The 68851-nt window shown below is 60.6% G+C and overlaps 3 protein-coding genes across 3 annotated transcripts; 2 read left to right on the plus strand and 1 right to left on the minus strand.

The window, feature by feature from the left end:
* The first annotated feature begins 2526 nt into the window (after positions 1 to 2526).
* Positions 2527 to 3271, plus strand: FAM163B (family with sequence similarity 163 member B). The gene is made up of 2 exons (XM_075558932.1): positions 2527 to 2619; positions 2867 to 3271. Exons 1-2 carry the CDS (start codon positions 2527 to 2529, stop codon positions 3269 to 3271), a joined length of 498 nt encoding a protein of 165 aa, XP_075415047.1.
* A 2415-nt stretch (positions 3272 to 5686) lies between these two features.
* Positions 5687 to 31278, minus strand: ADAMTSL2 (ADAMTS like 2). Its single transcript, XM_075558901.1, has 18 exons — positions 31186 to 31278; positions 30775 to 30902; positions 30109 to 30184; positions 29751 to 29853; positions 28957 to 29102; positions 28668 to 28791; positions 26889 to 26969; positions 25011 to 25186; positions 18153 to 18507; positions 16647 to 17019; positions 13663 to 13760; positions 10976 to 11102; positions 10431 to 10644; positions 10168 to 10323; positions 9655 to 9825; positions 8873 to 9049; positions 6213 to 6357; positions 5687 to 5805 (listed from the first exon to the last, which is right to left on the minus strand). Exons 1-18 carry the CDS (start codon positions 31276 to 31278, stop codon positions 5687 to 5689), a joined length of 2862 nt encoding a protein of 953 aa, XP_075415016.1.
* Positions 31279 to 45433: 14155 nt separating this feature from the next.
* On the plus strand, positions 45434 to 57868 carry MYMK (myomaker, myoblast fusion factor). Its single transcript, XM_075558902.1, has 5 exons — positions 45434 to 45568; positions 52609 to 52723; positions 54211 to 54359; positions 57131 to 57247; positions 57686 to 57868. Exons 1-5 carry the CDS (start codon positions 45434 to 45436, stop codon positions 57833 to 57835), a joined length of 666 nt encoding a protein of 221 aa, XP_075415017.1. The 3' UTR covers positions 57836 to 57868.
* The last annotated feature ends 10983 nt before the right edge of the window (positions 57869 to 68851 follow it).

Raw genomic sequence — 68851 nt, forward strand, 5'->3', positions numbered from 1 at the left:
GATTTGTGATATGCATGAGGTCCCAGTGGTAGACAACTCGTGGTCACCACAGACCTAAAGGTCGGCGGTTCAAACCCACCTGCAGTACTGCCGAGGAAAGGCCTGGATGACACAGGCAAGGAACCAATAACAGTTCTCCCTGCTGAGTTGTCAGGGGCTGGGGGCAGCTGTGTGTGTGTGTGTACGTGTGAGAGAGAGCAGAATCAGGAAGATTCCCTGGAGGAGGAGGCCAGAATGACAGACACATACATCAAGAGCAGCGGATGGCAGAAGCCTCTCTCTAGGGCCAACTGATGTCAGGCCAGGACATGTGTGTCTGTCTGCGGGGCTTGGCACCCACCCCTGGGCCTTGCTGCCTCGAGGCGGCGGCGAACATGGGCCTGTCTGCAGAGCGGTCCAGCTGGACTGGGCGCCAGTGTCAGAGTCAGGGCTGCTGACAGCCCTGGGCGCCTAGCCTGGGACAGCACCCTTCTTGGCCCACCGCCAGGCTGCCTGCCCTGGGGAACCAGGCCCAGAAGAGCAGCGGGCTGCCAGAGCCTGGCTGGTGGGGCCACCTTTGGCTCACACGAAACCTCAGATGGACTTTAGTGCTTTCACCGTTTTTCAAGGGGGATGGCAGTGTAGGAAAATGCGGGCACGAGGGCCAATCTCCCCGATCACTGGGCACAGCTCACTGTCCTGCAGGGGAGGGGCTTCCCTCCAGGTCGTCCTGAGTCAGAGCCCCAGACCACAGCCTGCTGCCCTGTGGGCCTGGGCGGAGTGCCCACGGTGCTAGGGATAGGGTAGGGTCCAGCCTTCTGGGGCAGAAACTGACCTTGCACCTGGACTCATCCCCCCTGGAGCTTGGCCAGCCCTCCTCAGGGGTGACGTCACGCAGCCTTACTGACTCCTTCCCATCCACCACAATGGCTGCAGTTCAGTGCCCACTTGTGTCCAGCAGGGACTGGCCGGGGCTCCAGATGCCAAGTCCATTTCCCTGGGTAGCTTGAAGCTGTCCATAGCAGAGGTGGTGATACTGTGTCTTCAGCGAAGGCCACTCTTAGGGAGGTGACCAGAGGGGGGTGGCGAGATGGCACCAGGGACGTCTGCTTCCTGGCCGGTCTCCATCTGGGTTTGTCCAACATTTCCCATCATGAAGACTTTCCGGGTGAGGCCAGACTTGTAAGAATCTGTCCTGAAAAGGCACTGAAAGCAGGCCCCCTAATGCACCGCCTGCTGTGTCATCCACCCCTTGAGGAGAAAGGCTCCCGTGAGCTGCTGGGGCCCCCAGCTCTGCGGGTTCCAACCGCTGAGTGCTTAGCTGCTGTGCCACCAGGGCTCCCCTCTGTGATCTGAAGGGCTGAGTACTGAGCAACAGTAATGCTTATTGAAACACTACAGAGAACGTTTGAAAAGTGTAAGCTCTTTGCCGTCAGGAGGAGAAGGTGTAGATGGGCAGCGAGAACAGCCAGCGGAAGTGGGGTGGACGACTCATCCAATCCCCCCCACACCCCACCCACCTGCCTGATAAGTTGGGCCTGGCCCCTGATGCCAAAAAGTCACGACCTTGAGACCCCGTGGGATGGTTTCCCTCCAGAGACCCCAAGCGGGAATCCACTGGCAACCTTTGGGAGGACAGGTGGGACCTGGAGGGCCAGTGGGGTTGCGGTCCCAGGTCTCTGCCGTCAGTCTGACACCTGGTTTCAAGTGAACAAGGAAGCATTTTCTAGAACAAAGGACCAAGTCCGGTCGGGACCCAGACCTGGTTCCTACCCAAATCAGAGGTGCGGGGACTGCGGGGTGTCCAGCTTCCCGCCCATTGTGCCTCTCGGGCTAGAGAGGGCACTTCAGCAGGTGTATGCAGTACGTCACCCTGGAAGGCCTATAGGTGAACCCCTGAAAATAGAGCCACCAGCAAATCACTGTTTGTGTAACTGAAAATAAGATGTTGAAAAAGTACAAGGAGGGTCGTAAGTGCCGTTCCTGGTGACTCGGGTAAGTCCCAAGATGGACTACCTGCACCCCCACATGCTCCCGCTGCCTGCGTGCCCGTGCATGCAGACCAGAGGAGTCCGGGGGTGACGCAGCTGGAAGCATGCTGCAGAAGGGCATCTGACAACAGGGCAGAGTAAGGATGTCCTGAGGGAGCAGCAGGGCTTATGCCTTGGGCTGTTAACCTCGTGGACAGCAGTTAGCACCAGCGGCTTCACGGAGAAAGACAGGCTTTCTACTCCCAGAAAGTCTTGGAAACCTAAGTCAGCATCGACGCCCTGGCTGTGTTTGGGGTTTTCTGGTTTGGGGCGGAGCACAGCATTCCGCTAGCAACCGTGCGATGTGGGTGGCTTGCTCGCGCAGTGGCGCCCAGGCGACGCCGTCCGTCCACGGAGGAGTGAAAAGGAAGGGCCGGCAGGGATGGGTGGTCCTCCTGCCTCCGGGAGGCGCCTCCCCAGTGTTGCGCAGCGGGGGGGGGGGGGGTTGGGAAGCAGCAGGCCGCAGGCTGAGACCGAGGTGGTGTGTGTTGCAGGCTGTTGATGGAGAAGGGGGCGGATGACAGCCGGCACCGTGGTCATCACCGGGGGCATCTTGGCCACAGTGATCTTGCTCTGCATCATTGCAGTGCTGTGTTACTGCCGGCTCCAGGTACGGGGCGGGGTCTGCGGGAGGGGCGGGACATCCTAGAGAGCAGGGGGAGGAGCGTCCTGAGATCAGTGGGCGTGGTCTTCCTGGTAGGCGGGGCATGTCCCGGAGAGCAAGGGCCGGTGTCCACAGGGGGCAGAGCATCCGCGAGAGCGGGAGGCTGGTCTTGGGAGGAGGGAAGCCGCTTGGGCAGCGTCCAGTGTGGGTTCTGGGGCGGGGCGTCGCTGTCACCGTCCGCCTCTGTCCACAGTACTACTGCTGCAAGAAGGACGAGGAGGAGGACGACGACGAGGAGGAGCCCGACTACGCGGTGCACTCGAGCCTGCCGCCACTGCACTCCAACCGCAACCTCGTGCTGACCAACGGGCCGGCGCTCTACCCCGCCGCCGCCACCTCCTTCAGCCACAAGTCCCCGCAGGCCCGCGCCCTCTGCCGCAGCTGCTCCTACTACGAGCCGCCCACCTTCTTCCTGCAAGAGCCTGAGGACGAGGGCGTGCGCAACGGGGGCGAGCGCGTGGCCTACCGGAGCATCAGCCAGGAGGACGTGGAGCTATCGCCCGGCGCCTTCGGGGGCCTGCAGGCACTCAACCCCAACCGCCTCTCGGCCATGCGCGAGGCCTTCTCCCGCAGCCGCAGCATCAGCACCGACGTCTGACCACATGGCAGCTGCCCAGCCCGCCTGCGCGCGGGGGAGGCGGGGCCCGGGCTCTTGGCCCGGGGGAGGTGCTCTGAGCGCCAGGTGGGCATGGCGGAGGGACAGGGGGCTTGCTCCAGGGCGAGGCAGGGAACCCCTGGCCTTTGAAAATGTGCAGGGCAGGGGGGTCTCCATAGCGGCCCTGGCCACTGGGCCACCTCCCTCATTGGGCCTTCCCACCTGTGCTGGGCTGGGGTGGCCCATGTGACTCTGGTGGCGCCTGTGGCCCAGACCTCTCACTGATCCCAGTTCAGCGCCCCAGACCCGCACCCCAGCACCCCGCACCCCGGCCCTCTCTCACTCACACACCCCATTCACTCACTCACACACCTTGCTGGCGCCCATACTCACAGTCACTCACACATAGCACAGACAGGCAGGAACATACACATACACACACTGACACATTCACACTCGTCCTCATACACACATGCATATTCATGTTCTACATGCACATACATTCACACACATCCTCACATACATGCAGACACATATCTACTCATTCTTTCACACACTTGCGCGCACACACACACTCCCGTGCTCACACTCTCCCAGCCTCAGCCCGGTGTCTGTCCTGCTGAGGCATGAACTGTCTCCTTCCTGAAGGGCAGATTCCTCCTTGAAACTGTGGGTGAAAGTGGGGGGCACCCCAACTGCCCCGACCCTGGCGTGTCTGCACAGATACACAAGCCCCAGTCCTCAGTTGCGGGGAAGGGGTGTGTGGCTGACCCCTGAACTCCCCCGAAGGCTGGTACATGACCCGTTCCTGGGCCCCTTTGGGACCCCAACCACCCTGAGACTGATGCGCTGTCATGGAGACCCCCACCCAGCAGGCCTGCCTGCTCCCAGCCAGGCTCCACTAGGGCTAGGCCTCCTGGGGATGCTGACCCCTCCCCAGCTCCCCACTTGCGCTCAAGGCTGATGGTCAATACTCCCAGAGCTATGCCCTCAGCCCAAGGCCCCTCACCCAAGATACAGCCTGAGCCCACTGGGCAGCAAGATTCTCCCCTCCAGAGCGCTGCCCTGTCCCAACCTCCACCTCTCCAAGAAACCCCCTACCAAGTCCCTCTCTCCCCCTCCCCTGCTGTAGAGTCCCAGGGAGAGTGAGCCAAGCTCTCCCTAAAGACCAGCTTTGGGGACACATGGCCTCCCCTAGCCGCACTGCGACGCCCCGATGGGCACGGGCTACCCGGCCTGCACTGGGCAGGGTCCATGGAAAGGTCTAGCTTCACCATCTCTGTGGTTTCTTTTCTGCCTCTTCCCTCCAGGGTTTGCGCGGGCTAATTCATGGAATTCTTTCCGGGAATCCTGGAACCTCAAGCCCACCCACACTCTCCCGTCCAGTCCCAGTCCCGCTGAGTTTGTTTCTGTTGCATTAGCCTGGGGGTGGGGGTGGGGGCGGGTTTGGGGGGGCGGGCAGGCAGGAGGTGGTACTTCCTGTGACTGTCTGTCCCTCTGTTTCCTCTTTCCTCTCCTGGTGCCCGTCCTCTCTGTGGTTTCAGAGACAGAGCAAAGGACCACCCTGTGACCCCAGCTCACTCAGCTCCACCTGGGTCTGTGGGGATGCACACGTGCGCGTGAGCAAATAAATCGATGGTCTCTAACCAGGGGCCCCATGGTGTCTTCCGTGGGCTGGGCACAAGCTGCCCAGACATCTCCCCAGGTGGTCAGGAGGCCCACAGCCAGTCTGGTGCCAGTGTGAGCAGGTCTTTCTGCAAGGACACAGGAGCCCTGGGGTGCCAGAGCTGTCCCACACAGAGGGTGGGACCCAAGGCACCAGGGAAGCCTGTTCCCCTTGAATCCATAGTCTGGGCAGGGGCTCTCAGTTTGGGGAAGCCACCATGCCATCCAAACTCATCTCCCCGCCTGGCAGGCCTGGGTCTGCATCCCCCTTGGCCACTTGGCCTGCCTACCAGAAGCACCAAGTTGGAGCCAGCACCATAAATACTACACTTTATTAACTTACACAGGTGAGTAGTGGCAGGGGTGACGGGCATGTCACTACCCCCAGCCTGGAGGGAGAGGGGCTGCTCTGAGGGACATAAAGTCCTGGGGCCCCTGCGCTTCCTGAAAGACCATGGACAGAAGCCCCTCGCCCTCTGGCTGTCCTGGGCCAGAGAGAGAGGGCTGCTCCAGACAAAGGCTGGGTGTGACGTAGCAGTCACCGCCTCTGGTGGCTTTGGACTCTGGGCTCTCAGACTGGGGCACCTGGGGACAGCACTGGCTGGGGAGGACTGGGGCCTCACAAACTCAGTCCTCACGACCCTGTATACAATGTCCTCCTCCGGCCTGGTGGCCTTAGGCACCGGTTCTCCCTCTGGGCCGAGGGCAAGGCCGGGTGCACTGGTGGCGGTGAGCTTCTGGGAGGGCCCAGGCCTAGGAGTGAGCGGGCCTGCAGGAGCGGCAGCAAGCCTTGCTGTAGTACCAGTGGCTGCACAGGTTCACTTTGATGGCCAGCACGCAGTTGGTGCCCGGCTGGTCCTGGCAGCTGTCGTCTGGGGAGAGGGCAGTGGAGGGTATGGGCATCAGGAGCGCCGCCGCCCCCCACCACCTGTGGACAGATGGGTGCTACAGCCCCTTCCACCTCCACTGCACGCCCACCCGACCCCGCCTCGCCTTCAGTCTGCACTCTACTTTTCTGGACAGAATAGGGGCTCCTCCACAGTGGGCCTGCGCCTGCCCCAGTGTCCACATGTCCCTCCCTCCCTGCTTGTGTGCCCAGGACCCCTCCATGCTGGCTGAGTCACCATGGACTCCAGTACGTGCCCGCAGTCCTGTGCAGCCCCTTCCCTGGCCCCAGGGCCAGCTACCCCTTACTGCTCCCCCCGCCTGCGCCCCGCAGGCTCCCCAGAACCCTCGCAGGTCCCCCTGCCAGCACGATCCCTGGGGAAGCCCCACTCACCAGGGGGCTCCGTGGGGCACTGCTGGAGGTCGCAGGTCTGCTTGCCCACCGGCTTCACTAGCGGATCGCAGCCACGCACGATGTCGGTGCCTTGGTAACACTTGACATCACGCATCCTGACGCCCACCCCACAAGTCTTGGTGCACTGCGGGAGGTGGGGAGACACCCGGCAGGACCCGGGGAAGAGGGCGGGGCTCTAAGATGGGCAGAGCTTACGTGAGGGGTTGGGCTCAGCCAAGGGTGAAGTGTGGGACCTGGAGGAGGGACTCTGCTGGGGGATGGGGCTTGGCCAAGGGACTGTTCAGCTGAGGGGTGGGGTTCAGCCCTAGAGATGGGGCTAATGCTTCGTCTTCGCTCATGGGCAGGGTTCAGCTGAGAGAGCAGGGATCCCCAGGGGCCTGGTTTCAGTCAAGGGGCGGGGCCTAGATGAGGGTGTGGCTCAAATGAGGGGGTGGGGTTCAGCGGAAGGGGAGGGCTCAGATTGAGAGGTGGGATTCATCCCAGGGGATCTCCTAGTCCAAGGGCTCTCACCCTGCCACCCCACGACCTTCCAGGAGGCCCTGCATGTCAGCTGGCAGGGGCCTGCAAAAGCCCCTGGGAAAGCAGGAAAGCTGACCCTCAGTGGTGCTATGGTGACCAGGTGGGAGGGCACAGCCTGAGCCTGGTCCTCACACGGCCCGCCTCTGTGGCTTCACTGTCCCTGGGTCCCCAATTTACTGAGATCTGTGGGGCAGAGGATGCAGGGCCCCAAGAGGCACAGGAGCCAGGAGAGCACCACCCCCCCTCCCTACAGCAAAACGTTATGTTTGCTGCGAGCCAATTAAACATCTTCTGCAGCAAGCCTGCCCAGCCCTGTCCAGATGTTCCCCTTGGAAAACCCTGCACACCCCAGACGTCTGCTGACCCCAATACACAGCATCCTCCTGCCAGGATCTGCAGGTGGTGGCTGCCTCCTGCCCCCCATGTGGTGACCCACAGCACCCACAGGGACCCTACACAGCTGGGCTCTGGGATGGGGGTGGGGGTGGGGGCAGAGGCACCACTGGGGCCCACCCTTGATTGTGTTCCAGGCACAGGGAGAAACTATTAAGATTTGGCTGGAAGGGGCCCTGTCCTCCACTCCCAACATCTCTGAGCTGTGGGGCGGCCAGGCTGGAGGCTGGGAGAAGAAGCCAGAGCAGTCAGCCTTAGCTGGTGTCCCGGGAGCCTCTGGATGTGCCCCTGCCCAGGCCCCTGGCCCCTGCCCAGGCCCCTGGACACACCCCTCGCCCAGGCCTCCCCCTGTGGGGCCCTCCTCTTAGCTCTCCCCTTCAGAGGGAGACACCCCTCACAGTACCTGACCTGGGGGTCCTGGCCCGACCCCCCTGATGACATTGCAGGAGGGGACTTTTTTTCTGGGTCAGGAGGCCCCCAGCCTGGTCACCCGGAGGCCCTGAATTCAGATAGGCCCCTTAGGGGAGGCCCTAGCCCCTCTTCTCTCCTTTGGGGGTCCCCAGGGAATGAACACATGTTGGTGGAGATGGGCAAAGGGCAGGAGGGAGAGCTGTTTTTCAGGGGAACTGCTGAAGTCTCTCCACAGAGGATCTGAATCTGAAAGGGTTGGGGGCAGAGCCCCTCCGCCCACTCTTGGTGGGCAACCCCAGATGTACCCACACTGGTCTCTTGTGTTTAGGCAGAATACTCCCCACCTGGTGCCCACCTCCGAGGCCCTGTCCAACAGCACTAAGGGTGGCCCTCTTGGACCCGACCAGAACTGCCCGGTCCCTGGGCCTCTGGGGGTCATTGAGGAGGAAGCTGAGGCCAGAGGTGGCAATAACTGAGGTCACACTGTCTGGCCACCCAGAGCAAGCACCGGGGACCCCCACAGGCTCATCAAGACCACTCAGCACTCCCCTATCCCCCACCCCTCTGAGGGCACAGGGTGCTGCTGCTGAGGGTGATGGAGGTCCCGGTGTACTTGCTGTGGATTCCTGGAACCCCAAGTGGAAAGCAGGCTGACCACAGCCCGCCCTGCAGCTGAGGGTGCCTGGCACCCCTGAGTTCCTGGGACACGCCCCCCTGCTTCCCAGAGACCTTTGCAGGAAGGGGCCAGGGTAGTCTGGAACATGGGGGGGGGGGGCAGAAGTGTTGTGGGGAGAATGGCTTGTGAGCTGAGGCTACTCCCTCCTCTGTGGGCCCTACCTTAGGGACCCTGCCCTGGAGCCACAGAGATGGGCTGGCACAGGGCCCCCTTTAAGGAGTTATAAACCCCTTCCCCACTGGGATCTGACTCAGGAACAGACATGTCACCAAGAGTCAGCTTCTTCAGCTGCAGGTTGGTGGGTGGGGGAATACAGGGTGCCGGGACAGGCCCCCTCCTGCTGGAAGGGGACGGAAGGCCCTCAGCTCTGGAACCCTGTGTAAGGGGATTCCAGGCCCCAGCTCCATCAGCTGCCATCCTGAGGCCCCTTCAGCAGGAGTTTCTGCCTGTTATCCAGCCCAGCGTCCCTGCCTGCACCATCGATTCCGGGGGGGTCTGGCGGCACCGGTGTGGGGCACCCACTCTGCACACCTTCGCGCCTGGAAGGCTACAGGCCTGGAGAGGTGCAGAAGTGGCAGCGGTTCTGTGCTGGCCTCCAGCTGGGCCCCCCATGGCAGGGACCGGCGGGTGAGGCACTCACCTCGGACCAGGGGCTGGTGTACCACTTGAAGCAGGGCCGCTCAAAGCAGGTGCTCTCCTCGGCGGGCTTCCTGGCCAGGCCGCACTCGGGCCCGCTGCGAGGCTGGGGCTGCCCGTTGGCCAGCTCCATGCACAGGACCAGCCGCCTCTTCACACCCCGCCCACAGGTGGTGTTGCACTGAAGCAAGGGGCAGGCCAGGGTTCAGCACCGGAGGCCACAAGGCCAGCTCCCCGGGGCCCATGAGACGTGTCCCCTCCCACTGTCACCAGTGGGGTAGTAAGTCTTTATGGAGCACACTGCCTCGTCTGTCTCCCTCGGAAGGGCTGGTGGTTTCCAACCGCTAACCTTGCAGGTAGCAGCACTGCCGGGGCTCCTTGGTCTAGAGCCATTTAGCCTCCAACCACGTGTGGCCCCGGCGGATGTGACCAAGGGGAGCAACTATTTCCATGCCAGAGGGATCTGCTGGCTGCTGGCTTGAGGTGACCCGGCGGGGGACAAAGTACAGGGGTGCCAGGGCAGTGACAAGGAGGGAGGGGTGGCAGGAAAGGCCAACTGGCTGTGAGGGTGGACAGTGGGTCCATAGCACACGACCCACAAGCCCGTCCCTGGTGACCCAGGTGTGGGGCCAGGAGGCCCGGGGAGGGCATAGGAGTGCTGGGGATGCCCCATGGCTCACTTTTCCGGTGGCAAGCGCCTTCGTCATTTGCCATGAATCCCTCCATCCTCCGCTCCACTGTCATAGGGGCCCATGTGCCCCCAGCCACCTTTTCTTGGGCACTCACCCGCTCCCAGTCCTGGGTCAGCCAGTGGGCAGGGCAGTTCTTGTCCCCACAGGGGTGGATGGCCAGGGGCTTGGTGTCCACTTGACACTGGGACTCCGGTACCACCCGCCCGTCGCTGGTCTTGCAGTACACGTGGCGGATCATTCGCCCCTGCCCGCAGCTCCCACTGCACTGCAGGGGTGAAAGGGGCCAGGTCGGTGGCTGGGCCATACCACCGGGCCCCCAGCGCCATTCCCCCCCGGGAGAGGAGAGGCTCCCAGCAGCACCAGGAAAGTGGTTGTCCTGGCAACTGCGTTTTAAATAACATTTTCTGTTCTAATTACAGAAATAACACGTTCCATGAAACACACAGGCGAGGGCTCCCTGCTCCCCGCTCTGGGCTCCATGTGAGAGTCTGTGCATCTTTTCCAGACAGGGACGGGAACAGACCAGGACGTACAGTGGGGATAGCAGGGAGCCCAGACACAGCCCTTCCCCCACATCAGGGGAACCGAGTCCCTGCCCTGTCCTCACCGGCCCCCAGTCGGAGACAGTCCACTGTCGATCACAGGGGGGGCCTGTGCAGTTTTTCTCCCCGACCGGCCGGGTGCTGGGGTCACACAGCCGCTGGTCCTCCGAGCACCGGATGTCCCTGGTGACCACACCCTGTTCCCCGCACTTCGCCGGGCACTGCAGGAGGGAGAGGAGGGCAGGGGAGGGAGGGAGGTCACCACCGGCCCCGAGGGGGGCAGCCGACCGCTGGTACGCACGCTCAGCACCAGCCGGGCGCCACTCACCTCAGACCACTCGGACATCTCCCATTGCGGCCCACAGGCCGGGTTCCGGCACGTCTTGCGCTCCTCGGGGCGCACGGCCTCAGCTGCCTCGCACAGGTCGCTATAGACGGAGCTGTCGAAGCCGGGCGACAGCATCTTCCAGCAGCGCACGATGCGGAACTGGAAGCCCTCGTCGCAGGTGCGTGAGCACTCGCTCCAGCTGCTGGTCTCCCACCTACCAGGCACGGCCAGGACCCTCCGCTGCCACCCCAGCCGAGGACAGGGCCCCCCACTGCCCTTGAGCCCAGTTCTTCCCTAGCCCTCCCCCCAACCTTCCCCAGCCCATGTCCCCCAAGCCCTAACACTCTGGGCACTGTGCCCTCCCCCCCCCAGCTCTTCCCTAGCCTTCCCAAATGCCCACCCTCTGGACACCACAGTCCTCCCTCCCATCATCCTCTGGTCCTCCCACTGGCCGCCCCCTCTTCCCGTGCACTCTGAGCACCCGGCCCGCCTCCCACGCCCTCCCCCTGACCCTTCCCCTACCACCTGCCCACTGACTGCTCTACCTGGGCTGGCATTCCCTCCCAGTGCAGAACTCGTGCACAGGCTCAGGGCGCGTCAGGGCATCGCAGTAGCTGTCGTCCACCTCGATGCCATCGTAGCGGACACACATAGCATACGTCGACATGACCCCTGGGCTCGAAGGGAAGGGCCATCTGAGTGGTTAGCAGCAGGAACCAGGAGTCCAGCTGACAGGCTGGGGAGCCATTCAGAGTCTGACGGGGAGCCGGGGCGGGGTGCTGCTGGGCTCCCATCCCAGGGTCTGACCAGGTGTCTTGGCACCCAGGCTGGGCCCCCAGGTCAACTGGAAGGAATTCAAAGTGACCCGTGCAAAGACAAGCATACCCAGGGCTCTGTGTGAGGACCCTGACCTCCCAAACCCTGCTCAAACTTCCTATGTACTGAGTAAGCGAGAGAGAGAGAGAAAGTACCAAAAAGAGGCAGAGTACACCCAGCATCTTGGGGTGATGGAGGCAAAGAGCAGCCCTACTTGGGGAGCCATCCCCCAAAAGGAAGTTGATTCCCTAGCAGCCCCCTCTTTTCCTCTCCAGCTCATGGGAGCCCCAGCCAGGCCTGCCTGTCCAGCAGCCGCCCCCAAGCAGCCAGCGTGGGTCATCTTTACCCTTAAAGGTCAGAGCCAAGCTGCAGTCCCGGATGGTCTGGTCAGAATATTCCCTGATTCAGGGGTGCCAGCATGGGGCCTGGAGACACCCCCCCCCACCTCTAGAGGGGTGATGGTACAGGTTGTGATCAAGGTGGCTAGGGTTCATGTCCCAGTTCCCTCAACCCGGCTGGAAGGCCAGCAACCCCTAGCTAGGCGTCCGGGTCTCAGGGGCTCACTCCTAAAACAGGGCTTCATCTCCCAGAGATGTCTGAGTAAAGGGTCAGCTCTCTGTACCTCCCTTCCTCTGCACCCTTCTGGTGGATTCTGTCTCGCAGTGGCCTTGTAGGACAGAGGAGAGCTGCCCTCGATGGAGAAGCAGACAGACACCGTGTCCTCTCTCGGAGTGGCTGGTGGGCCTGGGGGTGGGGGCACTGCCGACCCTTCTGTGGACCGCTGTGAGCGTCACCACCGGGTCACCACAGCATTCTAGTCACAGAGCTCTTTCTAGGACCACAGGTGGGCAGGGAGGGCCCAGCCACACGGCAGTGGACAGAGACAGCTGGCCAGTGTGCAGCTGGGACTCGGGGTCCTACGGGTGCCACACAGCCCCACCCAAAGCTAAAGGCCAAGGAACCTGAACCCGTCACAGACTGGCCGCCCAAGGGTCTCCTGAACGAACACTGCCCACTGTTGCTGGAAGCTTCACCCTCCATAGGGGTGGGGCACTGACAGGTGCCAGGGACCTCCAGCAGCTGCCCTGAAGCGGGGCCCCGGGAGCAGTTCCTACAGGGTCAGGGACCTGGGAGCAGTTGCCAGTCAGATCCCTGTGAACCACGGCCACCGGGTCGGGTTCCGTGGGCAGTTGGCACAGTGAGGCCCCACAGCCCTGTGAGGTTGGTAAACCCTGCCCCCATCGGGGACACCCTGGTGGAGGGGCTGGCACCCTTGAGGGCAGAGAGGCGGGCAGGGTGTCATACTTCTTGGCCGCTGTGAAGCCATCCTCGAGGCACAGGCCTGGGCCAGCTCTTCTGCCCCTTCTTGGCCCCTCTTTACAGTGAGGAGCTCCTTCCCCACCCCCTGCTTCAGCAGCAGAGTCTGAAGCACCAGTTTCCCCAAAGAACCGGCCTTGTCTTTTCCGCCCATCCCCTCGTCCTTCCTGGGGGGATTGCCACCCTTCCCCGAAGCCTGTTTGATCCCTGCCACCGCCCCTCAGCCTGGTGGGAGGCACGGGGCACCCGGGTGTTCTGGGAACATCCTGGGTGGGCCAGGGTGCTTAGAGCTGGGCTTAGATGCTTACAGCTCCACCCGTTACCCTGCCCAGCCCAGAGCCCGCTGACCAGCTCCCCCTATGCCAGCCACTTGCAAGACAGGTGCACGCCCATTCCACAGGTGGGAAGCTGAGGCTCGGAGAAGCTGCAATGACCCCCCAGATGTTGCCCCCCAGGCTTGTCCTCCCAGCCAGCATGACCTGCACTCCGTATATGCTACGGGGATTCTGGTAACAAGATGGGCCACACACATACAAACCCGGCATGTGAGCAGAGCCCAGGATTTGAGTCCTGCAGTCTGTCCAGCTCCCAGGATGCTGCCCATGGCCTGGTATCTGGTGACACCCCACTTGTCTGGTTCTCTTTACTGTCCATCTGGGGGTGTCAGCACTGGCTGGGAAGACCTGCCTCTGGTGCAGGCCCTGGTGTTGCCTAAGGCAACCCAACAGGAAGTCCCTGGTCTTGACTGGATCAGCCCTCAGAGCTAGCCTCTGGTCCACTCCCTGCTAGTGTCCGGTACCCTGGGGCAGGGCGTGGCGGGAGCCATGGCCCCATGTGCCAACTGACCCAGGATCTGGCCTCAGGGCACAAACGTCTGTCTGTCCAGGCACCACCGAGGAGGTCTCGTCCTCTCCCCCTCCTCTGCCTTCACGGGACACAGCAACAAAGCCACCACCTGCCATTTCTGTCTTCGAACCCAACAAACAGAACATCTGCTGCAACACAGCCCGGGAGGCCATCACGCCTGTCTGTCCATCCCACGGCCTCCCAGGTATGGGGCTGGGCCCCGCCTGCCACAGCTCCTGGGAACAGTCAGTACCTGTGGTGCAGGTCGCGCTGCAGGGCTCGTGGGAGGACAGCTTCCAGCGGTACATGTCCGCCGGGCTCACGCCTTGCTTCCGGGCCTTGGGCCTGGTCCTGACAGTGAAGCAAAGGGGGGAGGGGGGGTGCTACTCGGTGTCTGCTCCTGGAGGGGGCACAACAAAGACAGCCAACTCCAGGGAGCCCCTTCCCACCTCAGGACGGTGTGGAGCTGCTCCTTGGGGTCTCCGAGGCCAGAGCTCTTCAGTTGTAGACAGCCTCAACATTCCGCAGACAGGCGGCTGGCGGGTTTGAACCACCAACCTTGCGGATGGAAGCCTGGCACCCCCACACTAAATGACTTCTTGTGCTGACCCTCCCAGGGCTAGAACTTGGGCAGGTGCTTGCCTGGACCTGACCTCATGTCTGAGGCCAGCAGAGGGAGAAGAGGAGGCAGGCCAGTGGGGGCTCGCTGACCAGCGTGCCAAAAGGCTTTCAGGTCCTCCCTGCTGGCTCCCACGGGGTTTCTCTCCATGTATGGACTTCCACAGGGGTATGACGCCTGCCCTTAGCTGTGGGGGCGGGGGTGTCAACACATATCTCCCCCAGACGCTCACTCTGAAGGCACATCTTTCTGAGAGCTCTAGGTGGCACCAAATGATGCCCCCTCTTCAGAGCCTCCCCAGCCCCTCCGCAGACCTCGGGCCGGAAGGGAAAGGGTTCCCTTCTCCTCGACCAGGAGAAGAGACCACCGAGAGTGAGGAATGGCACTGCGGAGACCCCAGCTCACCAGCAACAAGGCCTCTGAGGGCAGCGGGGAGCAGGGGACACTTCAGGGTGCCCACTGGGGCCCACCCTACCTTTCAACAGTTCTCCAGTCTCCCCAAGAACAAAGATGGCAAAGAGGCCCGCCCCCATCTTTATCCAATCACACTCGTGCCTGCAGCCAGCAGGCTGCGTGACTCACAGAGAGAGAGAGACAGAGAGAGAGAGAAAACCAGCCCGCTGGAATAAAGCCCCGGGTTTCAAGCACAAAAGGTGTTTTCTGGGAGCCTGCCCACTCAGCACCCTTCATGCCAGCACTGGGGTGGGGATGAGGGTGGGGGCGGGGCTCCAGCACATGTTTACAGGGCACCACGTAGCGCAGGGCACCTTCTGTTCTTGGAAGTCGCACTTTGGCCCCAAACACTGACAAACTACTGGGCCACCATCCTCCCTCACTGCCCCTCCCCCACCCCCTGGTCCTGCTGGAGATCAGACCTGCTGACCCGGGTGGGTGACCTCCAACCCTGGCTCCCCACCCCACCCCAGGGCCCTCTGAGGGGATGGTGTTTGTTTCTGAGCCAACCAAAGAGGCACTTTGTCCCACCCTCAGCCTCTGGTCCTAGAAGTGGGGGGCGGGGAGGGCGAAGTGGCCGCCCCTCCCTGGATGGTTGGAGCTTGTCTGCAAAGATGGCCTTCCCACACAGCCACTCTCCCTTCACCTTCCCCTCCAGCTGCCCCCCTGCCCTGTTCTTGGACAACGTGCTGGACCCCCTATTCTGGCCGGCCCTTTCCTCTGCCCCTCAGCCCAGGTGTCCCAGACCATGATGATCACAGCCCGGTCCAGCGTCCATGGCGCTGGCTGCTGGGTGGGAGAGTGGTAGGGCTCCACTTGGAAACCTGGGGAGCAGACTGGTCCCTATGCCCTCAGACAGGGCCTCTTCCCCAGGGACAAGGTGACATCCTGCGGGGATGGGAACTGGGCAGACTTGGAAATGCTGGCTTCTAAAAGCTCTCGGGGTCCCTGAGGGACCGGCGGGCTTTAGAGATGGCTGCAGGAGGACGAGGTGGGGCTGGGGCGGCAGAGCTGGGTGGAGCCCCAAGGGCTGACCCCCTTCCTGCATGGCGGCTGGCATCTCCCACGCCTGTGGCCTGGCGATGATGCACTGGGCTGCCAGCAGCAAGACCAGGAGTTGCAAACCACCAGCCACTCACAGGAGCAAGATGAGACCACCTGTGCCCGTAAGGAAGCATGGCAGCCTCGGAGACCCCACGGGGCAGTTCTGCTCTGTCCTCTGGGGTCACAGTGAGTCAGAACCGACTCTGACAGCCCCTGCCCAGACGGTCAAGCATGGGGCTCCAGGGCACCCCTCTGGCCACATTTGCAGATTTCCTCAGAAGCCCCCCCACCACCCAGGCCTCCCACAGGGGTTGGGGCTCAGGCAACAGGCTGAGGAAGGGAAGCCGGGTGGGGATGGGGGGTGTGCGCAGCCTGACCTGGGCCAGCACCCCACCTGCGGTGTTGCTGTTTTTGCTACCTGCAGGCAGGTGAAAATGTCCCTCCAACCCCACGAAGAAAAACTTCCTGCCCTCGAGGCAGTGCCGACTCACAGTGACCCTGCAGGACGGGGCAGAACTGCCCCTGTGCGTTTCCGAGCCTGCCACTCTTTACAGGAGTAGAAAGCCTCATCTTTCTCCTGTGGAGTGGCCAGCGGTTTTGAACAGCTGACCTTGCTGTTAGCAGACCAACTGTAACCAGTCCGCCACCGGGGCTGGATAGACACCAAATCTTCATCAGCCCATCCCTGAGGCCCCTAAGGACACCGGTCTCTGTGCCCTGGCCCAGGCCCCAGCCAAAGGTTATGCGTGTATGCTGCCTCAACCTCCAATCCCTGCCCAACCCCAGTGAGGCTGGCCTGGCAGTACCCATGAGACCAGCCTTGATGCCCATGTATCCCTGAGGGAAGGCACGGGCCCCTGGCCATGAGGGCACCCTGGTAGATGGGAATTGTCCCCAGAATGTGTCCTTCAGTGAAGGCAGTAGCCTGTCTGGGGGTATCCCCTCCCAGCTGGCCTCAACCCAGGAGGCGCCTGGCCTCAGTCCGTCCACAGCCAAGTGGATGACCTTCTGCTTAGATCAAGGGCTTCAATCCAGGGTCCAGTGGCCCTGCCCGATTGACCTCTAGGCACCCAATCCTTCCAGCCATCCCTTACTGGAGCCACCTGGGCCTGGGCACCTACCTGGCCTTGTGGGTCCTGTTCCCAGCCACGCTGGGGAGGCTGGCACTGGTGTTGGGGGGTGGGACTTCCGAGGAGGTGTTGGCCAGCCTGTCACTGCTCAGCTCCAGGTAGGAGCTGTTGAGCAGGTGGGCCCCCGCACCCTCATTCTCCTCCAGGTTCACGTGTAGGCTCTCGGTTGGGCCGCGCCTCGGGCCGCTCTGCACCGAGATGCTGTTGGCACTTTCGTTGAGGGGCAGCTCCTTGGAGTCGGAGCCCGCCCCCAGGAGCCGGTCGGAGATGGCGTTGGCTGACGGGAGTTCCTGGGAGGTGAACCGGGCGCCACCCTCTTGGCTGTCCTGGTCCCCCGAGAGGACGGTCCCCGTGGTGTTTTGGTCTACAGGGGGGGGGTGGAGGTGGGGGGACAGGGGCTCAGCATCCAAGGCTCCCCAGGCGCTGAGGTCAGGGGCAGTCCAGAAGAGGGGCTAACGGGAAGCCAGGACGCTGGAGCGGGAGGCTTCAGAGTGGGCTCTCATCACCCGGGCAGCCAAGGCAGCTTGGGCCCCCAGAAGCCAGAAGAGACGGGAAGGATGTTCTCCACGCCCCTGCCATTTGTGAGGGGGTTTCTGCTCACGCCTGGACCTCAGATTTCTGGGCCTCACAGCTCGGAGAGAGCAAACTGCTGCTGGGGGAGCCCACCCCCTGCCCTGTTGGTCAGAGCAGCCAAGGGACCGGAGCCTGGCCCCCTCCTGTGTCTGCTAAGAGACCCCTCCAGCAAGCTGACCCAAGCACACCTGACTAGCAGCCCTGCCTCACGCTCCCATGGCCCTGCCCTGTGGAAGGCTCATACTGTAGGCTGACCATCACAGAGGCAGCAGTTCAAACCCCCCCAGCTACTACAAGGGGGAAAGGTGAGGTTGTCTGTCCCAGGAGAGAGTCACATTCTGGGAAGCCCCCAGGGGCAGCCCTCCTCTGTCCTGGAGGGCCGCGGTGAGCCGGAAACCACTTGCTACCCTAGAGAGCAGAGCCAGCGCCCAGCATCTCTTTCGGGCGGTGGTGGTGGTGGTGCTGGACCCCAGTTTAACCCACCTGGGTCCCCAGTCTCCCCCCGGAGCCCACCTAGAGCTCCACCTCAGCCTTTTGTCTGTTTCTTCCTGTCCCACCATTCAGGCAGAGACACCCTCTCTGAGATCCCTCCGGGACCACCGTGGCTCTCCGTCTCTCCCCACCACCACCACGTGGTAGCCCTGTCTCCCCTGCTGACTACCACGGGGCCTCTGACTGTCCTAGGCTTTATCCAGCTCCTGCAGGGGCAGCTGCCAGGCTTGGGCACGTGACCTCTGCCACCTGAGCCTCAGTCTACCCCTCTGTACCTGCCTCCCACGACAGACTGAGGGCCACAGGAGTTCTGCCAGTGACCACATCCCTCATCAACGCTTGTCCCGATCCTGGGGGCTGAGGACCCCTCCGCCTGACACCCTCTCCCCCAGGAAAGCCCCGCCAAGGAGCCAGGGGACCACACCTGGTTACCTCGGAAGCCCTTGGCCCTGGGAGGTCCCTCGCAGACCCCGCCTCCACCGGCCTCCTCGCACACCTCGTTGGTCTCGGGGCTCCTGCCCAGGCCCAGCTCCGGCCCCGGGGCCCCGAACAACCGGTGGTCCAGGCCCAGTCGCTCTGCAGACGCGGGGGGGCCGTACAGGGAGCCATTGTGGCTCACGAAGCCCAGCAGAGCAGCGCCACCCAGCTCCCGGCTCTCGCCACTCCCGCCCGCGGCCGGCTGGGGAAAGCTGAAGTAGCCGGCAGGCAGGTGGTGGGTGCGGGGAGGCGGCTGCAGCAGCGTGTACTCAAAGGTGATGGAGGGGCTCCTGCCGTTCTGGTTCCACACCTGGGAGAGGAGCACAGGAGATGGGGACCCGTCTGAAGGCGGGGCTGGCCAGGCAGCCAGGAGCCCGTGCCCCACGCCCCGTGGACAGACAGCGTGGTCATGCCCCACAGGCCTGGCTAGGCCATGGTTTTACTGGAGCAGGGAGTCAGGACATTCTCTGGTGGAGCAGCTCACAGCTTTAGACAAAAAACCACCCTTTTCATTAAAACAAACAATCAAACAACAATAAATAGATCGTGTAGACAGATCGATAAAACTCACCACCGTCGGGTTGATTCTGACTCAGAGCGACCCTCTGGGACAGAGCAGAGCTGGCCCTGTGGGTTCCGAGACTGGAACTCTTTGCAGGAGTAGAAAGCCTCTTCTGTCTCCCAAGGAGTGGCCGGTGGGTTCAAACTGCTGACCTTGCAGTTAGCAGCCCAATGCCTAACCCACTGTGCCACCATGGCCCTTTCTCCTTAAGGGCTGCGCTTGTGCCCTGTGTGTTTGTAGCAAGCCCACGTCAAAGCCACTGCCATCGCGTCCATGCTGACGTGTGGCAACCCCGTGTACGGTTTCTAAGACCGACCTCGCTGTGGGGGCAGAGAGCCTCGTAGTTCTCCTGCAGAGCAGCTGGTGGCTTTGAACCGCTGACCTCAAAGTCGGCAGCCTGGCCCCACGGTGCCACCAGGGCTGCTTTTGAAAAGCAATAGAACTGACTCGAAGACAATCTACTTGTTCCTAAAGCAATTCCTTCCCGCCAGGGTGGACTGCATCCGTCCCTGCTCTCCCCCCGCCCGCCCGCTGGTTGGTATAACTCAACAAAGACCTAGTTCCTGGCCTCCGTGAGCACCCCTCAGATGTCGTCTGAGGTGGCCAAGCTGCTCTCTGGGGTGATCTGGAGGAAGAAGACACCCTACCGGACGAGACTCCTCGATCTCTGAGGATTGGAGTGAGGTGACAGAATTTCAGGGACTACGGTCAGCAGTTCAAAACCACCAGCTGCTCCGAAGGAGAAAGGTGGAACTTTCTACTCCCATTAATAATTACAATCTTGGAAATTCACAGGGGCAGCGCTACCCTGTCCTATAGGGTCGCTGTGATTCAGCCTCCGCTGGCTCTATTCCTGCCCCCGCCCCTACTCACTAGCTGCCCCCTGGAGAGATGACAGACATTGAGAGGGCTGTGGGAACCAGGCTGCAAGCTGCTGTGGAAAACTAGGGGTCCGGATCACACCCGTGCCCACTCTGTGAGGGAGGAAGCTTGGGGGTGCATATCCATGCAGGCTTGGCCGGCAGGCTCACCCCACGGTCATCTCCGTGGTCCCCAAATGTGTGGTTGTTGCTGGCAGAACCCCCATGTTGGCTCCTTGGCCTGTAGGGTCAGGGTGATTGTGTTGTGGGAGAGATGGCATTGAAGTTCTCACAGACACAGGGCAGGTGGTCCCATCTCCTCCTGGCATCTCTGTGTGCATCGGAGGACGGTGCTCCGACCTCTGAAGCAGATCACCAGTGTCACTGCCAAGACTCCTCAGGATGGGCTTGAACTGCCAACCTTCCGGTTAGTTTAAGTGAGTGCTTTGTCGCTCACACCCCCCATCCCCTATTTCGGCCCCGGAGCATGGCAGACCACTAGACACTCGGCCCCGTCGTGGTTCCAGCGCAGCTCCGTGGCTGACCCGACCTGCTCCATCTGCTAACGCAGACCAGCGTGGCCTCGGGTTGACGGCGCACAGTCACGGGCCTGACTAATGTGTCCTTTTCCATCCCCATGAGAAAGGAAGACTGGAACTAGACTTCCATCAACATGGGCCGGACCCCAGCATACGTGCAGACTGTTGATCCGTGCTAGCTCTCCGCCCCCGTCCCAAGTGTGGAGAGCGCTGTGTGGTCCCACAGAGCACTGCACCGGTCCTCCTTATGGGTGGCATCTCGTCCATCAGACCAGGTGACGTGCGTGTTTTGCAGAGGACTATGAGTCAGCCCTGAGGAGGATTTGGTAGGTCCACGCCTGTGGGACCCTCAGGCCACAACATCCAGGCAGGTGATTGCACTTCATACGTGCCCCCCATCCCGTGAAGGAAAATGCCAGGGAGCATCTGAGAAGCCAGATGGTAAAGCTGTGATTCCTCCGCAGTGAGCCGTGTGTCACCCGCTCGGACTGCCCCGCGGGTGGTCTCGGCTGCATTCTGGACAGGATCACACCAGCAGCCCTCTGGGTGGTTCTTGTAAGTCGTTCAAGGCAAACCATGGGCGCCACGCAGGGACCGATTCACAGCCAGCTGCAAGAGGGGCCTTGTAGCCAGGCCACCTGGTGATGCAGGAAGCCATGCCACACGTGACCTGGCTGACCCTACAGTGAGTACGACCGCTCTCCGTGGCGGGGAAAGATGCTGTGTGGAGTTTGGGTCAGCCTCAACAGGAAAACCACAGGATTCTACAGCAAGGGCAGGCCGCCTGCAGCAGTGAAGTCCACTTGCTCCTGGGCCAGGCTATCAAAGGGCTTGCATAGCCAGACCTGACCTCACAAGGTGGGTTCTGTGATGTCCACTGAGCCCAGCAGCGGTCCATCAAAGGGAAGTGTCCCACCCAGGCCTAGACACCATCAGGACAGTGTCCAGGAAAGCCGCAGGATCTGATCGCGTGGCCCAAACTCCCCGGTCACCCAAGCCTCTTGCACCTGCAGCTTTCTCTGAGTTCACAGCTGCGGCTGTGAGGAGGTACCCTGGTGAGGAACGGGGAGAGGAGGGAAGGAGCTGGTCTCGACCCACAGACGGGTTAGTTTGGTAAGAACGCACAAGATGAAACGGGCTGCACCTTCTCTCCCGCCCATTCGGGGTGGCCCTGAAAAGTTGAAACAAAGTCCATCTGATCCCGGCAATGCATATGGCCCCTCACCCTGGGCATCCTCACAGGGAGTGGTGCATGGCCAGGGTTGGTACTGACCTGTGGGCAGTGACAAATGGCTTGCTTGGTTGTAAACCACGATAAGGTTTTCCAACTATGCAAAGGTCTGGGCATGGGGCCTACGAAGAACCAAACGGGGTGGCTATCCTGTATCATGACAGTTCACAGCTAAAAGCCCCAATGCTGGGCAAACCCTACCCAGCCAAGTAACAGAAACATGATTTTGCCCCTTGAAAGAGACCAGCCACTGCGTCAGTCCCCCTGGTGACGGCCTGATGTGGAGGGTAGGGAGCGGGAGCTACACATGCACCGAATAGCACGGGCTCCCGCTCCCCCACCCCACTCTCCTGACGGCAACCACGGAGGCTACGTGGAGCCCTGGGACAGCGCCTTCCCTCGGGGGACCTGCTAGCCACTCGATGGCACGTTGACTTCATTGGCCCCTCTCCACCTTATTCAATCTCGTTGACTGTGGGCTTGCCTTTCCTGCCCACAGGGCTCAGCCAGCCTCACGAAACAAGTCCTCACAAAGTATGTGGCTCACAGAGACAGGAGGCCACGGGGCATGGCCCTGGCCAAAGAACCCGTTTTCCAGCCAAGGAGATGCCACGGAAGGCACGCCACGTGGAGCCACCGCTCCTATCGGATTGCACCCCCAGAAACTGCCGACCTGGGGGATGAGTGGACGGTGAAGCCAAGGTGCCATCTGGGGAGCAGTGTGATCATGTGGGTACGATGCCTGGGAACATCCTAGCTGCAACGTTGTATCTCATTAGGTGTCACTGAGTCCGTTCCAGTGGCTGGAAACCCTGCGCACAAGAACACAGAGCACTGCCTGCTCCTGCTGCCCGGTTTGAGCCCCTTGTTGCAGCCACTGTGCCCATCCACTGTGCCCATCCATCTTGTTGAGAACCCAGTTGTACCACTCAGAATGTCCTTCTCCAGAATCCGGCCCCTCCTGGTCACGTGTCGGAAGCACATGAGATGAAGTGTTGCCATCCTGACTTCTAAGGCGTGTTCTGGTTGTGCTTCTGCCCCGACGGGCCCGCACTTCCTTCTGGCAGTCCATGGCACGGTCAGCGTTTGGCACCAACACCGTCATCGGAAGGTGGCCTTCCTTGTTCACTCTCCAGCTCTCCCACGCGGATGAGGTGAAAGGCCATGGCTTGGGTCAAGTGGGCCTTGGTCCTCGCAGTGACATCTTTGCTTTCTGCCATTTTCAAGGGGGCCTTCGTGGCAAACGTGCACGACGCCACCCACTGGTGTGCTTCCCGGCCCTTGTGTCCATGGGCACTCCTTGTGGAAGCAAAGCGAAGCCCCCAGCAACCTCGGTCTTTTCGCCTGGTTGGACCAGTTGTGAGAACTTTCGCTTTCTCTATGCTGCTGGGGTGTGCGCCGTACGGAAAGCTAGTACGCTTTCTTTTGGGGCGTGCGCCTTCCTCGGTGCGTGTTCCAGGTCCTCTTCATTTTAAGCAGGTGAGGCTGTATCATCCGTGGGTCACCGGTTTGAGTCTTCCTCCAATCCTGACACCCGTTCTTCTCCATATAATCCAGCGCCTTGAACAATTTGCTCAGCATACAGAGTAAGGACGAAAAGATAGAACCCTAACTTTCCTGACTTACAGCCACACTGTACCCCCTTGCTCCGCGTGAATCACCGTGTGTCAGTCTGCGTCGTAGGTTCTGCATGAGTGCAATATGCTGATCTCCACCAGTCATCCACACAACTGAACACCTCCGGATAGCTGGAGATGCAGTGAGGACCATGAGCTGCTGGGAGCCTGGGAGCCGAGACTTGGAAAGAGCAGGGACTACCATTCCCAGTAACCCACTTGGGAATTGTTTGCTCCTCGTCCTCGTGGTGCTAGGATCTGCGGAGTCTGGAGGTCCTGACTCCCAAGGGAGGGAGGATGCTTCCATAAGGACACACAGCGAGCTCCATTACCTGAAATCCTTCTCTGTCCTGCGCCCACTGACACGTTTGGCAAGAGAGCCAAAGCAAAGAAAGGAGTCACGCCCTGCCAGAGGTCACTGACCTTAATCAACATGAACTTGACCCCAGAGACAAGGGGGCTGGGTTTGGTACCCAGATGAGCCACTGAGACACCTATGAAGATCCCTTGCCTGGTTCGACGGCCTCACGGGAGCATGGCTTGTAAAGCATGGGGAACAGGAGTCCAAGCCTCTCCGGAAGCAGAGACTGGTTCGCCCCCCACACACACACACACACACATAAGACCAGCAGAAGTACCAGCGAAGGGCAAGAGAAACCCACCAGCTCCGTAAAGGAGCGATTCCCCGATGAGACAAGCACACCATACGGAGAAAGTGGGCCCAAGGGGTAGACTGTACTGAGTGCTGCGGTGAGCTCCCAGGTCTCACCCATTAGGACGAGGCCCTGTTTCTCAAGCTGTCAGGGCTCTTTCCATTACTGGTCCCTCTCCATGGGTCTGCTTCACCCAACAGGAGCAGCCCCTCCCAAGATTATGCCCCCTCCTGAAGGGGCAACTGCATCCAAAGGCAGGTGGTTGTCCCAGCCTCAAACAGAGAAGCTTCTCTGTGAACTCAGCTGAAGTTCCTGTCATACTTGCACCAAACCCAGCGCCTCCCTCACTCCCAGGACCCACTCCCGCAAGGGTCCCCTTCACACGACCTCCACATCAGACTGTTTCCTGCGGAACCTGACCTATGACCTAGCTCCTTCTGCCAGTGGCCATCTTCCTCCATGGGCAAACCCAATGGCTGGCCTGATGGGCCTTGGCCCATCAGAGTCTGGTCCCCTCGGGATGTCTTCAGCAAAGACCCAGCTGAGAGGGGGAGCAGGGGCGGGGATGCACACCCTCCAGACAGCAGTGGCATGAAGGGGGGTTCTGGCATCAGGCAGCCCTGGGGCCAAAGCCCAGTGGGGACCCCTGCAGACTGTGGCTTTGCTCGGGTCACTGCCCTCCCCGTGTCCGACCTCCAATGTCACTAGACTGAAGACACAGTAACTGCCATGATGGGGCTTGGGCTTCAACGTCGCTAAGCTTGGCCAACACTGACCCGGCTGCGCTTTCTCCCTGGTGTCCGGGGAAAAGGTCACACCACCCATCTTGGTAGCTGCTGCTCACAGAGCCTCTAGCTGTTCTCAGCGTAGGCCGCCAAGCCCTCGGGCAGCAGTTGTGTGAGGTCACACCTCGCTCGGTACAGCTGGACCACCTGAGCACCTGGGCAAGCAGTGTCTGGGGAAGGCCAGGTTTACCTGGCCCCCAGCAGCGAGGACTGCCCGTGGCTGGGGAGATAACCATATGGGAGCATAGCCCCACACTGTGGGGTGGGGGTGGGTCCTCTGTCCCTCTCCTTCCTCACAGAGGCCCTGGTGGGCAAGGACCAGGTCGGCATAGGCAGGCTCAGTAGCTACAATCAGTAACAGAGCTGAGTGAGGGAGAGAGTGATGTGCTCGCATGGGGCATTGGGGAAGGAGGTGGCAGAGTGAAAGCAGTGCTGGGTGGTGAACACATGAAATGCAGCATGAGTGAATGAGGGAGGGCTGGAGAGAGTGAGTGAGAATGAACCGTGAGTCCCAAGCCCCAGGTTGTCTGTGCCCACCCCACCCCCCCTTGCCCACAGCCCACGCACCATGACATTCAGCCCCTGGTTGGTGGGCCCCTGGGCCACAATGTACTCGATGCCAGTCTCATAGATGTCCATGGGCCGCCGGTACTTGACCACGGTGCCTGCGATATTGAAGTTCTTTGGGCTGTCCACCTTGTAGTTGCCATTGAAGAAGTAGTAGCCAGCTTCGTCCGCGAGAGCTGAGAGGGCAAAGGTACCGGTCACGTGGTGAGGCCAGGTGAGGGAGGCCGGCGGTGGGTCCCTGCAGCCCATCCTGGAAGGAGCTATGGCCGTGAATGGATGCGCCAGTTTCAGCACCAGCGGCCAAGCCTGCCTGGGAAATGCAGTGACCAGGGGTCCACCAAATACGGGATAGGCGTGAGCTAGGTATTGAGCTGAGCATCTGCCAAGAACAGGACAGATGTCCACCAGGTGGCACACATGCCCACCAGGTATGAGACTGGCTGTCCACTGTGTGACCCTGGGCCTATCACAGCTGGGCCTGCCCCCAGGCATGATGAGGTCCCCAGCATCCACACAGTCGCAGAGGACCGCCCCCTCCATGGGAGGACTGCCCCAGCTGGCTGACCCCTGCTCTCACTGGAGACCATTCCCTTCCTGCTGACCACCCCCCATGCACCAGGAGGAGGTTGGGGACACATCCCCAAGGGGATTCAGGGACCACAGAATCCAGCATCTCAGCAGGATGGCCACTCGCAGGCCGGGTCAGCCAGGGTGTGCATGCAGCTCCCTGCCCAGTGCTCATGGAGAGCCAGTAGAGGCCCTGGGACCCCTGGAGTGGTGGGGGAGAGGGCTCTGGCAGTGGGGCAGTCTGTACTCCAAAGGAAATCCTCAAAGGCAGTCCCAGGAACCAGCCCCCAAGAGAAGCCGCTTCCCAAGGTTCCTGAAGGGACATGAGCCATCGGACACCAACTCTGGACACACTGATATCAGACGGAATTGCAAACAAGACACCAAGGTTTGTGCAGCAGCCACCGCAGCGGTGCCAGCCTCCCAGTACCCATCCAGGGGAAGGCAGGCCACCTCCAAATCCCACTTCCTGCTGGCAATGACCTTCCCTCCTGGAGGTTCCACGGCTGTTTCCAGAGGGTGCGCCCTGTGGCCTCCCACTTACCCAGCAACACCACAGCGGGGCTGCCAGGGCCTGTGTGCAGCAGGGTGCCAGCCTTGCCCAAGATCTCCCTGGGTGTCAGGTCTGCTGGGGACAGGGTGGGCTGGGCTGCCCACATCGGATGGGCCCCCAGAGGACTGGAGGCAGAGTCAAGCACCTAGACCTTCAACAAAGTCTGCCTCAGCCTGAGAATAAACCTCAGAGTCCTAAGGGGCCTGCTCTGCGCAGGCTAAATTCACAGGGTCCTTCCAGAAACCTGCACCGAGACAGAGCTCATGTGCAGATAACCCTGCACCCTCTGTGTCTCTCTCTCTCTCTCTCTCTCTCTCTCTCTCTCTCTCTCTCTCTCTCTCTCTCTCTCTCTCTCTCTCTCTCACACACACACACACACACACACACACACACACACACACACAGCACATGCTGCAGCAGAAACTGTCCCAGACCTGAGTTTGAACCTCCTCTCCTCTGTTTAGTCACTCGCCACCTCAGGCCAGAGCCCAGCCCCTCTCAGCACTGACCTGTCTCACTCTCCCCAGCAGGGCAGAGACCCACCTCCAAGCCCACAGCTATGACTGTGTTGTGGGCACTAGTGCCGCAGAGCTCACCCCCTGTAGTCCCAAAACTACCCTGGGCAAATAGTTCAGGCCCCTTCCTCACCTGGGGGTGAAATAGGCTGCCCCTCACCAAGCCCCAGCTCACCCCTCTCCCACCTGTGCACCTGTGCAAAGCCAGATGCCCTGCAGAGCAACACCAGCCAACTCACGCACCAAGGACATCAGCCGACCTCTTCCGCTCCACCACCTGGATGTGTCTGGCACCGGCAGGGATGTGGGTCACCAGGGAGTATCCTGCAGGATGGGCAGTGAGTGGTGGGTCACCAGGGAGTAGCCCACAGGCGGGACGTGAGGAGCTGGCCGCTCCCTCTGCTGCAGCAGGTTGGCGGTTCAAACCCATCGTCTGGTCTGCGGGAGGAAGATGAGGCTACCAGTCCCTGTATGCCGGGGGGCCGTTCTGCTCTGCCCTCCAGAGTCACCATGAGTCAGGAGGTTTGTATGCTCTGCTTTCTACAGAGCTCCACCTGCCACCCAAGACCTCAGTGGCGGAGGGTGCAGGCCCAGGAGCCTGAGACGAGCAACTTCACCGTCTGACTGCTCGTACCTGTACGGCGACCGTGGGAATACCTGCATGAGTTGTCTCATGCGAACGAGGCCCGATGCCCAGCACGCAGCCAGGGTGGGTGGAGCAGAGTGGGCGGTCCAGTGCCGCCCCGCTCCCCAAATTGAGAATTCCAGGACTGTCTGGTCAAAATCCCACTGCGGTGGAGACGATTCCAGCACGTGGCAACCTTGTCGGACAGAGGAGGCCTGTCCCAGGGGGTTCCCCAGGCAGCGACCTTTATGGAAACAGCCGGACACATCTAGGAAATCCTGCACAGGCACTGCCAATGCACCCCACCCCACTCTGAGCCTCGGTTTCAGCTGCTGGGTCTCCCGAGTCTACAGAACTCACGGCCTTTGAGGTCATCCCGAGCCCGTCAACCACAACAGCCCAGACCCCCTTGGCAGCAGTCCAAAGCACCCGTGGCGAGCCTGCGGTCATAACAGGCCTGCGGCTTTCCCAAGGAGCCGAGGTGCTGCGGAGGCTGAGCCCTTCGCAGTGAACCAGTAGGTGGGCGGGAGAGACTGGGGCGCAGCCATGGAAGCACGTGCCCCGCCCCGCCCCCTCGGCAGCCGGCAGTGACTCAGCAGCCGCAGGTTGGGGTTTGGTATTCATACAGCAGACGCCCAGTCCTTCCTCACAGAGCCATGGGGCGGGTCTGAACTGCCGACCCGCCCCGGCAATTCCAGGGCTTGGGGAAAACCAGCAACCACAGAAGCAAAAGCCACGGCTGCAGAGTCTGTCCCGACTCAGGGCGACCCTGGGGCCAGGGGAGAACCACCACCTTTCCAGAAGCAAACAGCCTCGGCTTGCTCCCGCAAAGCAGATGCTGTGTTTGAACCGCCAACCTTGAGCTTGGCACCGAGCTAAGCATGGCTCCTTAGAAGCTGTGCTGGCCCAGTTCCCTCCCAGCCAGAATGCATTCAGTGCTTCACTGGGCCGGACCATGGCTTCCTCCCAAAGGTACCATACACAGCAGCTGCCTCCTCTCCCCACTCCACCCTTCAGCCCCTCCAACCTCCAAACTCACTACCGTCCAGTCGATGCCCCCCAGCCACCCTACAGGATCCCTGTGGGTCCCTGAGACCATGACTTTTACGGGAGTAGAAAGCTTTGTCTTTCTCCAGAGGCATGACCCAAGGGGACTCCAGACACGGGGACCAGCCTCAAGCTGACAGGACCCCATATACTCCAGTCATCATAGACCTAGCGTCCAGTAAGCCTGGATGCAAACCATACATCTGCAGTGTAGACGGGGCCTCAGTTCCCCCTTCTTGGGCATGGCTCAGCATCTGCCACTGACTGGGTGTCCGGTGGCCCTTGACCAAGGGGCCTCGCCCAGCACCCTGCCACCTGCTGGAGGGCCGAACCAGAGGGCAGGGCCTTACCCAGGTGGGCATTGCCCTTGCGGTAGTTGCCGGTGACGTGGGTGCAGCTGCTCCCGTTGCCCTGGCAGACGCCGCACTTGTCCAGCGTGTGTGTGGAGAACAGCACCCCGTCACAGCCAATGGGCTGCAGAGGGAGGGAGGGAGAGGGCGCTGGGCCGCGGGCGGGCGGCGGGCACTGGGCGGAGGCGGGGGACGGGGTCGGGGGACAGCCGGGCCTCAGGTGGGCTGCGGGGTGGGTGGGGGCGCTCATGAGGGGAGCAGTGGGACACTTGCTACACCGTTTAACAACCTCACATTTTCCAGACACGCAAACCCCTCTCAGGTCGGCGAGCTTGCAGGAGGTGCCGTCCCGGGCGGGCACCAGGAGCTGCCGCTGGCCGTCCGCTGTGGTGCAGTGCAGGTCGCAGGGCTTGCTCGAAATGTGGACATAGTCATCTGGGGGTGCCAGAGGGACTCAGTGCAGAGGAGAGGAGGGCCACCCGGGCTGGCCCACCCCCCAAGGCATCATCCAGGTGGGGGGGGGGAATCAGAGGCTGGGGGAGGTGACAGGGGCTGGCCCCAGGTCCAGCCAGGAGCCTCTGCCAGCCTGCGGGCGGGGCAGCTCCCCAGGTCCTCAGGGACATCCCTCTGTAGGTAAACTGAGTCAACACCTCACCTGGGAGGCTGGCCTCACCCAAGCGCCCAGTATGGGCTATTTGAGTGGGGACGACCACCTGCTCACCCCATTTCCCTAAACGGGTGGTCTCCTGCCTGCCCCACCTCCTCAAGAGGGAAGAAAGAAGGGAGGGGAAGAGAGAAGGCAGGGAGAGGGGACTGGCCACAGGACACAGCCCAGCCCCCACCAGCCGAGGCCAGCCCTGTGGAGCCTCTCTGGGTATGCCCAGCCCTGTCCATGCAGAGGGGCCAGGAACGAGGAGGCCATCCTGGCAGGGGTAGGAGGACAGGCCCATGTCCCAGACTCAGGAGACCCAGGCCCCTTCCTGGCTCTGAAGCAGACCCACCACTCCCCCTCTGTGCCTCTGTGGTCCCAGCTGTCTGCCCTCCATCTCCCGAGAAAGGGCCCCAGGCGAGAGGCTATGGTACCGGGGTACAGGGGCTTCCACTGGTAGGTCCTTCCGTTGTACATGTGGGAATTGAAGGACACGCACTGTTCCTCCCGGAAACTCCTCCCGTCGGGTGGGCACTCCTGGGAGTGAGAGACAGCGTGGAGGTGGGGGATGCCCACTGTGCAGGTCACGCGGGAAGGGGCTGGTCTGGGGTGCCACAGCGGGGAGACATTGCCCTTGACCATCCCTGACACGCAGACACACAAGACTCTTCCCTGGCTCCCACATCTTTCAGCAGAGCCTGCTCCCGTGGTCTGCGTTCCACACAGGCCCAGGACCGATGGTCCAGGAGCCCCTAGGCACCAAGAGAACCCCCGAGCCCAGCCTGGCCTCACCTGCGCCCGGCACAGCTGGAAACGCCTGGACGTGCCGCTGCAGGTCCTGTTGCCAGCATCCACCACAGATTTCCTCCTGGCGGGAGGGAAGATGGGCTCTAAGCTCAGGGCTCCAGCCAGGGACCCCGGACAAGCCTGAGATCACTGGATTCTGGATGCTTTTCTGATTCCCGCACCAAGGGGTCTCCGAATTCCCTGCCCCACCCCCCAGGAACCGGCAGGGGTCCAGTTTTCCCCTTAGAGTGAGAAAGAGGCTAGGTGTGCAGTAGACTTAGAATGTCACACACTCACACTCGCAAGCACACACACACCCACTCTTCCTGGGCTTGTGCTCCGAAGGACTCTCAGGACCTCAACTCGGGGGGACACTGAGGCGCCCCGCAACGGTAAATGGCCTGTCTGAGGCCACACAGCGAGATAGTGGAGGAGGCCAGAGACTAGCCGGGTTGTCAATGCCTGCCCTTCCACTCAGCCCTCAGATGAGCAGGCCGCAGGCTGGTCCCTCTGAGTGAGTGGCCCCCTGGCCCTGAGCCACCTGAAGCTGAGTCCCCACAGGAGCCAGCGGGAAGGTGGCATTACTCCGTGGAGGGTGGAACCTGCCCTAGCGCGAGCCCCAACCCCCTCCGGGGAGCCCCAGTTGCCATGAATCCCCAGCGGGCCACACACCTCTGCTGAAGGCAGTGCCGCTCCTGGGACATCACACCGTCTCCGCAGCTGCGGGAGCACGCTGTCCACTTGGTCCACTCCCCCCACCAGTAGGCTGTAGTGTCCGCTCCCCCATCCAGGCTGTTATCCTGGGAGAGGCCCCATGCAGCATTAGGAGCGGGTCTGGAGCAGGCAGGGGGACAGCCCGGGAGACATGGCCCCTGCCCAGGCAGGCTGGCGACCTGGTGTCAGACTCCAGGCCCCTGGGGTGGGAACTCCCAGCGGTGTGGGTCACGGGCCCTCTGGATCTGCCCTGAGAGCTTGGGCAGGCTTGGGGGCCAACCTAATATCTCTGTCCCCAGGAGGCCACACAGCCCCCAACAGAGCCAGTCCACAGGGAGTGGACCACAGCTGGTGTGGACTCTGACTCACCGTGGCCCCGACGTATGCTATTCCCCCGGCCACAAGTGCCACAGCCATCAGAGACCAGGCCCAGTGTGCTCGCTGTCGCCGCCTACCGTCCATCCTAGAAAACAGGGCTGCTGTCATGGCCAGGTCAGGCCCCAGGTTGTCTCCTGTAACCAGGGTCTCTCCAGGCCCCAGGTGATCTGGGATCAATTGGTAATGGCAATCACGAGTTCAGCAGGTGATTGGGGATGTCTGCTGTGGCTGGGGACAGGGAAAGGTGGTGTGTGCTCCTGGACCACAGGCCATGCCAGGATCCAGGAGTGGTGAGGGGCAGGGACACAGGCATGGCCAGAGGGGGGTTGTGTGAAGAGAAAAGGAGCCCCTGGGGTGAACCCCTGGTTTAGTCCCATCTCTCACCTCAGTAGATGGAATCACCCCAGACCTGTGTGTACCTCACATGCTCTGAGTGTGGACCGACAGACCCTGCTGGCCCTGTGGGCTCTGGAGGCCCCTTTCGTGGCCTCAATTTCCCCACCAGCCCCACCTTCAGAGACCAGCAGCACGGAGGTGAGAAAGAGCCAGGTGTCTGCATCAGGGCCCACCCAGGTGTCTGCATCAGGGCCTACCCTCCCATCTCCTGCAGGAAGATGAGTTGCAGAGAGGGGCCTATGCAGGGGGCATGCTCCTCCCCCACACGTCCGCACCTCTGCTGAGAACACTTAGCAGTCCCTGTGAGGGGTTGAAACAAGGCACACCTTGCCCCCACCTGGGGCTTCATCCCTGTTCTGTGTCTCCAGCAAGGATCCTGCCCCCAGTAGCAGCCTCTGTGCCTTGGTCCAGAGCTTGTTAATATCCTACATGCCCCGGGCCACCAAGCTAGGAAGGTACCTGAGCCCCCAAGCCCAGAGCCCGGAGAAGGGTGTCAACCTGCTAAATGCCAGCAGGCATCGAAGAGAGTGCCCTGACTCCCACTAGACACCCGCTGATTCCAGGGCAGGAAGGTGAAGAAGACCCCCCCCTGCCTAGTCCCAACCAACTTTAAACTGTCCCCTCACCCAAACCTCAAAACCCCTCACCTGGCAGTACCCTCCCCACAAGTTTCCATCCACATGTACCCCCAAGGGCCCAGGCACTCCCAGACCCCCCAGCTAACCAGTGTCCCACCCCCTACAGCTGAGACAGGTGCCAGGTGCAGAGACAGTGCCACGCATGTTCCTCATTAAGCTTCCAGACACTGCTGGCTTCCGGCCCGGCCGCCGCACTCAGGAGCCATCCTCCTGGGCCAGTGCACCGCCTGCCGGCCCTAGACTCTGGGCCCACAGGGCTGCAAGCCGCCTGAGGCGGGACAACCCCTCTCCCAGCCTCCTGCTGTTACCCAAGGACTCCCCCAGGGGTGCTGGGTGTCTCTCAGCCAACCCCTCTGGGCAGTGGGCTGTCCGGTGGCTGCACCTGATGTCTGCCCTCAGGGTCTGCAGCGGAAGCCAGGGGCTGGAGAGACGGCCTACCTGGCTGGGGTCAGCAGGTTGTCCTCCTTGGGTGGCTGGGGGGCAGCCGCCAGGTGCGTGGCGGGCGGGCTGGCTGGCAGGCGGGAGGGTGGGCGGGTGGGTGTGCAGAGGCACGGGCTGGGCTGCCCTCCTCCGGGCCTCCTCCCTCTCCCACCTCAAAGAGCCTGTGCACGGGTTTCCCAGGGAGGGGCAAGCGGCCCAGTGGCGGCGGCCAGCCGGGGCCGCCTTTATAGCTGTCAGGCAGACGGGGAGGAACTCACACTCCCGCCCCCCCTGTCTCCCCCGCCCGCCCGCGAGGCCTGGCGCACACTTTAACCCACTCCGCGCCTCTGGAGCCCCGCCAGGCCAGCCCAGCTGCCTGCTGGCTGCATGGCCCAAGCGGCAAGCAGGGCGGCCAGCCTTCTTGGGGCCAGCTCTCAGGGCCACTGTGGGGGTGGCCAGACAGCGTGACTGGGGTCGCAGGGGAGGCGGATGGCGGCCTGCCCCACAGTTCCCTGCCGAGCTGGCCCAGCCCCGACACACAGAGTTTAGAGTCTGTCACAGATAGGAGACCCAGGTCCACGGGACTGCTCACCCAGACCCCCAGCTAACCTCAGAGAGCTCCTACAGGGCCCCACAGAGCCCCAGGTGCATGGCAGGGTTGTGGGGAACTCAGGGAGGATGTGCCCAGGGCTTGCGGGGTCACCGGAGTGCCCACAGCCTGGGGAGAGGGTGGAGGCTCAGGGAGCCTGTGAAGACGTGGGCATAGTCTGGGCAGGCAACACAGGGCAGGACTGAGTTCAGGTCCCCTTCTGGCCAAGTCTGAGCACCAAACATCACGGTGACCCAGCACCACACAGAACCCCAGGCAGACCCCCCAGCACAGCAGCCGGCCCCAACCCAATCCCTCCAAAGACAGGCACTTCCTGGCATGGGGTGAGAAACCAGGGACACACCTCTTGAGGCTGTCCGTCCATTTCACCCACACCCTTGTCTCTGCACTGCGGACACCACTAGACCCAGCAGTGGGCCTCCTGAACACTCCCCTCCTCCCTCCCTGCACCCACAGGGAAGTCCTGCCATGTGTCTGACCACTGACAGCAGTGGCCAAGGGACCCACAGCAATAACTGTGATAACTCTCCTGGAGTGCTGAGAGCCACCGGTCCGGCATCTTCATACCCCCATTTTACAGAGCAGTCCACTGAGGTCCGAGCCCGTGGAACGGGCCATGTCCGCTCTGTCGGCTGGACTCCTTACCGGCAGGACACCAAGTCCTCAGGGGGACTGGCTCATTCACCTCACGTTCCCCCTGGGGCCAGCTTGCCAAAATGCAGGCTCAACAGGCAGCCAGGCTGACCACTCGCAAGCAGTCCACAGCCTCTAGAAACCCTCAGGCCCACCTCCGCCCCACCCACCGACTGGCAGGGCTTGGCCCTCCCCCCTGAGGTACCCTGCATCCAGCTGCCCAGGGTGAATAATGAGCACCCTGGGGACGACCCTAGCCCACCCAGCAGAAATACCTCCTGTGCCTTCTCTTGGCTCCAGGGCCACAAAGCCCCGGACACCCACCTGGGGAAGGACTCCAGGCAGCCACCCCCTGGCCCGTGTGGTCCCTGCGAGTGTGTGTCTCCACCCACCCACCGAGGAGCCAGCTTCCCTCCCCTGCACCTCCGACCCTCCCAGGATTCTCAGGCAGGACACCAGGGCTCTGGACCCAGGGGACACAGAAACAGAAATGGCAGCCGGGCCTACAGGGGGCTTCCGGGAGGGTAGGGGACAGAGCCTGCAACCCAACAAGGAACTGCAGGGTCAGCTTGAACTCAGTAGCGAGAGCCTGCAGCCTCTCAGGTCGCAGAGGATGACCACAGGGCAAGGGCCCCCATCACATCCATGTGCTGCCCGTGAGTGGGAACCCATTTCCTCACGCCTGGAAGGACACTTCCCCACCATAGAGGGCCAGCCTGGACTCTGGATCTGAGCACGGTCACTGGCCATGCCACCTGGGGAAAAACTTGCCAGGTGTGACAATGTCCGCGGCCCAGGTCTCAAACCCATCTCTGCATCTTTCCAGCTCTGGGCAGACGCTGTCTGCTCCTGCCCGGCTCCCTCTCCGGTGCAGTGGGGCAGTAAGTGCCCTCCCAAGAGCCAGGCAGCACCCACTCAGCCACAAGGCTCTCTCCCCCAGGGTGGTCTCCCTGGGGTGAGAAATCGGCCTCACCAACCCTGACTTAGAGGTTAATCTGCAAGCTTCCTAGGAGTGAAGTGGTCACAGATGGGCTGCTAACCGCAAGGTCAGTGGTTCAAAACCACCAGCTGCTCTGGGGAAGGAAGACTGTCGAGCCCTGTAAAGGCTGATTCTCAGCGACCCTCAGGGGCAGTTCCACCCTGTCCTGTAGGGTCGCCGCACGCAGGAGATAGCAGTGAGTTCTATCTGCAACAAGGAGATCGAGATGTGGCTTTGCCTCTATCTGGGCCGGCAGCTGGAGTGCACGAGCCATTGGAGTAGTGGGCAAGCATTGTCTGCTAACCACAAGGTCGGCAGTTCAAAACCACAGGCAGCTCTAGAGGAGAAAGATGGGGCTTTCTAGTCCCATACAGCTACACTCTGGGGACTCACAGGGCAGATCTACCTTGTCCTCTAGGGGAGCCATGCTGGCATCCCCTCAATGTCCATGAGGGCCATTCTGTGGAAGGCAGGGCTGACCAGGCTCTCACAGACACAGCCTGGAAACCCCTGCCATGCCCTCATGGACGACCTCCGAGCAGCCTGGCTCGGCCCTGCTGGGTCCCTGGGAGTCAGAACCACCTTGATAATGTTTTCATTTGCCCTCAAGGGACCCCAGTGATGGGCACACAGTGGGGGGCACGGGGAAGGGTCTGGTAGCTCGCCCTTGGCCTCCGGATCTGGGGGGCATCTGAGCGGGCCAGGCACCCTGCATCAAGTCCGGGCCAGGCTGCTTGGGGTCCCCTCTGTCCCCTCTCCTCCCTCCTCTGTCTTACCAGCTGCAGTGGCAGTTGAAGCAACCGGGGGCCCAGACGGGGAAGTGGAGGGGGCCCCAGCAGGGCTACTCCTGGCCTCATCTCCCAGGCATGGACGAGGGTGGGGCGTGTGCATGTGGCCCCCACACAGCCGCCTCAGAGTCAGCCGGACAGCTGGACCGCCCCCACCACCTCCAGCACTTGTGTCCCCCATTGGCATGCGAGCAGAAACAAGAAGGTGTGTGGTTCCCCAGCAAACCCACCAAGGCCAACACCAGCCCCCCGCTGCCTGGGGAGGCACCCCAAGGACTGCGGGTCCACAGGCTGCTCAGGGTCACTCAGGGAGCTCCAGAGGGAATGAGGACCAGATCCTGGGGTCCTTGTCCCCTGTGGGAGCACCCCCTCCTGGCCTGTGGGACTGGGGAACAGGCCACGCAGCCCACCTCCCACCTTTGAGTAAGCCCCTCCGCACCCAGCGGCACGGAGGGGGAGGCAGTTAGCAGGGAGGGGGTGCAGTTGGGGTTTGAGCTTTGCCGGTGACATGGTGCGCGCCAGTACGGGGCTTGAAGGGTGGGAGGTCTTAACCCAGCCGGGTGCACCGAGGAAGAAAGACCTGCCAGCCTGTGACCACTAAGAATGGCCAGGTAAACCTTGCCCCAGCCCCCCGCCCCCCTGTGCGTGCGGGCCCCCAAGGAGCTGACCTCCGTCGGTGTTGGGTTTGGGGCCAGGTGTACCTGACCCTGTGAGGCTTCCCTCGCTGCTCCTGCCCCAAGAGTCCTCTGAGGCCCCTCAAGGGGTCTCCATTCTGCAGGCAGGCGAGGAAACCGAGTCTCAGGTGAGTCAGGGGCTCGCTGAGGTCCCTGGCAGGGCTCAGAAGCTGGGGAGGGCTTAGGTGGTCAGCTCTCTGCCCAGTGACGGCAGTTAAGGCTGCACATGATGATCGCAGCCTCGGCACAAGTTGCCCACACGGGTGGACTCTCCGGCCACCCCTTGGGCCGGAGCCCTGCTCCACCAGGCACAGGGCTTCCTCGGACCCCCGGGATTCAGAGGCTCCTGGCCACTGTGTTCTGGGAAAAGGCCCAGTGGGGCATGCAGAGGGTGTGAACTCAGCCAGCAGCATACAGCTGGGGTGGGGGGACCCCCCGCATTCCACGCATTGCAGTACCTCTATAAAACCTAGGCCCAGTGTTCCCTGCTGGGGAGGGTCAGTCAGCCCCTGCCACGCCCCATCCCTGTGGCTGCTAAGTCACAGCTTCTGCCACCCTCTGGGTCCCTGCTGAGTCCCGCTGGGCGTGACGCCATCTGCTGGGTGGAGAAGGGATGGCGGGCTGGGAGCCTGGTTGGGGGGTGGGGTGGGACAGCTGGGCCCTGGGGCCCTGGGGACACAGGTCTGGCTTCCCTCTGTCTACACTCAGTGGTGGTGAGAATGTAGGCTTGCCCACCCCCTACACCCCGACCCTGGCCTGGCCCAGAGCCCATGCTGAATCAACATCCTGGGTGGGAGGGGTTCTTAAGATGCCCTTGGCCGGCAGGGGAGGGAGAGTGTATGATAAGGGAGCCTACACGTGGTCAGCTGCCACTGGGAGGGGGGGAGCAGGGGCAGGGGGCTGCATGGCAGAGGATGCTGGCAGAGGGGGTCACCAGGGACCAGAGCCTGGGATCCCTGGGGTTTCTGGCTTGGCTGGAGGAGGGAGTATGCAAGGGGGCCCTGCAGGGGTGGGGGGGCAGGTCAGGGGGCAGTTCAGACCTTGGCTGTCTCACAGGCCTCTACGTTGCAGTCTGCTCCCAGCCTGGCCCCATCCTGCCTCCCCCTGCCTCTCAGGACAGCTACAGCCCCAGACGTAGTCAGCAGTCTCTCCCCCTCCCTGCCTCCCCCACATCGCCACAGGGAGCACAAGGGTCATTTCAGTCCTGGTCAGAGCTGGACACCTTCTGCAGGGCCAGCTGGGCTCCCTCCAGGCCCCAGGTCTCAGCCGGGAACAGCACAAAGTTGTCCCGCCCCCCAGTAGGGACAGCTCAGCAGAGGCTCCTGACGGCCCAGCCACCTGTTCCCCAGCCGGGGTCTCTCCTTGGCCCCCACCTTAATAGCTGCAACACATGTTCAGGCCCCATGACCCCCCCTCCACCACCACCTATTCCTTACACCCCAGCCTGGCACATACAGCTGCAGCATGCACGCACACACTCACACATGCGTACCCTCACACACATGTGTACCCTCACACACACTCTCTCTCACATGAACATGCACACAACTACCCTTACACACACTCACACATGTGTACTCACACATATATGTGCACATGTGCACAACCTCTCACACATACATATAACTGTCCTTACACACACTCACACATGTGTTCTCACACACATGCACAAACGTGCACATACATACCCTCACACTCTCACACATGCACACATTGCCTTTACACACACTCACACACATGTACTCACACACATGTGCACACTTGTATGCTAACACATTCACACACAACTACTCTTACACACACGTTCACATATTCACACTCACACAATTACTGTCACACATGCACACACATATCCTCACATAGGTATGCACTCTCACACTTACACATACACACGTACACTCACACGTATATACGCATGTGCTCTGTCACACACTAATGCTTATTCACACTCTCACACACATGTACACACTCTCACATACACACTCATGTATACTCACACATACACACACTTACATTCACACACATAGACACACTCACCCACATGTACATGCACACAGATACACATATACAGTCACGCATGTGCGCGCTCTCACACTTGCACGCACACACATACACTTATACACATATACTCACACACATACACACACATAGACACATGTGCTCTCATGCACACGTACTCACGCATGTGCGCACTCACACACACAGACGCGCTCTCACACTGGACCCTCGGTGCAGTTCTCGCTGGGCTCCAGGCAGGCTCCTGGTTGCAGCCACGTCTCTCCTCCGCAGCCCCAGCACTGCAGCCTCAGCCTGTCTGCACCCAGCTTTTCCACGGCTGCTGGGGCTGGAAGCTGAGCAGTATTGAGGGAAGGAGGCGTGCTGGCCTGAGTGTGATGGGGATTCTGGGGGGGAAGCTCTCCTTGGAGGGGGAAGGGTGGAACCGGGCTGCAGGCATGGCCTCCTGCCTCTGGGACTCATTCATTCTGCTAACATGGCCATTTGCCACCAATTCCCAAGCACCTGCCTATGCCAGGTTTGAATGCAGAGTGGGGGGGGAGTGGCTGGGGGAGGGGGAGAAGCCCCTAGGACCATGAGCTTCCTCTTCTGCCCAGCCTGACCCACTAGACAGGGTGGGAGGGGTGAGGACAGAGGATGAGGTGGGCACGGAGCCCAGAACCAAGGCCCGGCCTGCCGTGGGGGCTGGGGACGTGCTGCCTGAGAGTGACGGTCGGACAGCCTCCCCCAGAGAAGCTTTGAGGGTCGCTGACCTGGACGAGAGGAGGAGGACATGCGGGGAGTGTAGGCAGGGAGGAGCAGGCTGGGAGAAGAGGGGAGACCAGAGCCAGGGAGTCGGGTGTGGATGGTGTGGTGGTCGAGCATGGGCTAGGGGTGGGTGGGTGCGGGTGCATAAGCAGGACCCTAACTGGCCAGTTGGAGACAAAGAAAAGACTTCCAGAAGGAAGTGCAGCAGCAGCGTGAGTGGACACTGCCTAACGTGAAGAGGGCCTGCTGGTTCCCACCCCAGACTCCAGTCCAGGCTGCAGGGACCCCACACACAGCAGGGAGCCAGCCCTTCGCCGGGCTTCTGCACCCAGGGAGCTGGGAGTCAGCAGAACGCATGTCAGAGGTGCCCTTGTCAGGGATTTCCTGCGGGGTGGAGGGTGTGAGACAGGAGCTCCAGATGGGTGCTTAGGAAACAGACTTAGCACCTGCCCACTCTGGGCGAAAGCTCGCTCTCTTGGACCTTCCTTGTCTCCTCTCAGTCTCTGTGGTCCCCCCCCGCCCCCCCCCCCGTCCCTTGGAGATCTCTGTGTGTCTCGTCTGGGTCTAGGAGGTTCCCAGCTCCTGGTGTTTCTCTCTTGGTCCCTCTCATCTCCCCTGGATAATTCGATCCCTTTGATATCTCAAAAGAGATGTTCGCTGTATCCCGCCCCATCCCCACCTCGGCCTTGAGCCCTGTCTCCTCACCAGAGAGGTGAGGACTTTCAATCAGAGGGTCACCGCAAACTAGAGAGCAATTCCACAGCACCCAGAGTCTGGGCCCACGCACCCGAGGGGACACACAGCTCAAGCCATGACCAGGAGGGGCCACTCTGGGGTGGGAGTACACCGTCCCCCACGTGGAAGCACCCCAAAAAATGGGTCAAACCACACTTTGCGCTGTGTGGATGATGCATGGTGGCCGTATAAGGGAGGCAAACATTGTTTCTTATGCTGACCAAAGATGGACACGTGAGTGGGTGAGGGGTAGATCAGAGAGACAGAGGAGAGATAAACAGATAACTGATAGATAGATAGATGGATAGATAGATAGATGGATAGATAGATAGGTAGACAGATGGTGTTCTTGAATCATTTCCGAATCACAGCGACCCTAGGCACAACAGAAGCAAGCAGGGCCCGGTCCTATGCCATCTTCAAATAGTCATGACATTGAACCTGCTGATGCAGCATGGTGTCCATCCATCTCAGCGAGGCTCCTCCCCTTTCTGGCTGACCCCCTGCTTTACCAAGGATGCCCACTCTAGGGATTGACTGGTTCCCACCTGTCTGTCAGCGTGCTGGACGGTGGTGGTTTTTGTGATGGCAGAAGCGATGTCCCTGGTATTTCAGAGGCCCGTAGGCTCACCCAAAGCGAGCAGGTTTCAAGAAGCCGCTGAAACAAAAATCATCATCAGGTACCAATGCCCGAAGATCAGAAGCAGGACACTGTTGGAGATGCTGCTGGCAGGGGCCATCAGGCCCGAGGGCACTCGAAATGTGACCAAAGGGGAGCTGATTTCTGGCAGGGGAGTCGCCCTTGGTGACGTGGTCTGGTAAAACCTGTGTGAGGGGAGACTTCGGGGTCTTCATTTGCAGATGGAGAGTGACTCAAGGTCAAGAGTACCAGTTGCAAAACTCTTCTAATGATTGGAACGTGGAATGTGCCAAGCATTCGTTTTGGGGTTTTTTAATCGTTTTATTAAGGACTCATCCAACTCTTATCACAATCCATACATACATCGATTATATAAAGCACATCTGTACATTCATTGCCCTCATCATCCTCAAAATATTTGCTCTCCACTTAAGCCCCTGGCATCAGCTCCTCATTTCCCCCCTCCCTCCTTGCACTCCCTTCCCTCATGAACCCGTGATAATTTATAAATTATCATTTTGTCATATCTTGCCCTGCCGACGTCTCCCGTCACCCACTTTCTGTTGTCCGTCCCCCAGGAAGGAGGTCACATGTAGATCCTTGTAATCGGTTCCCCCTTTCCAGCCCTCCTTTCCTCTACCCTCCCAGTATCGCCACTCACACCACTGGTCATGAAGGGATCATCTGTCCTAGATTCCCTGTGTTTCCAGTTGCTATCTGTACCAGTGTACCTCTTCTGGTCTAGCCAGACTTGCAAGGTAGAATTGGTATTGTGATACTGGGGTGGGGGGCGGTGGGGGAAGCGTTTAGGAACTAGACGAAAGTTGTATTTTTCATTGTTGCTTTTATAGCACACCCTGACTGGCTTGTCTCCTTCCCAAGACCCCTCTGTAAGGGGATGTCCAGTGGCCTGCAAATGGGCTTTGCATCTCCACTCCACACTTCCCCCCTCATTCACTATGATAAGATTTTTTTGTTCTGATGATGCCTGATACCTGATCCCTTCGACACCTCGTGATCACCCAGGCTGGTTTTTGCTTCTTCCATGTGGGTTTTGTTGCTTCTGAGCTAACTGGCCGCTTGTTCACCTGCCAAGCGTTAGTTTAGGAAAATTGGAAGTGGTCAGAAATGAAATGGAACACGTGAAGATCGATCTCCTAGGCACCCATGAGCTGACCTGGACTGGTCTTGCCCAGGCTGAATCGGGAAACCCTAAGGTTGACTGTGCCGGCGATGGCACAATCCAGAGGAATGGTGTGGCGGTCATTGTCAGAAAGGGTCTTGCTGGGTCCTCCACGAGGTACAGTGCCGTGTGATCAGATTACATTTCCCCGTCTTCAAGGAGGTCCAATCAATACAACGATTGCTCAAGTTTATGCACCAACCACAAAAGAAAGTGAAGAATTCTATCGACGTCAATCAGAAATCGATCACGCATGCAATCAAGATGCATTGATAGTTATTGATTGGAATACAAACATCAGAAACAAAGAGGATGGAGCCATAATTGGAATATGTAGACTTGGTGATGGAAATGAAGCTGGAGATTTCATGACAGACTTTTGCAAGACCAATGCCTTGTTCATAGTGAATCATTTTTCCCAACACCACAGAAGGCAACTGTGCACATGGACAGCCCCAGATGGAATACCCAGAGATCAAGTCGATCACACCTGTGGGAAGTCACAGGGGCGAAGCTCAGAGTCAGCAGCTAAAAGCAGACCAGGGGTCGACTGTGGAACAGACCATCAATTGCTCATCTGTGAGTCCAGCATAAAGCTGAAGACAATGAAAGCAAGTCCACAGGAGCCTAAAGATGATCGTAAGTCTGTCCTACTTGAGTTTCGAGAACATCTCAAGAACAGAGGTGATGCACTGAGCACTCACGGCATGGGAGAGTGGGGGGACATCAAGACCATCCTTCATGAAGAAGGCAAAGGGTCATTAAAAGCACAGGAAAGAAAGAACAGATCAAAGCGGATGTCAGAAGAGACTGTGAAACTTGCTCTTCATCCCTGCGCATCCAAAGCCAATGGAGGAAAGGATGACGTCAAAGAGCTGAATAGCAATTTTCAAAGGGCAGCTCGAGAAGACCAAGCCAAATACTAAAACAAAACGTGTGAAGACCTAGAATTAGAAAACCAGCGGAGGAGAACACCGCCAGCATCTCTGAAACGGAAAGAACTCAAGAAAAAAGTCAGCCTCCAGGCAAAGTATTGAAGGCTGCAGGAGGCATCCAGAGAAGATGGAAAGACACGGTCGCTGTACCACAAAGAACTAGTCAGCAGTGCACCGCTTCAGGAGGAGCTGTGAGCAAGGACCATTGGGGCTGAAGGGAGAAGTTCAGCCTGCACTGAATGCATGAGCCAAGAGCAAGGCTCCAGGAATTGGCGGAATGTCCATTGAAGTGTTTCGGGAAGCTGAAGAAGCACTGGGAGCGCTCACTTGTCTGTGCCAGGAAATTTAGAACACGGCTACTTGGTCAACTGACTGGAAGAGAGCCATATTTGTGCCCTTTCCCAAAGAAAGGTGACCCAACAGAATATTCAACCTGTAGAACAAGTAAAATGCCGCTTTCGATCATCCAACAATGGCTGCAGCAGTACTTCGACAGGGAGCCGCCAGAAGTTCAGGCCGGATTCAGGAGAGGACGTGGAACAAGGGACATCCATGCTGATGTCAGAGGGGGCCTGGCTCAAAGCGGAGAACACCAGAAAGACGCTTGCCTGTGTTTCATTGACTAAGCAAAGGACCACAGGAAACGGGGTAACTTTGATAAGCATGGGGATGCCAGAACACTTCGTTGTGCTCATGAGGAACTCGTAGGTGGGTCACGAGGCAGTTGTGTGAACAGAACAAGGGGATCCTGCGTGGTTCAGAGTCAGGGGTTGTGTCCTCTCCCCTCACTCTTCCACCCGTGTGCCGAGCAGATCATCAGAGAGGCCGGGTTCTGTGAAGAAGAGTGCGGCAGCAGGACTGGAGGAAGGCTTCTTAGCCTGCGGTATGCAGAGGACGCAGCCTGGCTCGCTGGGAGTGAGGAGGACTTGAAGCACTTGCTGATGAAGATCAAGGACCGGAGCCTAGTGTGGACCACAGCTCAGTGTCAGGAAGACCAAAGTCCTCACCTCTGGACCAACAGGCGACATCGTGGTGGATGGAGACAAGGTTGAAGCTGTGAAGGAGTTTGTCTCGCTTGGATCCACAATCGATGCTTATGGAAGCAGCAGGCGAGGCATCAAAGGACCCGTTGCATTAGATAAAGGTGCCGCACACACGTCCTCTTTACGCCATTGAAGAGCAAGGGGTCACTCTGAGGACTCGGGTGAGCCTGACCCAAGCCCTGGGATTCTCCTTTGCCTCTGATGCACGTGAGAGCTGGACATTGACTAAGGCAGAGTGCAGGAGAATCGGTGCGTGTGAGCGGTGGTGCTGGAGAAGGATGCTGAGACTGCCATGGACTGCTGACAGGACGGACGCGTCCGTCTTACTCCATCAGAGAGAAGTAAGGCCAGAGCCCTCCTTAGAGGCAAGAATGGCGAGACTTCATCTCACGTGCTTTGGATGTGTTGGGAGGAGAGACCAGTCCCTGGAGAAGGGGATGGTGCTTGCTAAAGTGTACGTACCGGTCAGCAAAAAGAGGAAGGCCGTCAACGAGATGCATTGACACAGAGGCTGCACCAATGGGCTCAGGCACAGGGACAGTGGTCAGGGTGGCGCAGCACCGGGCAGTGTTTCGTTCTGTTGTGCACAGGGTCGCTATGGGTCAGAACCGACTCAAAGGGACCTAACAGCCACAGGGACTGGTCTCTCCTGAGGGCATGTCTAAAGCAGGGGGGCTAGAAGAGGATAGATAGATGGATGGTAGGAAGGCAGACAGGCAGATGCATGCATTCCGGGAGAAAGGATCGGCCGTGGGGGCTCAGACCACTAGCCCCCATTCCTTGGCCAGGGAGCAATGGGGAACTTTGCCACATGGGACCCGGTGGCAGTTACATCATCTCCTGTCAACTTGTGAAGGGGTAGAGGCTAGCCTGTCAATCAGGTCATAGCCAATCATGCCTCTGTGTGGGCATGGCCTTCTCCTGAGGATTCTGGGAACTCCTGTCTTCCTTCCTGGAGGCGGGGCACACACTCTCTCTCTGCTACGCATTCCTGCTGACAAGGCACATGGAGCTATGTTGATGGAGCCAGAGCCCTAGAGCTGGAGGAGACACGCGGAGAACCACACCAGCGCTGAGATGCTTCCACCGCCACTGGATCCACAAGACTTTCCACCCACCGGCCTGAGATCTTCCTGCATTCGGTGTCACTGCATGTGCTGCGGGAGTCTAAAGAGAAATGTATGGACTAGCATCACCATATGGGTCAATATCAGACTTACGGACTTGATCTGGACTGGGCTGTAATGCTTTCTCAATATGCAATTGTCCTTTGATATAGAACGCTGTCTTATACACAGATGAGTGTCTATGGATTTGTTTCTGTGGTCAATCGGGACTAACACAGACACCCCCTCCGAGAATTCTTACAACAGGAGGAGGTGTCTCCCCAGAGGACACCCCCACCCGTGACCCAGGAGCTCCTGTCAAAGAACAGGTCCCCCAGCAGGAGAGGGGGTTGTGTCCTTCGTCTCACCTCTCGGAGGGCGCAGAGCAGGCGGGGGAGCGCTGGGCGAGGTGTGGACTGGCGCCCCTCATCTCCCACACTGGCCTCTCCAGCTCCCGATGAGGACTAGGGTGTGGATCTGGGGTGGCCGGGAGGGGGCTGCCCAGGAGAGAAGAGCTTTTACGGCTTAGCAACATTGGCCTCTAGGCCAGCTGGTCACGTGGCCCTGCAGCTGTTGGAGTCTCTCTGTGCCTAATGCAGCCTCCCCACCCCCACCCCACGCCCACTTCAGGGCATTTAAATGCTCCCCGTGGGCCCGCAGCTGCTGGAACAGCCCTGTCCTCCCAGCTCCCTGCCCATGGGGATGCTCGTAGCCAAGCTGCTGCTGCCCACCCTCAGCAGCCTGGCCTTCCTCCCCACCGTCAGCATCGCGGCCAAGAGGCGCTTCCACGCTGAAGCCATGATCTACCTCTTCACCACTTTCTTCCTGGCGGTGAGTCGGGGCCGGGGACACCCTCCTGGACGCCGGGGCCGAGGTTTCGGCCCACTTCCCTGTCGTCGGTGGTGAAGGGATTGATTGGGAGGCCAAGTCCCAGGCCGGCTGGGGAGGCTGGGCCCCCTCTCTGGGCCTCAGTTTCCCCATCTGTGGCTAAGACAGTTCTAAGGAGCAGGACCTTGGGCTGCGGCCCCATTTGGGTGAGCACAAACCACATGTGTCCGGGTCAGCTGGAGGGGACAAGCCCTTCTTCGGTAGCCCCTTGGTTGGGCCTCTTAAGACATTGAAACCGCCAGGCTGGGCTCTCTACTCCTCCCAGCCAGCCGGAATTAGGCACCCAGCATGGTCAGCAGGGCTCAGGCCTGGGGGGATGGGGGAGCCTGGAGCTGCCCCGGACTGATGGCCAGGAGGGCCCGCTCCCCCCACTCTCCTCTCCCTGGGGCCCCCTCAGGCTCTTCCTTTTCAGTGATGTAACTGACCTGCTCCCCAGCATCTCTGGGTGACTGTCCAGGGGTATGAAGAGGGTGCTGGAGTCCCAAGGACCCCGTCTGCACTGTCAGCCCCAGGTTACTTTCACTGTCAGCCCCTCCATCTCTCCGGCTCCACAGGGCCTTCTGGAACAATCTCACGCTAAATTCCCTGCCATCGAGTCCTCTGACTCACAGTGACCCTACAGGACAGGCCCTGTGAGTCCCTGAGCCTGTCTCTCTTTGGGGGTGAAGAAAGTCCCGTCTCCATAGGGAGGCGTGGCAGTTAGCAGCGCAGTGTGTCGGCCCCCAGCCATGAGGGCTCACCTGTAATTCCTTCTTCCTAAATCGCTTGGTTTCCATCATCCATCTGTCCACCTAGTGCTTGATCCACCCACCTGAAGCCCAGGGCCTCCCTGCCCCCTACTCCTGGCTGCCCAAGCAGCCCCTCCTCTCAGGTACACCCCTGACCCACCGCCCAGCAAGGGCCCTGTCCAGGCAGTCTCCCCTTTCCCTCAAGTGTACAAGAACTGGACTCTCTGTGGCCACAGACATGTGTCTACAGACACCTGTTCATGGTCACTGCCGTCCTGGTCTGACCAGGCCAAGCTTGCTGTGACAGCAGGCACAGGTGCACATGGGGGTGCCGGGCCACCCGTGGGTGCAGGTCTCACAGAGGACAGTAATGGGCAGCTTGCTCCCCTTGATTCACACACCGGCTCATGCACCTCCGACTGGGAACAGCTCATAGCAGAGGGCCTGGTGCCTGAGGGCAGTCTTCCCAGAGCCCCCATCACAGCAGACCCAGACCGAGGAGAGGCTCAGGCCCAGAGGCAGCCAGGCTGAGGCCATAGCTCTGAGAGCCCCTCCCGCCCCAACTATTTTGTCTAATGCCATTCCTACAGCCAGCAGGGCCTGGGTGGGGTCAGGGCTGAGAGTCTGCTGGACAGTGGAGGAGCAGGACCTGGGAGGATAAGCCGCAGGGGCAGGGGCAGGAGAAGCTGAGCCTTGCCCCTAGGTCCGTGGGTGACCCAGCTAGGAACCACAGGCACCCTCAGGCTGTGCCACCCATCGATGCATCCCCACAGCTGCCACCCCCCGTGCCCCACCCCAGCGCATCCCACAGCTGCCTCTGCACTCCCCTCCACCCCCACAGAGTGGCAGGACCACCTGCCCTGTGACAAATGTTCTCAGTCCAGGGCAGGCAGGACTTTCTGAGAGCAGATGGCTAGGACACACCCTGCCCCACCCCACCCAACTCACCCACCCCCACCAAACCTACCCCACACCCTCCAGACTCAACCCCCGCCCCAACACATCCACCATACACCACCAACATGCCCCTGTGTGAGAAGGGTGTGTGTGTGTAGGGGGGAGTGGGGGGAGTGTCCTGGAGACTCAAAGGCCAGTGCCCTGCTCTGAACACCTCCTCTCACCTGCCCAACAGAGCTGAGCTCATGGGACCCCTGGCCAGCCTGCCTCCTAGCCCTGCATTCAGAGCGGCATGGCGGAGTGTTGACCGTGAGCGGGGGGCACAGCAAGGACCAGATGGACTGCTGCTGCTCTTGGTGGGCACCCATCACCCAGGGACCCCATGGAGCCCAAGCTCCTCCTCTAGCAGGGAGGTCTAGGCCCAGGGGGAGTGGGGCAGGTGTCAAATACCCTTCAAGGGAGGAGCTGGGAGGGGAGGAAGAACACCTTAGCCCTGCATGTTCCCATGGAGCCTACCTGCCCCTGCTCTCCAGAGCCACCATGTGCAAGTGCTCAGAGCCCCTTGATCAGGCCCCGCCTGAAGCTCTCCATCCCAAGCTCAGGAGCCTGGCCCCTCTCCTCCAGTCCCTCCACAGCAAGTGTGACTTCAAAGCTCACCACCGTTGTCTATGCTGGTCTGACTGGAGCAGAGAAAGGCAGTCTTCTCCTCCCTCATGGTGGACATCGCTGTCCATTAGTCTCCCTATGTCCGTCGTGACAGCAGGGCAAAACTCCACCTAGTCCCATGCCACCCTCACAATCATTACTGGCTGAGCGCAGGCTTGCAGCCGTGGTGCCCACCCATCTCCTCGAGGGTCGTCCTCTTGCTCCTGACCTTCTGTTCTACCAAGCACGATGTCCTTCTCCACGGACTGGTCTCTGCTGACAACGTGTCCAAAGCAGTCCCAGCAGTCACGCCGCCCTTGCTTCTGTGGAGTGTACCTGCCGTACTTCTTCAAAGACAGAGGCACCTGTTCACCTGGCAGTCCGTCCTTGTGTTCGTGAGATATTGTGTGTCCACGTCCCTGAGTGGAGATTCCCAGTGGGGTCAGGCAGTTAAAGCACAGCCCACCCCCCATGGTGCGCCCTAACGTGATGTCATCACTGCCATGCTGGGATCTGCTGTGAGCAACCAACCAATCGAAAGGAAATCTCAGAGCTCTGGGGAGGTATGGCTGCTTTCAGTCTCAGTGGACACTGTGCGGAGGCTTGCCTGATTTTTGCTGCATGTGGACGCTGCACCTGGTTTGTCATCCAACCTCCAGTTCTTTTGGCTTGAGCCAGCAGCCTGCCACTGTAACCACTAACCATGGTCCACCACCCTCTGCGGACAGAGGCCTGCCCTCCACCTGCTGGTCTCGGTTCATCCACCCCTGCAGCTACAGGGGTCAAGGGAGGCCTCCCACCTGACATCTGACCCACAGGCTGGGAACTTGCCCACCTCGACAATTTCCTTGAGAGAAACCTCCTTATCGATGCTTGTCTATATCTGGTCTACACATCCATCGGGCTGCTAATCACAAGGTCAGCAGTTTGAATCTACCAGTTACTCCTCTTGAACCCAGCCTCAGGCAATAGCATCATCAAGCACCACAGATTAAGTGCATCAGTCCATCTCCGGTCTTCCCTATTCGATGGCCAACCTTCACATGCACACGAGGCCTTTGGAAATACCTTGGCTTGGATCGGTTCCACCTTAGGCCTCAAAGGGACACACACCCTTGCTCTCTGACACTTTCCAGAGGTTTGTGTAGCAGATTTGCCCAGGGCATGGCATCACTAGATCTCTAGATTGCTGCTTCCATGAACCCTGATTGCCGTTCCCAGTGCACTGAGGTCCTCGACAGTCCAATCTCCTCTCCCTCTGTGGCGATGTTGCTCCTCTGAGGGCCGGTGTCTGGGGGTTCTTGCCTACTTTTCCTGGAGCTGTGACCCATGCCGAAGACTGCGGTCTTCCCCAGCAGATGCCCCAAGTCCTCCTGCCTGTCGCATGTCACTCAGCCTTCCTCCCGTCCTGATGCCGCGTTCTCCTGCAGACAGTCCGGCTTCTGGGATTGTTTGCTCGATGGACAAATTGAAACACGGATCCGATTCTGATGCACCCCTTTCCTGATCTGAAACCACACGCAGCCCCCAGTCTGTTCCAACACCTGCTTCTGAGCACAATGGCGTCTCTCCAGCGATGCTGGGGCTGAAGCACTGGGATGAAAGCTAATCTCACTGCCAGGGACTCGAACCCACCAGCCGCTCCTCAGAGGTAACGAAGAGTCTGTCTGTTTCCATAAACATTGACCTTCTCGGGGCCCTGCGGGGCAGCTCCCCTCTTCCCAGCGGCTATCACCAGGAGTCAGACTGGACTCAATGGCAGTGGGGACAAACAGTCTAGGACACCCAGGGAAGCCCGGCCCCGCGCTCCGGGTCACCGCGAGTTGGAATACGCACATACAACAAGTGTGGCACACGGCCACACGCCCGCACCCACCAGAAGGTGGAGGTTCATATTCACCCAGAGGTGCCTAGGAAGAAAGAACTGGTGATTGCATGGGAAACCAGCCACTGAGAACCCAGTTCTACTCCGACGCAGGGGCTACCAGGAGGTGAGTTCCCTGTGGCTTCAGGCCTTGCACAGGAGACCCCAAAGGTTCCCCTCCACAGCCCCTCCAGCCGAGCCAGATGCCCAGACCATGGGCCTGGGCTGCTCCTCGAGACGCTGCCCTCCTCCGGAGCCAAGTTCCAAGTCGTGAGATTGACTGTTAGGGAAAGCAGCGAAATTCGACGGCCAGAGCAGGCGCCGTTTTCTTCTGCAGGGGAGATGGGGAAGCGGGCTGTGTGGAGGGCACTTGGTACGGGTCGTGTGGTTGCAAAGTGGCTATTCAGTCAGGCCCGGGAGGATGTGTGGAAGGATTGGAGGTGGGCGATCCTGGACCCTTTGCCCAGCACCCAGAGGGCGCACACACCAAAGCCAGGCGCAGGGCCACCCCACTGTGCACTCAGTCGCTGTGCAGAGCACAATGAATCTGTGGGACATGGAGGTCAGCCCTTTCTTCTGGGGTACCTCTGGGCCAGTTGGAAAGTCATGGGGGACTTTGCCCAGCAGAGGGAACTTTGTGGGGACACAGGGATGTCTTTACAATCTTACGGTCTTCGTTACTTTCAAGAAACCAACCAGTATAGACCAACTGAGTAGTGTGAAAAAAATTACTGATGCTCTGGCCCCGCCCAGGACCCACAGAATCAGCAGTTCCGGGGTGGGGCTCAACAATATGGGTCTTAGCTTGCTCCCCACTGGGGGGAATTTTAAATAACTGAGGGTTTTTGCTGTTATTGCTGAGTGCTTTCACGGCAAAAACCAATCCCAATGTCTGCACAACCAGCAGCGCCGGTGACATCTGGGGACATCCGGGGGCGTGTGAGGGGGAGGGAGGGAGCCTGTGAGGGGGAGGGAGGGACCCGAGGGACCCCACCCTGCCCTCCCTCTCGGGGTTGCTCCCCCTCCACCACCCTAAACGCAGGTTCCTAGCTCGCCTTCGAGTTGTTACCTGTTTGATCGGGGCAGGCAGCTCCTCACAGAGCCCCGTGCTCACGGCAGACCACCACTCCCAGTCAACCTAGACAGCTGTTTGGCTTCAAGAAGACTCCTGGGGATATTTCGGGCTTCAGGCTGAGGGCAAGAGTTTCAAGGATTCAGCCAGCTGCCAAGGCCCCAGACAGTCTGGAGTCCAGGAGCATCTGAAATTCTGTTGTGTCGTTCCCTCCCTTTTGATCACTGGGATGCAAACGTCCAGCTCTGGTCGTGGGGCACCTCCCAGTTCCTCTGGCCTCAGGGCAAAGGAGGCCCTTGTCCACGGAGGTGATGAGACACACGCACACTCCAGCCCCCCCAGTTCCTGACCCTGCTCCTCCCTCGGGGCTCCAGACCCGGGGTTGCCATGGGAACAGCCTGGGCATGACCTCACCAGCCAGGAGGTAGAACAGAAGTCCCACACGTGCACCTATTCATGGGGAAGTTCTGGAAACCGAGGCCCTAAACGCCAAACTAGGAATCAGCTCCCTCGAGGTGAACGTAGGGAACCCCAGCAGGCACCCGCCCACTCTCCTCTTTAACATGGGCGTGAATGTATCTGCCGCAAAGCTTCGGCTGCGCCAACTTCTCGCGGGCATCCAGCCTGTTGGCTCACACCCACAGGACAGGGTGGAGCTGCCCTCGTGAGTCTCCGAGACTGTCGTGCTTTATAGAGTAGAAAGGCTCCTCTTTCCTCTGGGGAGCAGCTGCTGGGTTCAAACTTCCGGCCTGGCAGTCAGCAGCCCACTGTGTAACCGCTATGCCACCAGGGTTCCTGACTCAGAGCAGCCCACTGGGCCACCCTGCCCTCAGTTGGCGGGACTTTTCTGTCCCCGCAAGGGGCAGCCCAGGGCTCCATGTGCTGCTGTAATTTGGGGATTTTTTTTTTTTGCTTCCAGTCGAGGCAGAGTTCACATAGCATGAGATGAATCCTTTTAAGCAAGTCAGCACATTCATTCGCAAACACTAGGCAAACAACACCCGTCACCCGCATCACACAGGACCACCCACTGCCCTGCCCGCCCAGCCCCATGGCCACGCTGGGCCGTCTCCTCAAGGACCTGCTGGCGAGGGTCTTGGTCAAGGCCTTGGGTGCCGTGTGACCATCCTCCTCCATCCAACTTGAGGTTGCTTTGCGATCTCACGCTGACCCTGCAGCCGGCGGGAGCCGGGGGTGCAGGTCTTGTTTCTGCCAGGGACCACTGGATATTTAGAACATCGTTCGCAGGCCATTCAAAACGGCCAACTTAAAATCAGCCTGCTGTTTCGGGTCCCTGGCTGATGAAGATGGAGGATCGCAGCCTTCGGGGAGGGCCACAACTCAAGGTGAAGAAAAACAAAACCCTCCCAGCCGGGCCTTCTGGGCGCCACGGTCAGGGGATGGAGCAGCACCTGGGGAAATGGCCCCCGCACGCCCGGGCGGGGCTGCCACAGCATCTGCGGCCTCACTGAGGAGCAGAGCCAGGAGACCCAGTCCCCCACCCGCTTCAAGTGAAACCAGACCTGAGGGCCCCCTCGGTGGGTGGGCGGGCTCCCTCTGAGCACCAGCGCCTTGGCAGGGTCCCTGCAGGCTGGGGCTGCATGACAGGCTCTGCTGAGGCCCTGAGCCCCTCGTGTGATGGTTTCCTGGTGTGGTCCCCAGACCCTTGAGGGCTGGACCTTGCTGGGGATCCTGGGCCCAAAGAACCCCTGCTTCTCTCTGCTGGGCTAGGCCGGGCCGGGTTCCAGCCCTCTAAGCACCCTGGGTTTTCTGACAGCTCCACCATGCCTGCAGCGGCCCCGGCCTGGCCATGCTCTGCTTCCTGCGGCTGGACCTCCTGCACTACTTCAGCGTCTATGGCACGGCCCTGAGCATGTGGCTGTCCTTGATGGGTGAGTGTGCCCTGTCCCCACCCCGCACCCACCCCGGGTGGCCCTGATGGGGGAGTGCATCCCACCCCACACCCACACCTACTGGGTGTCCTATGGGTAAATGCACCCCCCACCTCCACTCTGCACCCACTGAGTGTTCCGGATCAGGGAGTGCATGCTGCCCTGCACACCGGGATCACTCCCAACCTTCCCCTCACCCCAGGAGGTGGTCAGCCCCCTGACCTCCTGAGATCCCTCCCTCACCTGGGCACCAGAGAGGAGCTGGACACAGGAGAAATCAACCTGAGCACCCACGCCTCTCATCGCCTCTGAGAGACAAGGGGAGACAAGGAAGTGGCAGGCCCCACCTTCCTGGGGGCACTGTAGACAGGTCAAAATTTGCCTCCCAGGATTGTCTGGAGGCTTCTCCAAAGGAGTGCATGCTCACACACAGGCACACACACGTAGACGCATGCACATACACTCACATGCATGCACACACACACGTAGATGCATGTCCGTTCACACACACATGTGGACACATGTACACACGCACACAGACACTGCGCATGCACACGTGCCCATGAACACATGTAGACACATGCACACAAGCGCACATGCACATAGACGCAAGCCCTTGCACACATGCACGCACATGTAGACGCATGCACACAGGTTCACACGGGCACATGTTTCCTGCGGGGTCATTATGTTGATGCAGATTGTGAATCACTTTTCTCCACCTGTCACAGTCACCGTCTCCCAATCCCCCACCCACCCAGCCCGGAGCGGCCACTGCAGCAGGGTCAGCGTCTGGTCTCAGAGTCTTGTCACGTCTCTGAATAACGTGCAGGACACACTGGCCGCCCAGCATTTGCTACCAAGGGCCTCACCTGGGGTCCACCCCACCCTGCTACACCCAGCCGAGCCCACTGCCAACCCACAGCCACCACCCAGACACGGTTTCAGGGAGCACACAGCCTCGTCTTTCCCCCAAGGGAGGCTGGGGAGGCTCGAACTGCTGACCTTGACTGAGCAGCCCAGCCAGGAACCCACAATGCCACCAGACTCCTGAGCCAGCACCCAGTCAAACAGAAAAGGAGACTCCGCTCCATCGAGTGGATGCCGACTCGCAGTGACCCCGCAGGGCAGGGCAGAACTGCCTCTGAGTTTCTCAGATGGTGACTTTTCACGGGAATAGAGAGCCCGTGGAGCGCCGGGTGGTTGTGAACTGCTGACCTTGTGGTCAGCAGCCCGACTCACTGCCACTCCTCCATCGGCCCAACGTGTGACCACAGTGCCGCCAGGGTTCCTGAGTCAGCACCCACCGTCCCATCATGAGCAGACGCTGCTGGTGGCACCGCGGGTCAGGTAGCCTCCTCTGTCCACCGACAAGCAGCAGCCCGCCTTCCCCAGGAAAGCGCTGGGTCTCTGGCCCCTCCGACCAGCCTGGCCTCTGGGACCCCAGTGAGCCTCAGCTTCTCTCTCTGCCCCACCCCCGCCCCCAGCACTGGCCGACTTCGACGAGCCCCAGAGGTCCACGCTGGCAATGTTCGGGGTCCTGACCATCGCCGTGCGGGTGTACCAGGACCGCGAGGGCTACGGCGTGTACTCCGGCCCCATCGGCACCGCTGTCCTCATCATAGCCGCAAAATGGGTGCGTAGTGCCGGGCCCGGGCCCAGGCTTCCCACGAAGACCCCCGTCTGGCTCCTGTCCGGGCTCCAGGGTCAGCAAGCTGGCATGAACCTCCACGTCCTGTCTCCCCGCCAGGCTGGGTGTGGTACCTAGCCTAGCCCTGAGCCCCTCAGCCTCCGTTTCCAAACTTCAGAATGGCTATTACAGAGCAGTATGGGCCGGATCTCGGGGTCAGTTCAGGGACAACTGGAGAAGGTGCATTATCGAGAGCCAGCCCTGTGCCCAGCTCCTCATGGGTTGTGTGAGTCCCCGTGGTGGGGCCGCTGGGCCAGCCCATCTCACGGGGGTCCCCTCGCCTTCCCTGAGCCTCTGCCTCACCAAACACAAAGCCCTGTGCCGCCCACGGTCTTTCACGGGGAGGCGGTCTCCCTGGCCGGGCGAGGGACCAGGAATGGCCCATTTTGCAGACATGGGTGGGCACATTGAGTCTTCACAGCCACCTTTCAAAATCTGGCTCCCTCTCAAAGAGGATTGGCCGGGGAAGAAATGCAGAAAGGTCCAAGCCAACCTCAGGCCATCGGGACAGCTCAGGCCCACATGGGCCTGGAGGACAGGGCAAACTGCCCCTGTGAGTTTCTGAGACTGTAACCCTTGATGGGAGCAGAAAGACCCGTCTCTCTCCCACGGATCGGCCGGTGGTTTTGAACTGCTGCCGGGCCTCCTCCAGGAGGACCCGCAACCTGCATATGAAAGTCGCTGCAGGACCGTGACCACACCAGCCTGCCTGGTCCAGATAGAAGAGGATAAAGGACACCCCCCCCCCGCCGCCCCACTTTTCTTGATCAAACTTGGGATGTCAGAGCTGTGGCTTCAGGCTGCTTCTTGAGGGGTCTGGCCTGCCTGGCCCCAGGAGGCCGTGTGAGGTAGCACGTGGAACGTGGCGGCAGCAGCCAGTTCTCAGCTGGCGGGTGCAGCCCGGGCGCCGATGGCTGGATTTCTACAGTAGGAAACAGGCCCGGGCTGCCTGCGCTGCCTCTCTGGCTGGCCCTGCTGCCAGTGCCCGTCTGGGGCTGGGGCTGGCTGCTAGTGAGTCAGACCCACTCCGGCTCTCAGTGCCCAGCGGGTTAGGAGGGGACCCAGCCAGGAGCAGCTGGGCGGCCTCCCTGCGCCCAAAGCTCCAGTCGTGTTTTCTAGACCATTTAGCGTGGAGTTTATTTTGGATTTCCAAGGGCAGTTGGTTCCTGGAATGAGGGCAGACTTTCCTCCTGGCACCTTGTGCCCTCTGGAGAGAGCCCCGGGGAGGGGAGCACCCTCAGGAACTGAGAGCAGGCTGACAGGAGGCGTTGCATCACCTGACCTTGGGCAAACAGCTGCGACCTTGGCTTCCAGCACGTAGGGATCATCAGCAGGTGTGACCACCTTGGGTGGTACATGTGACCTTGGGTGGGCACAATGACCTTGGGCGGGCACTGGTGACCGTGGGCATGGGTGTGCTGTTGGGCAGGTATGATGACCCTGGAGAGGTATATGATTTGGAGGCAGGTGCTGTGACCTTGGGTAGGGTTGTGGCCTTGGTAGGTAATGTGACCTTGAGCAGATGGTCGTGGCCTGGGACACGTGACTCCCTTCCCAGGGCCCCCGTGCAGGCACCCAACATGGCAGGGTTGGCTGAACAGGGACTCCAAGGCTAGGGTCACCCACACTTCCCGGCAATGCCCACAGACTGCCTCCCTGGTGGCAGCGCCTGGAACCTGCCCCAGGAAGTCCCACCAGGATTCAGAGGACGGCAGAACTGGCCCAGCCTGGAAGCCAGACCTCCCGTGGAGGTCTGAGTTGGCACATCCCCTCTCCTGTTCTGGGGCTTCAAACCACACCCCTCCAGACCACTGCACTCTGGGAGAAGCAGGTGTGGCGTTCCGGGCCATGAAACATGCAGTAGCCAACGCAGCCCAGCTCACTGCCATCAGGGCCAGGCCCTCGCAGAGCGACCCTCCAGGACAGCGGAGGGCTGGCCCTGCGGGACTCTGAGACGGTGACTCTTTATGGGAGTCGAAAGCCCCTTCTTCCTGAGATGGTTTGAACTGCTGACCTCACGGTTAGCAGCCCAACGGGTCACCAGCCACTCCAGCTCCCAGAAGCATAATTGAGGAAGCTCGTCACATGTGTCTGGCTGCCACTGGGGGCCAACCCTCATGGTCAACCCCCGACTGGCAGGTCCCAGTCGGTCCCAATACTCTCCACCTGTGCCCCTGCCCCCTACCACCGGACTGCCCCCCACCCCCAGCTGGAAGACAGAAAGCAACCCAGAGAGAGGGAGGGGTACAGGTGGTTCCCCCGCCACCACCATCCCCACCGACCTATTAGCCTGAGGGGTCTCCAGCAGGGAAGGGGGGCCCCTCGGGAATGGTTCCTATTGGTTAGTCTGCAGAGCGGGTGGGTGCAGTGGACGCAGCTGGTCCCCTGGAAGGCCCTTGTCCTGCCCAGTGGTGAGCCAGGCAGGGGTAGGGCAGGGGGTGGTGAGGCCATGGCGGCACCGTGGTCACACGTTGGGCTGATGGAGGAGTGGCAGTGAGTCTGAGCTGGAGAGAGGTGGGACGGGAAGAAGCTGGGCCAGAGCCCAGGGTCCTGTGGGGAAGGGTAGCATTCGGAAGAGGGGCTGCCCAGGAAGGGGCCAGGCAAGGCAGGGTCACAGGCAGGAAAGAGCCTGCCCAGGAATGGGGCTGTACCAGTCTGGGCTGACCCTGAGCCTGGGATTCGAGCAAACCACCCGGCCGACTGTCTCCCCTCTGCAGTTGCCGAAGATGAAGGAGAAGCGGGGCCTGTACCCAGACAAGAGCGTCTACACCCAGCAGATCGGGCCCGGGCTCTGCTTCGGGGCGCTGGCTCTGATGTTGCGCTTCTTCTTTGAGGTACCAGTCCGGAAGGGTGGGGAGGGATGGAAACTATGTTGGGTCAGGGCGCCCTGGCCAGGCCACCCACCGCCTGTCCACCTGCCCAGGAGGGGCCGGGTTCATTCCAGCCTGTGGCTCTCCCTCAACACCACTGGGAGGCAGCAGAGAGGCCAGCGACTAGGCCCTGCCCTCAGAGAGCTTGAGCTGAGTCCTGCAGCCAGTGGGGCTGTTGTTGGGGAGAGAGGGAGGGGAAGGAGGGAGGGATGGAGGGGGAGGAAGGGGGGAGGGGAGAGACGCCCTGGTCCTCTCTCCAGGAGTCTGCCGAGCAGGGAAGTCCTGAAGGCCCTGTGCCAGATGTACCCTGCTCCCCGACCTCTGACCCCTGCAGAGGCTGGGGTGGGCCACGGAGGGAGAGGAGCTGCAGACCCACCCTGGCCTGCTCCCCCCCCCCCACAGGAATGGGAGTACACCTACGTCCACAGCTTCTACCACTGCGCCCTGGCTATGTCCTTTGCTCTGCTGCTACCCAAGGTCAACAAGAAGGTGGGGAGCGCGGGGACCCCCGCCAAGCTGGGCTGCTCCACTCTGTGCTGTGCCTGTGTCTAACCCCGCTCACCCCGTCGGACCCCAGCCCCCAGACAGCAGCTTCCCCGGTCCTCCCCACCAGGGCGTCCAAAAGAGGGGCCCTCAGCCAGCCCCACTGTCCGGCACCCACCAGGAGCTTCCCTGTCAGCTTTATCTGGGTGCCAGGCTGCACCCCTCCGGACCCCATGACTGCATCTGCCCACCCAAACACCTCCCTCCCGGCCCCCGGGGAATCCTGGCAGAAGTCTGCCTGCCACACTCAGAACCAGCCCCCCGCCCCGTGGCCCCCTGCACTTCTGTTAGACTGACAGTCTGGTGGCCCTCTCTGAATTCGCCCACTTAGGAAGCAGGGCCAGTGGGCCCGCTGCCTGGCCCTGGCACTGCCCCTGCCCGCCATGATGCCAATAACAGCAAGTGCTTCTTTGCCTGACTCTGCTTCTGAACGCCTACAGCACACTGCTGGGGTTGGGGGGGGGGCGGCTAGCGCCACAGTCTCTCCCCCCAACAGAGGCAGGCGACTAGACTCGGAGGGCGATGAGTGGGGAAGGCCCAGAGAGGGAAGACATAAGCACCCCAGCCAGTCCAAGGGGTCCCCACACTGCCCACGGCTCCCCAGCTGGGGTTCATGGAGGCGCCCCGGCAGCAGAGCCCTCCTAGGCCCCAGTATACCCGCGGGCCGGGGCCAGGACAGCCGCTGCCCATCCCCAGACTGTCTGCCCCAGCCCCAGACTGTCTGCCCCAGCCCCAGACTGTCTGCCCCAGCCCCAGGGGGTGGCAAGAGCCAGCCTCCCAGACATCACCTCACAAAATGTCAGCTGCTGCCCAAGGGGGCCCTGGCCCCTACCCCTGGCCAGGCTGCCAAAGGCAACCCAGAGGTCTCAGACCTGCCTCTCCCACGCAAGTTGGGGGTAAGGGCAAAAGGTCTCTCTCCCTCCTCTGCCTGCTCCAGGCCTCCAGACCCCCTCCTTCCCCTCCTCAGCCCTGTCCCAGAGACCACGCGCCCCATTTCAGACCCTGACCTGCTCCCCATCACTCCACAGCCTCCCAGTCTGGATGTGCCAGCACACAGGACCCCTTGACCCTGGGCCAGGCTCAGCCCTTGGGCAGGCATAGCTCTCACTACCCCCACTGCCCACTGGCAGCCTGCTGGGTGCCGAGCCATGAATTCATGGTCTCTTGGGCTTTGACCAAGGGCTTCAGGAGGGACAAGACCACAGTCCCATTTTCCAGATGAGGAAGCTGAGGTTTCAGAGTGGAGGCCGAGGGGCCTCGTCCACCAGCAAGGCCAAGATCACCAAGGGACCCCCACTCTCTATTGATGGCCAGCAGAGAGATGAGGTCTCCCCCTGGTTCCCCATCTCCCTACCAGGCCATAGGTCAGGGGGTGACACCCTACTGGGCCCCAGCCCCCAGGCACACATGAGAAACCGAGGCTGACTGTGCCGGGCTGAGGCTCTGGGCCGCCCTCAGGGCTGCCGGCCACTGACTTGGGAGGCTGTCTGGGAGCCCGGCCAAGTCTGTAAGTCATGGACAATTAGGGGCGCGCTCCAGCCCTCAGCCCGGCCACCGCAGGCCCGCGCCTGCCTGCTGGGCTCTGGGCCCAGCCGCACCCCACAGGCAGGAGGCCCACAGACAGCAGGGCGTGGGCACGGCGCAGCCACTTCGCAGCTGAGGCCACAGAAGGCCAGGAAGGCCTGCCCACCCCACCTGGACAGCACCCGCTCCCAGGGGTCACCCTTCTCGCCGCCTCCAGAGGGAAGACCCACTCTGGCTTCTTGGGTGCTCTAACCAGGGTTTGGAGGGAGGGGGTACCCCACTCCCTCACCAACCTAGAATGAACCCCACACCTCAAGATGGAGCTCCCCCAACCCTGGGAGGGGAACCTCTCTGCTCCGTGTCCTCCCACGGGTACTGACGTCTGAGGGGTACCCTGCCCTCTCCCGCTCCTACCCAGCCCAGCCAGGGCCTGGAGAACTTGGCCTCAGCCTTGGGAGGGGCTTCAGGACGCTGTGGGGTGCCCCGGACAGAACACGCCTGGCTGCCCAGAACCCCCAGAACTACAGCTGCACCTCAGAGTGCACAGCTCGGGGTGGGGGGTACACACCTGTGCCACCAAACTCTTCCGCCTAATCTCATGGCACTCACCACTCATCCAGGAGGCGGGTGTGCCGCGCAAATCACCCCGCGGCACAGAGCGCCTCACGCACCGTGGGGCGAGCTCATGGGAAGGGTGGGTGGGTTCACCTTCTTGGCCTGAGACATGCTCCTCTCCTCCATGCCCTGGGTATATGGGGCAGCTGGCCACTTGGTGGCACAGGGTTGGGCAATAAGGGGTCTTGAATCCTGAGGGAGGTGGGAGCTAACTGCAACGTCAGAAGTTCAGACCCACCCTCAGCTCCACAGGAGAAAGTTGAGGCTGTCTGCTCCGGCACAGATGAGCAGTCAGTCAGAAATGCCTCCCTGCCATGGAGGGAGTGCCGACTCACAGCGGCGCTGCAAGATAGGACGCGACTGCCCCTGTGGGGGTCCAGGACTGACGCTATTGATGGGAGCAGAGTGCCTCGTCTTTCTCCGGAGGAGCAGCTGGTGGTCTCAAACTGCTGACTCGGTGGCTAGCTGTGCACTGCCCAACCCACCGCTCTGCCAGGGTGCCCGCGGCCGCCTGGGGAAAGCCGGCGTAAGGTCTCTGAGTTGGAACCGATATGAAGACAGTGGGTTTGGTTCTGGTTAGCCAGGGGCCTATGGACCTGTGGCTCCCTGGTGGCAGAGCTGTTGAGCGTTCAGCAGCCAACTGAATGGTGAGCAGTTCAAATCCGCAGCCACCCCGAGGGAGAAAGATGTAGCCGTCTGCTCCCATAGACACAGGGGCTTCAGACACCCCACGCCCAGCGCAGCTCTGCTCTGCCCCACGGGCTCACGGCGAAGCCGAATCCACTCGATTCTGTGGGTTTGGATTTTTTTATTTGGGCTGTGGGCTTATTGGTTTGGGAGATCTAAGTTAAACCAAGTGACCCAGTCAGAGGGCAGCCGTGCGGGGGGAGGGGGGGGGGTCAGGGAGAAGTGTCCTTCTCCCCTGAAATGGACGATCCTAGAACTTGAGTGAGGCAGATACTAGCAGGGCCCGCACCAACACTGGGCCCCGCTGCAAACCGTGGAGCAGGGAATCGGAGACCAGAGTGCCGTCCACTTCCCCTCCACCCCCACCCCATGCCCAGGCACTCCCCCTCCAGGGCGAGCACAGGCACACACGCATGCACACAGGCGCACACGCATGCACGCGCACACACACAGGACCCAGCATCCTCCCGCTGCACAAAGGCCGAGAAGTTTTATAAACATTTACAGCGACGTAGACAAAACAGTTTACTGCTGGGCGGCAGTGTCTCCCCGGCTGGGGCCAGGCTGGCATGGGGAGTGCTGGGACCCCGCCAGCGGCCTCTGTTTGCATAGCGGAGGTGTTTCCGCCTGAGGGCAGTCTGCGCCTGTGACCTCTGTCATGTCTGCTACTGAAATTTCCTGTCTCTGTTATTCTCTTCTGCAGTAAGAGGATATGAAACCCAAAACTTTTATTGCCCCTTTTAAAGAGGCTTTACAGCCCCCCCTCCACCCCATGGAGCGAGTGCGGCAGGGCTGGGATTGTAGTTAGGGGCGCGTGCTGGGGCGGAAGGGAATCGTCCTGCTCTAGGCCCGGCAGCTGTGGGGTTTTGACACGGATTGGCATGGGGGGCAGGGGGTGGGGTAGGGAGCGGGGCAGCAGGGGGCCAGCTTCCAGAGGAGTGGGGTGACCCACTGCAAAGCCCACGGAATGCCTGGTGGACGCTGCTTAACAGAGCCAGCAGGAGACCTGAGCTGTGGGGGTTGGGGGAGACACCTGCCCTGGGAGACCTAGTGGGGAAGGAATGGGGAGGAGCAGTGGGGTATGTGCTATGGGGGCCTAGCAGAGGACACCTACCACAGGGACCCCGATCGGGGCAGTGGTCGGCACACATCCCCAGGGACTGGCTGTTTGTCCTGGTCATCCTCTGATGGTCACATACCTCAGGCCCCACCCCCATCTCTGGACCTGGCCGCCTCACTTTTAAATGAGCCTGGCAGCACTGCCTGGCTGGGACCTCAGGCAGGCCTGTGTGCAGAGTGATGTGAGAGCGGGCTGGACGGGAGAGACAACAGAGGCAGAAAGAGGAGGGCAGGGAGCAGGGCCGGAGGCCGGGTGACCTCGTTCCTCACACCATAGCGAGCCCCTCATCTGGGCTAAACAGGGGCCCCGAGAAATGCCGAGACCGGGCTGCAGAGAGGTCAGGTAGTGGTGCTTGTTCATCTCCATCGCCCCATGGAAGTTCCTCTCCGGGAAATGGCTGGTGCACTTGCAGAAGCAGACAAGGCCCAAGCCGTGCGCCAGGCGCCAGATTGGCGTCATAGCGGTAGAGGCTGATGGGTCCCAAGACTGGCAGCTCCAACAGCAGACCTCCAGTGACCCCAAGACGGGCAGGCAAGATGGCAAGGTGCTGGTTCAAGTCCAGAGGCCAAAAGGCCAGGCAGTGAGTCAGGCGCAGGATCCAGACCCAGTGAGCTTTCCCAGAACATCCACAGAGATTGGGAGCAGGCCACACCCCTGAGGACATTCCCTGCCCACCGATTGGCTGCTCATAGCAGCTCTCATCATGGAGAACAGGACATGACAGAAGATCTCACCGTGGGGGGTGACGGTCCCAAACCACGGAGGATCCCAGCCCACCAGGCTCACAGGAACCAACTCAGGACAGCAGTTTCTCTGCGGCACTCTCGGCCGCCTGTTTCAGGAGAGGGGACCCAGCTCAGAGACTCGTCTCTCTGGAGGAGGACAGAAGGTGTGTGCCCCTGAACCATGGTCCAGAGAAAACCCAGCACTGGCATTTCCGACCCGCTAGGAACACACCTGGACATTTCCGGAGTCGGGCTGGAGTTTCCCAGGGACGGGCTGCATTACTTAAAGGCCATAAGCGCCAACGGAGACATGGTTGTGTTCAGTAGACGCTGTGTCGGGGCCACAAACTCTCGCTGCCGTCAGCCGATGCGGACTCGTGGGGACTGTCACTGTGCAGGCACGGAGAAAGCCCCGTCTCTCTCCGAGACGCCACAGACCTGGTGGATGGCAGCCCCGCGTGTGACAACTACTCCACCGGGGCTCTGCCCGCCACGGGGAAGCACCCTGCTTCGGTGCGTGGTCTTCAGAGTCACTCTGCCAGCTCCTCGGGTGGAATGTGGGACGAAGCCCAAAATCATGAAAAAGACCAGGCTCACCGGTCAGGCAGGGACGATGGCCCTCGGCCCCCTTCAGCAGGCAGGTCTGTCAGGGGCACAGAATGACCAGGGAGGGACCACACCTTGCAACTCTCCACCACGGAGCCCAAAGGGACCACAGGGGTCAAGGTCAGATTCCCAAGGGTCAGGAAACCCAGGGAGGGGAGGAGGGGGCTGCATTGTGAGGATGGCCATCCAGGAGGTGGCACTAAGCAAGTCTGACCGGATGCTGCAAGACGGATTTGTCCTGTAAGCCTTCGCCCAACTCACAGTGAAAACGGGCCATCAAGAAGCAAGACACTTGCTTATTGGAAAGGTTGCCGTGATCAATATGTTCTGCACCCACAAATGGGGAAGGGGCTGGGAGTTAAGAAGCAGATGGGTGCCAGCCTCACCCGAGAACTGATGACCTTCCACCCACCCTCTGCCACTGTGACCACGACATTGGGGGGGGGGGTTCTGCCTGCTTCCCAACATCTGAGCTACAATAGCAGGAAGCAGAGCCCCTCTACCCCAGGGGGCCCAGCCAGCCACACCTGCCTTCCTGCAGCTCAGGTAAACCCACGCTGCAGGTGGGTTCAGCCCTGGGGACGCCACCTTTCCAACAGCAGTGTGCATGGGTCCACTCTTGGACCATAAGGGGCATCCAATGGCATGTCGGGGTGGGGGGCACGAAAAATGACAGGGGTCCCCAGTCCAGGCACCTTTTGAGGCCCCCAGGCCTCCAGATGCGTTCCTTGGGCGCTTCCTGAACACGCCAGCACTTTCTGTCCACAGGACATAGACACCTGGCCCAGGCCTGCCCTCCGCCTGCTGACCAGGCACAGCCTCATGGGGCAGGAGGGGGCCTGGTCAGCAGACCATCGACCGTTGGGGCAGGGAGAAGGTGCAATGGGGTCAGGGAAGGCTTCTGCGGGGTGGGCTGTGGGCGAGTGGGCCCAGCAGGGTGCATGTTGATCAGAGGTCTGCAGTGAGGGGGATCAATAGACTCTCCTCAGAGGTACCCTCAGGAATGAGCTCCACAAAGCTATTCTCTCTCTCTCTCTCTCACACACACACACACACAGCTCTCTCTCAGGAATAGAGAGACACACATACAGAGAGACACAGAGCTCTCTCACAGGGATAGAGACAGATATATACACACACACAGCTCTCATAGGGATAGAAACACAAATAAACACACACACACTCTCTCATGGGGACAGACGCAGATACACATGTGAGCGCTATCTCTCTCTCTCTCACACACACACACACACACACACACACACAGCATTAGCTGTGTGCGTGCCCTGGGGGGTCGGCCCACCTTCCCTGTCCTCCCTCCCCGGCTTTGAGATCGGCACCTCAGTGTCCTTCTCTGTCTGCTCAGGGTTTCTGCTGTTTGTTTGAACACTGCACTGTGGTTTGGCTGAGCAAGCCGCTGCACCGCCAAGGGTGCACACACATCTGGCTTCCGCGCTGGCTGCAGGCCCCTCAGAACCCCGCTCCTCCAGCCTCCCGCCCCACCCCACCCCCGCCCTGTTCCCCCCAGGGGCGGGAGGGAGGCAGCTCCAGGGCCAATGGGCCACAAAGGGTCCCCACCTGGGGGTTCCAGCAGACTCCGTCAGACCAGGACGTCTGGTCTTTTCTTATTTGGAACTTTGTCCTGCACAGATTGGATGCTGCTCGGTGGTGTGCATGACCCTCCACTCTGTGGCTTCCAGCCGGACCGCGCTACTGATCAGAGCCTACGGCAAGGGTACGCCGTTCCCCGCTCCTCACAAGGGAGAGGGCAGCGCTGTGGAAACTTTCATTCCAACCCTCGCCCTCCCCGCTCCACTGCCATGATTACCTGTTTCTGCACACACACCCCCCAGTCTGCAAGCCCCACCAGGCACCAGTTTTACAGTCCACATTTGTCTGAGTTTACACCCCCCCACCCCGTCTTCTCCTTCCTCACTCCTTCTCCCCAGCCCGCCCCCCCTTCTGCTTCCGATGCCTCCCGTAACTTTCTCCGAGCGTGTCTGCCTGAAGCAGTTTCCACGGGCCACCTCCACGTCTTGGCACCCCACATGTGCACAGCAGAGACGTGCCGCTCCGGGCCCCGAGGCCCTGCCCTCTCGGACAGCTCACTGGGCCTTTCCTCTTCCGCAGCGTTGGGTGGGTTTGAGCCGCCCACCAGTTAACTGTGCCTGCCACCTGAGCCTCCCGCCTTCCGCAGCCCCTTTACGATGTCTGATGTCTCCACTGGCATGCTGACTCCACTGAGCTTCCATTCCTGTCTCCACCCTTGCTGTTGAGGTCCCCGCTGGCCCAGTAGGCTAAGTGTTGGGTGGTTTGAACCCACCCATCACTCCTTGGGAGAGAAACGAGGCTCTCTGTTTCTGTAAAGATCTTCTGTTTCTGTAAAGATCTTATAGCCTTAGGGACCCTGCGAGGCAATCCTACTCTGACCTGTGGGGTCCTTGCCAGTCAGAACGGATTTGACAACAGTGGTTTGGGTATTTCCATTGTTGGTGGTGATAGTTGCAGGGGGGGTTGCGGGGAAGAGGGGGGTTTGTACCAACATGGCACCCATGATTCGCCTGCCAATCAAGTCGAAGTTGGATGACGTCCTTTGGAGGTGTGCCGAGATAAGCAGCTTGCTGGAGGCCGGCCCCTCTCTCTGCCTGGTGGCTGACGGGCATGGCACACTGCCAGACTGAGCTGCCCCGCCTCCACATGCGTGCTGTGCTCCCTGTGGGCGGAGCCAGCCCTCGGACCATGGTTGACACGTGGCTGTGTGGTACTGTAGTGCTGTTCCATGCCGTGGCACCGTGGCTGCTGCTTGTGAGCCAATTCCGCTGATCCTGCCACCACTCCAGATGCCACGCCTTCCGCCGGCCACGTCTCATGGCCACGCATGAGGCTCCACTGGGACCTGCTGCTGCTGGTCTCTGCGCAACATCTCACACCCTTTCCCCCTCCCCACCGTCCGGCTGCCTGCTTCCTCGGCCCAGGGCTGGTGACCACGTGACCTGGGAGGACCTTCGGTGTACTCACTGTCCCACGAAGGTGACTTGGACTGAGCTCTCTGTACTGCTGTTTCTGTTCCTTTTCGCTACATAAGCTTCTCCCTTCACGGACGTTAAACCCTAAGTGGGCAGTCTTGCTGCTCCGGAGAACCCTGCCTCGCACGCCGTGACAGAAGTGCGGGGTCCAGGCTGAACTCTCTTTGAAGGCCCTCTGCGCCTTCGCTCTGACTTGGTGAAATCGTGGGATCTTCGGTGGTCTGCGTTTCCGTGCCGACGCGGCTCAGTGTGGACCCCTTTCTGTCTGATTCTCGACTCCGTGGCTTCCTGACACCGTGGGCTGCGCCTGCGCATGCATGGGCTTCCCGTGAGGCAGGCGGGATTCCACGGGCCTTTTCACCAGCTCTGGAGAGGCGACGCTCACCCCGCCCGTCAGACTCCCTCCCCACATGGTCCCGGCCCCACCCAGTGCCCTTCACATGGGGCCTTTGTCATCCTCCGACTTTGTCATCCTCCGACTTTGTCATCCTCGCGATGGATGCCGCTGGCATAGCTGCCTTTGCCCGTCAGCGAACAAATTCCTCTTCCCACCACCTGCCTGCCGGTTGACCAGCGGAGGAGCCTGCCTGCGGCATGATGCCGGAAGCTGTGTCACTGGCATCTGAAATGCCAGCGGGGTCACCAAGGCGAGTGGGGTTCAGCACAGCTTCCAGACCAGAACTACGAAGAAGGAACCGGCACTTCCCTCGGTTCCTGAGGGTCGGCCCCTGGAGGCCCCAGGCACAGCCGCAGCACAGTCTCAGAGTGGCGGGGTGAGCCCCTCTGGCCGGTCGGAAGGCGCTCAGAAGACGACCGAGGAAGAGCTGTCTCCTCAAAGCAGCCGAGCGTGACGACATGGGCGAGACATTGAATGACGCAAACAAGACCCAAAGGAGACGGGAGGAAGACACTGAGCCGCTGCACCGAACAAGCACTGGCTAGCCTCCAATTGTGGGAGAGGGAGTGTGTCTGTCCGGGCGGACTAGAGAAACAAATCCAGAAACGCTCACAGGTGTGAAAGAGCCAACTTTATATCAAAGAACAATTGTACATTAAAAAACATCCCAGCACAGTCTACTCAAGTCCCTAAGTCCGATATTAGCCCATAGGCTGATACTAGTCCATAAATTCCTCTTTAGATCGCAGGGCAGTGGGTGGGAGGTCTTGTGGATCCAGTGGCGGTGGAAGCATCTCAGCGCTGGCGTGGGTCTCCACGTGGCTCCTCCAGCTCCAGGCCTCTGGTTCCATCAGTGTAGCTCCATGTGGCTTGTCAACAGGAAGACGAAGCAGTGTCCATGTATTTGGCCTCCAGGGATCTATTTCTCTCCTTCGTGCCTCCAAATGAGGTCATCAAGCTGTGACTGCGGTGCCCCTGCCCCAGGCCGTGGTATGTTTGATCGCCTCGTATGCATGTGAGCGTCCAAGGAGGAGAGAAAATGTATTGAAAATGATGAGGAAAGCAATCGGGCAATTGTGCTTGGTCTGATGGAACTGTGGTCCGTCATAATAAACCAGAAAGACAGGAGAAGAATCGATGCATTTAAATGATGCTGAAAACACTGGACAAGCACATCCACAGCCCCCTCCCCAGCTGCCTCACTGGCTGAATAGGATGAAGCCAGCCATCTTTCCCCAATGTCTCTGAGGAGGTTTCTCCCCACCCACCCACATTCCTCAACCCCTACCCTCAGCAGATTCCCTCCCCTTTCTTAATCCATCCAGTTCCCACATCCCATATGCCTGGTGGCTGGCCTCCAGTGACTGTCCTACTGCTATCAACTAGTGCCCTGCCCCCGGGCTGCTTAGTAACTACTTGTGGTGGATGCATCATTTCATGTCAACTTGATAAATAGAGTGGAGGGGTGGAGTTTAGCCTGTGGATCAGGTCACAGCCTGATGATGCCTCCCGGTGGGCCCGACCTTTTCCTGAGGAGTCTGGGAACTCCTCTCTACCTCCCTGGAGGTGAGACACACACTCTCTTTGCTTCATCTCCCTGTTGACAAGCCGCATGGAGCCATGGTGATGGAGAGACGACCACCGCCACTGGATCCACAAGACTTTCCCGCACCGGCCTGGGGTCTTCCTGCACTTGGCATCACTGCATGTGCCCAAGAGGAATTTATAGACTGGTATGGACCTTTGGGCTAATATTGGACTGATGGACTTGATCTGGACTGGGCTGGGCTGTTTTCTCAATACGCAATTGCTCTTTGATATAAAGCTCTCTCTTACACACACATAGACACATACATGACTGTCCCTGGATGTGTTTCGCTAGTCAACCCGGACTAGCACACTACTTTGCTGAAGATGGACCAGCCTGGTGAGTTTTCTCCCAAGCAGGAAGCTGACGTCCTCACGGTCCCGCCCCCCTCCGGCTCCATCTTTCCCCAGACCTGGCCTGAGTCCTCCTCCTTTCTTGGCCGCTCAGAAGAGCATTCGGGTGGATGGGCATGGGCAGCAGCTAGTGGAACATTCTTAGCTATTGTCAGTGGGGGATGGGGGGACTGGGAGGAGCCCTGGTGGTGCTGTGGTTGAAGCACTCGGCTGCGCACAGGGAGGTCAGCAGATCACATACCAGCTACTCTGCAGAGGAGAGGCCTGGCACTCGGTGCCTGTGAAGATGGACAGCCTGGGACCCCACAGGGGGCACCACGGTGTGGAATCCACTGCAGAGCAGAGGTTGGGGAGAGGTGTTCAGGTGGCTGTGTGGATGGGAAC

This window comes from Tenrec ecaudatus, chromosome 10 (assembly GCF_050624435.1).
Source record: "Tenrec ecaudatus isolate mTenEca1 chromosome 10, mTenEca1.hap1, whole genome shotgun sequence".
Taxonomy (NCBI): Eukaryota; Metazoa; Chordata; class Mammalia; order Afrosoricida; family Tenrecidae; genus Tenrec; species Tenrec ecaudatus.

Excerpts from the sequence above, each read along its gene's own strand:
- MYMK (XM_075558902.1), top strand. The coding sequence starts at position 45,434 with ATGGGGATGCTCGTAGCCAAGCTGCTGCTGCCCACCCTCAGCAGCCTG. Across the intron at positions 52,724-54,210 it reads CATGTGGCTGTCCTTGATGG|CACTGGCCGACTTCGACGAG; the intron begins GTGAGTGTGCCC and ends CCCCGCCCCCAG. Across the intron at positions 57,248-57,685 it reads TGTTGCGCTTCTTCTTTGAG|GAATGGGAGTACACCTACGT; the intron begins GTACCAGTCCGG and ends CCCCCCCCACAG.
- FAM163B (XM_075558932.1), top strand. The coding sequence starts at position 2,527 with ATGACAGCCGGCACCGTGGTCATCACCGGGGGCATCTTGGCCACAGTG. Across the intron at positions 2,620-2,866 it reads TGTGTTACTGCCGGCTCCAG|TACTACTGCTGCAAGAAGGA; the intron begins GTACGGGGCGGG and ends CTCTGTCCACAG.
- ADAMTSL2 (XM_075558901.1), bottom strand. The coding sequence starts at position 31,278 with ATGGACGGTAGGCGGCGACAGCGAGCACACTGGGCCTGGTCTCTGATG. Across the intron at positions 17,020-18,152 it reads CAGGGCCAAGGGCTTCCGAG|ACCAAAACACCACGGGGACC; the intron begins GTAACCAGGTGT and ends CCCCCCCTGTAG. Across the intron at positions 5,806-6,212 it reads GTGCCCCACGGAGCCCCCTG|ACGACAGCTGCCAGGACCAG; the intron begins GTGAGTGGGGCT and ends CCCTCTCCCCAG.